We start from the raw sequence: 70,492 nt of genomic DNA on the forward strand, positions 1-70,492 counted from the left end.
CTTTGCTTCGGGTGTCTTAGCACAAACATATGTCCATTAAAGACCATTGTACACTTGCTTTGGATTACCTCCAAAGCCAACTGCACCTTGATCCTTGATCTGAGGAAGACCAGGAGCTCAAGAGCTGGAACATTTCGTAGGCATGCGTGAAACATGTTGGCCCAAAGGCATGCGTACATGCTTATGTGAGGTACTTTCCTATGAGAGAGTGGGTTGCCCTGTGTTATTCTCCCTGACTGTGGTCTCTATGCCAGGGCAGATGAGGAGTGAGGCTGAAGTACAGTGTCAGCCATGGCTTTTTTTTTTTTCAGAGGTCATTTCTAAGGCCAAACACTGTTCTCCTGTGGATGTGGTTAACGTAAGGGCTTTGCAGTAGGCCACACCAGGTAACATGGCCTGGTTTTGACACCGCATGTTGAAACGCAGACACCCGAGGTGTGACCTCAGTTCCCAGTGTCTGAGCGTGCTGGGCCTGGGGCTGTGAGCAGCTTCTTGGCTACTGTCTGTGGGAAGCTGTCTCTGAGGGCTGTTGGCGAGAGCCTGTGAGAAGGGCTCGGCTGACTCCAGGCGGACATGGCAGTGCAGGCCTGTGTGCTGCTGCCCAGCCCTCCATGACTGCTCTGCAAGGCAGGGCAGCACTGAGAGGGGTGGAAAGACCAACAGTGACCTAGGTTCACTTCACCTGCCTCATGCTATGAGACAAGAAAATGCCGAACGGCCCTTAGATACGACAACAAAACTGGGTGTGCAGCTGATTCACGGGGTGGGGTAAGAGCTGGACGTGCTCGCGAGGAATGCCACCCGGCCTTACGTGGGGACCCCCCTCACAGGAGGTGTGCCTGGGAGGGGTTGGAGGTGTCCTGGAGACCTGCAGATAAGGTTCCCTGGGAAATCAATGTGGACAGGACTAACAAAACCTCCGTCCTGGTCATCACTCAGCGCTTCACCCAAGCTCTTTCTCTCCGCGTGCAACCACGTCCAGCAATGCAGTATTTTTTCCAGTTCTGTTCAAAGCCACAGCAACTCTCCTGATCCTATGAGATTGTCCCATACGTGAGCAATGTCACAGCAAGGAACGCTTTTCTATTGTATTACCCTTGCTGACATCTAAATGTGCCCTTTCCTTGTGTTGCTCTCCACCCTCCACCCCTATTGCCTGAAATAACTGCTCACTCATCACTGCAGTGGGTTTAGCTGTGCTGTATGGGCCCGCAGAGATAAGGAACAGTGTTCTTTAGATAACAGCACAGACTCTTGAGACTCTTGCACAAAGTTCTTTCTTGTCTCAGAGTTCAGCCTTCCCCCTTATTTTGCAAAAAGGAACAAAAAAAAATACTTCTCTACAGGAATTATGTTAAAATGCAGCACGCAGTACCCTTAGTGCAGTGCTTAGGACTTTTGAAATAGTGCTGTTTCAAGTAAGATTATGCCGACCATTTCCCCACAGTACCTTATGTGTAGTATTTGAAACGATCTCTTTTTCTAGGCTCCAAGCAGCAATTAAGTATTGTGTTTCAAATGCCACTGCATAGCTATGGTAGGTAAATAATGGCTTAAATAAGAAGTAAGAAAAAGTTTTGTTTGCTTTTGCAGGTGTTAAATTTCAGCAGAACAATCTAACTCAAACAAAGCCCTAAACAAAAGTTACTGGCATTGCTCACTGAGTTTCATGTTAGCTGAGGCAAATAATCAAAATTCTCCTGGCTCTAAAATCTCTAACCACTGATTTTTACCAGAGCTGTAAAATTCTGAGATTGAGGTTTTTAATTTCAGGTATAACATTTTTCTTTGAATTGTTAATGCATAGGAGAAAAAATTGCAGCAACACCATGTGCTTAAGCACTGTATTTCTGTAATAGGTATCCTTGAAGAACCCAGTAAAACTTGCACTGACAAGCATATTGCGGGATTGAAATGTGAATTTAGCTTATTTTCATGTTCTTCTAATAACCTGCTTATTCCTCTCTTGCGAGGAAATGCAATGCTACCTATTCAGCTCCCAGATGGATTCAAATTCAGCCTGTAAGCAATCTCAGAACATTAGGAAAAAGGTGATTGAATCGTTTTTAGACCCAGGAAATAATTCCATAGAACCCATTTATGACAAACTCTGCTGTAGTGAAACTCTGCTTGCAGAAAAGAAAATGAAAGCTGGAAGCTGCTTCAATGCAAGTGAGCAATGATTGTAAGTGAACCCCTTCTCACAGGACTCAAACTTGAAGTCCTGCCTCAATGTCAAAGACCTTCAGAGGCAAGACAGGACTGTAACTGAGAGGTCTTGTGGAGAAAATTCCATGACTTCAGTACAGGCTCCCATTGTAATTCTTAATTGGTTACTTTAGATTGCTCTCTCAGACAACCCTTGTTAATGTGAAATGATAACCTTGGACTGTGCTCATGGTTTAAGCATTATCCAAAGACCTGCACGCAGCATGCAGGGACAAAGTCAGAAATTCTTTTGCACATGTGAGGTCAGAATCAGACCGATTCTGTCAGTCTGAGCGCAGGATGACAGCAATCCACCTGTTTATGGGCCTTATCAAATACTAAGTTAAGAGTTTGTGCATGCCAATCTGAAGGCAGTAAGAATTTACAGGCCTGATGCTGCTTTTAGTCATGGTGTTATTGCCTGGTTTCTTCTGCAGTCTTATTTAAGCACAAGTAGAGGTGGAAGAGCTGAGCTGTCAGTTCTTTGGAAAACCAGGATGACATGAATGGAACAAATTAGGGCTTCAGCAATGATAAAAATCTGCGATAATCAGGGGATTTTGAACCGATGCTGGTCAGAACTGTTGTCCTGTTAGTTTTAAGCTCATGCTAAATGCCCATGTGTGTTGTTTGTCCTGGAATGAGAGGGGAGAAGTGATTTAAAATAACAGCTTCCTTTTTTTTTTTTTTTTTTCCTCAATCTTATCTTCAACGTAATGACTTTAAGGTTTCTTTTCTTTTCTTTCTTCTTTTTTTTTTTTTTTTTCTTGTTCTTTTTCCAAGTGTGTTCTGTTGTATATACATTAATTACTTCTGGTATTTATGTGTGTAGACTCCTTTTTTTGGGAAGGTCTGTTAGGTGGTGTTTGGTGGCAGTGCTCATGGGAGGGAGGTCAGCCAGATTTGGCTCACACCTAAGTAAAAACAGGGAGAGAGAAGGTAAATACAAGCCTGCCATTTGAATTATTGAAGTTTCTCCTTTTCCCTACTTCCAGGCTCATTATGTACACAAGCTTTCCAGCTTGGAGCTGTGCTCCTCAGCACCCACATGCTGCTTCCTGGGGCCCTCAGAAGCCTGGCTGCTCGGCTCTGCTCCACAATTTGTTTTGCAACTTACAACCCAAAGCTGCTTTTTCTCCACTCGCTTGCCCTGTGCCTGCTCTGTTCCCAGTCACAGCCTGTCCATGGTGCTCTTCAAGCCAGCCCACCGTGCAGCTCTTCTTGCCTCTGGCCATGCCTCCTTGACTTGCTCCTCACCCCATCGGAGGGCCTCTGTTCACACCCCAGGCGAGGAGGGGCAGGAGGAGATGGTGGAGCGAGGCATGGAGCAATCCTTCTCGTTCCCAAGAAGGAAGTAGGGTGTTGTTCATTCTGAATTTGCTCGAAACACTCTCTCACTGGAGGATAGGCGGCAACCAGGAAGGAGGTTTGCCAGGTGAGGGTTGCTTGGAATTACCCACGAAGGCCCTGCCACAACAGCCCTGTCGGACCAAGAATTTTGTTCTGTGCAAGCAGTTAATAAAACCCTTGCCCTAAACAGGATGAGCTCAGTGCAGGTGCTCGGGGCTGGGAACAGACTTCTGCGGGACACTCGAGGACCTTCACTGTCGCAAGCATATGGGGCAGCACTGGCAAGAGAGAGAAAAAGGGCCTGCTACAGCAACCAGTAAATATTATATTGTCCTAGCAGCATAACAAGTTGGTTTCACTATTCTTCTTGTTTTGTTTTTCATTAATAATTGATACCCAATTAATATGGCAGTGAGCAGAATGTACCCCCCAGTATATCCATAAAGGAAGTAATTTATGGCCTGCTTTACAACAGTGCTGTGTAAACACTTGAGATGTGTTAAGTACTGCATTTCTATGGGAGTACTGGCACAGTCAGGTGAGCAAACACAAGGCTTTGGAGAAAACCAAGTGCTTTTGGTCCAGCCCAAGCTCTGCTACCAGCCTACGGCCACGTGAGAGTAAAGCAACCTTGTCAATGACAAAATTGAGGAACTGAAAATGATCAGAATATTCCTTTTAAACTCCATGTTTCTCATATTTCTACATGAGTTCTGCTTCATGTAGCTTGAATGCAGCATATGAGAGACGCTGGCCTTACTCCTCAGGAATTTCAGTCAGTCAGGATGAGGCCCAGGATGGGCAACTGGAAGCAAAAGAATGAGAACGGAAACACGAGGGATCATGATTACTCCCCAACATTAGATTGATTTCTTACAGGCATCTTAAAATATTCTTCAAAAAATGGAAGTGCTTATAAATATGTAATTGCACAAACCCCACATCGTCCTATCATATTTGCCACCGTGTGAAAGGCAGATTTTCCTCTATTCTTGTTCCCTAAGTCACAGAACAAGTTTCAAATTTCATTATTCTTTTTGTTTGTTTGTTTGTTTCTCCACAGGAGTAACACTGCTTGACTTATCCATATTGGAACAGCAGACAGACAACTTCTAGTGAACTTACTTCTGTGATCTCCAGTAAAAACTGAAAATTTCTTTAGTGTCTGCACATCGTAGGTCTCTGAGGCATACAAACTGCCCTGTTTTCTTGCAGACATAGGACTTTCTCTGATATTTACTCTCTATCCTCCCACATTCCGGTGCAATTCCTTTCCTTAATGAGCATGCATACAAAATGACCCCTGTGTTCTCTTCTACAAAATTGCACGCTGTTTCCCTGAACTCTGGAGCTCACATTTTCATGATAAAAGGTGCAATTATTTTCCTATGCAGCAACACTCAAAACAAGCAACAAGACTGGCTTTGCAAACAGATTTTCAGACTCTCATTAGGTTGCCAAGAATTGGTTCACTGTGGTAAGAAACTTTTGTGTGTGACAAATTCCCTTAATTTAAGCACCCCTCACAATAGCCTTTTAAAAGAGCCGCCTTCTGAATGCAAAGACAGAGACTACTACTCAGCCTACCCTTCCTGTGCATTACAAAATGTATATTAATGAGGCAGGTAGAATGTGATTTTATGCATTTGATTATAAATGTGTGAACAATTATAACCTAAAATTATCACCCTTCATGACTAAAACATCGTTCCCTAACTTTCCTCCATTACAAGCTGCTCCTTAACGGTTACAGTTAACTCTCTGCCATGCTGGGGTTTCAGAAAACTAAGCTGTGCACTGCATTTTTTGGTGATGCCTTTGTCTTGTGGTGGTGGTAAAACTTTGTTGTAGTAACCTACAATTATGATATTTAAGAGATAAAAAACGAATCAACGCTTCCATGAACAACGCAGTTTCACATTTTTAATGTTGGGGAATTACCTGCATTTTAATTTTGGCACAGGTTTAATTCCCAGTAAAGTCAACGAGAGCCTTGAGAACCTAAGTTTGCTTCAGTTATAGGGGATAAGCCCAACAGTCAAGGTTTGTTTCCCAAATATCATCAGATATGCTCAGCTTGAGCAGGCACTTGATATAGTTAGCTCGAAGGCTGTAAAATCTTCATCCAAATAAAAACTTTTTTGAGATCTTAGTTGATGGATGGTTTTCTAAGTTGATAGTAAAGTCTTGATTTTCTTTTTAAACTGTGGTTGAAGCATTTGGGAGGTGTGGATCATTCCAGAACCACTCCTTGCGGAACAAGACTGAAGTAATGTTGCATACTCAGGAACATTAATGTCAATGAATCTAGACTTTCCAATCAACGGAAATTGTCTTACAACTACTGTTAATCAGGAACCTACTTTTATTTTTGTTTGGATAGAGCAGTTTAAGACACATGGCATGGGTAGAGCTAACCAGATAAGAGGCAGATTATGTGAAAACTGCAAAATTTACTTTCTGCTCCATCTCAAACTTTTTCCAAGTAAAGACAATTTAGCACTGAGCTTTATAAAAAAGTTCACTGTGGGCATGTCCTCAATTATACTAAAATTCTTGAAAGGACTCTCATACGTTTCAACTGACTTTTAATGAAGTTTTGAATGTGAGAGGCAAGAGATCCCAGATGTTATTGTCTAGATGTGATTATCAGTGATGGAAGAGCCCAGCTCTGTGAAGTGCTGTGTAAAATTTTACAGTACACTGTTTTACATGGCTTGGTAGCGGTACAGACGTGACAGCCTGGGAAACTCCATGGTATAGAATATGGAAATTTCTGAATGAACTGCCTTCTGAAAGAAGAAAATTTAATTTTAATGAATGGATGGGCAGATGCTGGGAATAATGCATTTCTCTGTCCTTCTTTCAGCATGCATGCTTCATATGTAAATACAAATAAAGCATGACACGGCTCTAAATGTAGACACATAACCAGGATTGTTCTCTAGAACTATCAAATGACCAGTAGCAAATGCTTTGCTTTAAACAATTAAATACTTTAGAGAATAATAATAATATATATATATATATATATTTTTAAGCCATAACAGAAATAGGCTTTGAAACCCTGCGACAGAAGTTGGACAAACAGAAACAGCTTCTGCAAAGTTAATATATTATGTTGTAACTCCACTTGCCAAAACCATGGTCTAAATCAGGAAATGGTGTGAACTGAACCAGTCAAAGTCCAATTAATATTCTACTATAGCTTTTAGTACACAAGACTGTAGAAAGACTTTCCTCCCTATCTTTCTTCCCTTTGTTCCCTGCGTGCTAAGCACGTGGTAGGTCTATCCCCTGGCAGATGCCCTCCAGGATTCTTTTGGCTCAGGCTCCAGATTAACACAGATCTTGCCTGCACAGACAAATTCCTCTGGGAGATGAAGGGTTTATACATGTAGGTATCATGAGGCCACACCAGTATGTTGTTGGATTTTGAACCTGTTTGACTACCAGAAGCAGCTCTGGCTGTAGAAATTGGGATTTCCCACAACACCCATCTGCACACAGCTTGACTGCTGCAACATCTTGATTATTACATGCAAGGACTCCAGTGATAGTGATTTCCACAAGATTTAAGGGAGGCAATTATCACTGCTTGGTGAGCCTTGTGCTAGGTTTGTCAAGCTAATACTTGCAGTTGGGCTTTCTGAGGGCTGCCTTAGTTGATAAGAGTTTGATTAACTGGAGAATAATCCACACCCACGTAAGAATACCAGGCAATTATACATGTATCTCGTCTGTCATCCCAGAATGGGGTGGCACATAGCACTTACTGTTGAGCTCTCTGAGCACACAAAATGTCAATCTTGGTCTTTCATCTTTCCGAGGGAAGTTTTCTGACCTTGGTATCAGATGCTTACCAATATACTAGCAGACCTGCTGGAGACAAGAGGGACTGCAGCTACTGACAACATCCCAACCATAATCACAAACTGTTTCTATAAATACGGAGTATGAAAATAACACATCTTCTATCTGCCAGGTGTTCTGGAGGCTATTTTTGAGTGGCGCCGAGTTCTGGTAACGTACTTAGCCCATGTGGCGAATGTTCTCAAGAAGGCTGTGCTATCTACCAAAAATAACCCCCCAGTGACCTGAGCCATAAGATGCTGTGCCATCTTGTCTTGGAGGAGTGGGGTAAGCACAAATGCTCCTATCTGGAGACTGGAGGAGTGGGGTAAGTGTGAATGCTCCTATCTGGAGACCAAAATCAGCAAAGCTTCATCAACTGAAGGCTGTGTGTATGTTACATCTAGAGATGGACACAGTGGGGCACTTGCTCCCTGGGCGTACCACAGCACACATTCACAGCTAGATCCACGCCTAAAGCAGCCGTGGAAGCAGCAGGTGCCCTCAGGGTCGTGCCCACAGCCCCATTTCTCGGGGCTACACGGGCACCGAGGGGCAGGTGCCAGCAGCACCATGAGGAGCTCTCCCCCTCGCTGGGCGCTGCCCCCTCAGCCCCGCGCCCGCCCTGGCGGGAGCCTCCCCTCACCCCCGCCGCCATTTTGAGCGCGGAGCCGAAAAGCCCGCAGGCGGCAGAGGGCCACGGGGCGACTCCCTCCTGCCCCGTGCCCGGCTGGGGAGCACGCCGCAGCCTCCCTGCCCTCCGCAGCGAGGCCGGGGCAGCGCAGCCCACGCCCCGGGAGCCGCTCCCGAGGCGGCTCCATGGGGCTGAGCCGGGGCTCCCCACAAGGCTCCCTCCCGCCCAGGCACTGCGCACGCGCGCGGCGGCCGCCATTAGCGCAACCCCCCGGCCGCCGCCCTTAGGGAGGGGAGGGGGGGGGAGCAGCAGGGACTTTGCCCCGGGAGAGCCGGTGGCGTCACGCAGGCGGTAGCCAATGAGCGGGCGCGATTAAAATAGCGCGGTATAAATAGCGGGCGGCGGGCGGCGGCCGCCCTGTGAGGGGCAGGTGCGGGGGGCGGAGGGGTGCGAGGGTGCGCGCTGCGCCTCAGCCGGGCTCAGCCCGCTCCTTGCTTCTTTACATCACGCTCCCCTTCTCCCTCATGCTTTGAGGGTGCTCCTGTGGGAAAACCTGGCAGTAGTTTCTTGTGCACACTCTTAAAATGGTACCCGTGTGAGGCTGGCTGCTGCTGGGGGAGGAAGCGGCGCGATCAAGGTTATCGCCTCAGCCTGTGCTCCGCCATCGCTCTGTCAGTCTGGGCTCGGCTGTGGCACATCGTGGGTTCAGGGGTGCTACGAGGCCAGGCCTTCCCTGGATAAGCCCTGCTGGGGAGATGCAGGCCTGCCCGAAGTGTTCAGGGCTTGTTGCTTAAGCCTGCTAATCCTACAGAGATTGTACTTAAATTTACACAGCCATACCACACGATGATTGTATAAACTAAACATACAGAGAAACACAAAGTCAGGTTTTCTTTTTGTCCCTTTTCTCTCCATAAAATACTGGGATGTATCGCTGAGGTGAGCAGAGGAGAACTGCATTGAAACAATCTCCAGAAACATGACTGACAATGGAAATGGTCTATATGAGGATTTTTGCATCAGTACAGGCCAGGAAAATGTTACCAATATGACGAATCCATGACTATACTCAAGACTGCAAGTGCTAGCAGTGCTGTGGGTCACTTAAGAGATGTCTTTCTGCTTGCTTACCATAGCACACCTGTTCTTGGTCTGTGCTATGCACCTTGTGTTGCACTTGTTCTCACAAATTGCAAATACTGCGTTGCTGCTATTGAATCAGATAAGGTATCTCGGCCAGGATCACCAGCTTTTGGTGGGACCTAGTAAGCTAATAAAGAGCGTGTGTTTACTGTTTGGGAAGATTGGTGGTGCATCTTACATCATTATAGATGCGTGTGTATGTTTTAGAGAGCCGAATTCTCTAAATATGGAGTTTGTTTATTTTTTAAGGAAGCTGCCACTGGATTCAAGGCGAAGTATTTACTGAAATGGTTAACGTGACAGCTGGGGGGAAGAGGGATCATCAAATGAGATTATGAGGCGACCGGTTCAAAAGAAGATGCCTCTTCGCACAAAATGCAATTACATCTTGGAACACGTCGCTACAGGATGTTGGGGATGTGAGAAGCTCAAAATGCAATTAGGTACGATCATAGAAGAAAAATCCATGCGGGGACGTCCGACACGAACGCCTCTGATTCAGGACCTCTTTGAGGTGCAAATGCGCATCCTGCGGAAGCATTTTGGGGAGCAGCCTCCCCAGTCCTCACTCTGTCATTAGGCGATTCCTGTCGGCTGCTGTAGGAGATAATCCTGGACGGGGACTAGAAATGCTGCTCCTCTGACCCAGCGCAGGCATCCCTGTGTTTAACCGTCATTTCATTCAAACGTTTTCCCACAATCTTTAATCAATAACAAGCAGCAATTCTGGTAATAAACTTTTTGTGGTGCCTCAGTGGTGTTTCCTTGTGTGTTTGTTCTTCCCCGCCTGCTGCTTTGATTGTGGGCTGGAAGGAGGGCGGAAGGCTGTTTGGCCATTTGTTTGTGTAGCACCAGTTTATCAAACCGAGCACTGATCTGTGCTTGCGCTTTCCAGCATCCGTATTCTTTGATACGAATAAACGATTGATCTATGTCTCTGAAGGTGGCCACAAGCCAAAAGGTTTGCTGCTCATATAAACGCCCACAGCAGGCAAACAGGGAGCTCCACTCCTCGTTAGCTAGCAGAACGAGCCAGGTGGGTGGCTTGAGGTGGCTTGGCCTCTGCCCCAAGGGTCTGCACACACGAGAGGTCTTCTACTCCACGTCCACACACGACTGCCTTTGTGTTGGCTGCCTTGGCTGGAAAGGACGGGGTGTCCCTGAGGAGGTGTGGGGGGTCTTTCAGAGGTTTTGTGGGCACTTGCCGAGGACCATGCACTGAGAGGAGGCTCAGAAATTGTAAATTGGGTCAGCTGGGCTTGGTCCTCAGGTTTTCCCTTGTAGCAGGGGGATATAGTTGCCTTGTTGTGCAACACGGGTAGCTCCTATTCCAGCCTCACTACCAGAGGGAGATGGGTTCATGCACACATTTTCCATTGACGAGTCAGTTGTCCATATTCATGTTTTTTTTTTTTTTTTTTTTTTTATATATATATAATTTTTTTTTCTCCCCAAAGACATGCCTAAACTATAATGCTCTGCAATGGAAGTGCCCTGAGGTCATATGGGGAACAGGAACACGATCGCCTCACTGTATTGAACAGTATTCACAAGAGAACTTCTGAGAAATCCCTAATTCCTTTCCGCCCAAGGCTGGAGAGCCACCAAACAGAGTCATGCTGGCTTTCAACATAATGGAAATCCAGTGTGTCAATCCTAGGGTGATTGAGGGGAACGGCCCGGGGGAAGATCCCTTTTGTAAGCAGGACTGAAGAAGGAAGGACACGGGGTTCTGCTGAGGAGTATCCTTTATATATTGATAGGATTTCATACCAATGTAGAGCCCTCGGCCCAGAGGCACAACCATCAATGTACACAAGGATCGAGCTCAGGATGGATATGCGTAACCCAGCAAAAGCCAAACAATAGGCCTTTTTCCCTATTTGTCTCACCTGCATTCGTGTTGCTCTGTTGATTTTGTAGGAGATTGGAGAGAGGCTGCACACAGACACATTGAGACTTGGCGTGTGCTTCAGGAGGCTGACATTGAAAGCGAGTCCTGCTGCAAAGCTGCGTTTCCTTTATGCAACTGCCATTTGTGCTGCTGGTGGCCATGCGTGCCACGGCTTTGGCAGCCCCTCAGAAGTAGCAGTTTCGTCAAGGGTGAGAAATTCTCCAATGACTGCTTAAACATGCAAGTGCACCTGGGACTCAGATGTTTTCTGCAGTGCCTTTCTTCAGGAGAGAGTGAGCGTGTGCTGGACCTATGGCAATAAAACTGAATTTATTCTGTAGGTGGAGGTCACAGGACTGGAAGCAGGTTGCTGAGCTCAATCCCACAGGACCAGCAGTGAGGACTGGGCTTCAGTGCAGGAAGGGCTGAGAGTGGTTATTCCACCTGCCCCACGCTCAGCATACACCCCATTGCACCCTGCACACCCATAGCCACCTCCTATACTTCCCATTAACAAGCCTAAAATTGTTCAGAGAGAGAAATTGCAATTCAGTTCAAAACTCAGAACCCTCCATTTTTAAGTTCTGTTTGAAATAATAATATTGGAAATAATCTGGGTGAGGTCTGCAGTGTAAGGACCTTGAGGGCTGCTCTGGCAAATCCCAATGTTTGTGGGTTTGGCTTTGCCACATCAGTAAAGTACCCCATAGAAACAGTGTGTTCATTGGGAAGCTTGAAAACCACAAACAGAAAACGTCTGTTCTCTGCACTGTAGTTATTAATGTTGTCCACTTTTGAGTTGATTCACTACTTGTTATTTCAGTCTGTCTTGAGTGTTTTCACAGCTAATGAAAACCCTTACCTGAATAGCATTACAAAGTTGTGAGTGGAAACCAAATAATTATATAATTAATACAGTTGTAACTGTAACATATTTATTATGCGTTATTATATATTTTACAAATATTTTATATCATATTGTACTATAGTTTATAAATATAATTTTTTCCTGTAATTAGTATTTTATGACCACAGTTTAGAAAACTAAAAGGGTCAGCAAGAATGCCTATAGGCAGCAGTTTGAGAGCAATATTTTATATACCTTCCAGTGCAGAGCAGCTGTGAAAATGATGCCCGGTGTCTAACGCTTTCAGTGCAGGTCTTTACACAGAGCAACTCGTCCAGAAACATGCCATCATGCCGGTGCCCAAAGATTCAAAAAAAATGTTGGAGCTATCTTCTGCCCACAATACTCACACAAGTCTGTCATGGCTTATTGATGTTACACCCCCCCAGGCTTCTGGACCATTTTGGAGCTGTTGAGGAGTATGAATCTGGAGTGGCCAGCGGTGGCTCCCTGAGTGGGGCAGGTGTGCTTTCCAGGCTGGGATGGTCTCACACGACAAGCCCTGGGTTGTGAGGGCACAGACACTGCCAGGTGATCTCAAGCACCAGCTCTGCGAAGAAGTGCGTTGGCAGGGGCAGAGCACAGTAATGATCTGCCACCAGGGAAGCCTCACTTCCAATGGGCAGCTCAAGGATGGCTGTTACAGTATTTTTTCTCTTAAGCTTGGGCACACCTTATTCATGTGAAGAAATGTTTTTTGTTGAATACGCATTCCTGGTACCCGTAACTGTGATTATCGTTAAACAAATATTGTATTTATGGAGGATGGAAACAGGTTTATGAGTCTTTTGCCATACACAGCCATTAGGAGTTGACAAAAGAACACAGATCGCACCATGCTTTAGGGTTAAAAGAATTGGTTCCCCTCTTCTATTACATCCTGCAACTTTGTTGTAAGATAATTATGTTGTAGTAATAACTTCATGCAACATTTCTTAAGGACTGACTTTAAAGTATACATGTAGATATGATTTACAGGACTTCATTGTATTCCTAAATTCTAATGAAGGACAAATGGCACTCTGTCATATGAATAATGCTGCAGGAAAAATACCTGAACTTAAGTCCTCACATAACTTTCCAGAAGTGCCCTCCATCCACATAATAGGAGGTGGAGGAGAAAATCACAAGCAGCATTAGCTAAAACACTTCAGGTTGGCCGTACAGTCTCTCAACAATTTTACAGCATATCTAAACTTAACTTTCAAGAAATTTTATTGTTATGAAATCAGAGACATACTTCTCTAGATATGACTGAACTTTCTTTTCTACAGCTGTGCATAGTTCACATTGCTTCAGGTAAGGTAGGACCAGGGACTTCAAACAGCACTTTTAACGTTGTGTGAAAATCAGGTATGATGTACGTGCTTTGGAATTTCTCTCAAACATGGTCTTGACCTTTCTTAAACCAATATTCCTGTATCATTGCGAAGCATACAATTCTTCCTCTTTTTTTTTTTTTTTCCCCACAGCTAATTAAGAATAAAAATAACGTCAGTGACTATTTAAATACCACAGTTCAAGAGTCTCTAAATTTTACAGCTAATAAAGCACAAAGCAGAAGAGGGAGACACAAAAATCTTCCATCTGACCACTTTCCCTTGGACAGTATCCAAAACAAATATCCAAGCATTTGGTTGCCTGAATCTTTTCACAAGAATCTGCAGCAATCCTCTAGTGGTACTAAGTCTCTTGTAAAGATATGATGAAGAATCTATTCACTAATGAGTAATTCCTGAAACTGACATATAATATTTCACTTAAGAAGCTAAAGCATTCACAGACCACATCTTAATGTCCTTTCTGTCTATTTTATCTAGATAAAGTCAGCCATAATGAGACTGATTTATATGAAGCCATGATAGTCTCCATCATCGTGGGAACAAAACCACTGTGAAACCTTGGCCCCATTGACTTCAATACCTGGAGCAAATTTTCATTGCCAGCCTTTGTTCCCAGTCTTGCGTGTCATCAAAGGAAACTGAGAAATTGTTCTCAAATGCTAACAGACAGGTGTAGTAAGCATGAACTGGGTGCTCCCTTAGTGAGCACATCTGTGGACTGAGAGTGTGGATTGTTTTCATTTCAGGCGGATGACGTATTCGGATACACTCAGTAATGAATGATAAATGAAAAATGTAGTGCAGGTTTTGAATTATTGCTGTTTACAAAACAGATGAATTTACAGAGGGATTTTCCATCTTTAGAAAGCGCCCATGTTCTACTAGACTGGCTTTGACCTCAAATTTTTTGCCTGGTGGCCTGCTGAGGTGCCTCCCTGAGGCTGTCAGGGCAAAGAGGCTAAGATGACAACAGCCCTCCTGTTAGTCATTTCCACGCCAGGGGCTGTGGCTGCCAGCCCCAGGCCCATCCTGGCCAGGTCTGTCCCTTCCTCCTGCCCAGGGCTGTCCTGTGCCTGAGGGACGGGGCGAGGGCGGCTGCTGGCATCCCCTCTGTGTCAGCAGCAGCAAGCCCCAGGAGGATCTCCGCAGGATGAACCCGATCTCATCTTTCCCACTACAGCCCTTCTGTTAAAAGTCAGAGGGTATAATTTTAGCACTGTTTTAGTTTTTACGTTCTTGATTTGGACCCGAAGCTGGGGAAGGCGTGTGTTTCGGTATCTCGCTGGTTGCATCAGTAAGCCAGACACTGGCTTCCCCGTCCCTCCCACGGCCGTGTATTTATGGAAGCCTGGTGCCTGAGCCTATCTCAGTCCAACCGAGGGAGATTACGGCAAAAATATTACACAACTCAAAATGCACGATAAGCAGGAACAATGCTAGGAAGGGCTTTACACTAAATAAGCTCCACATGACAAACGCTAGATTAATGCCTGCAGCGTCAGCCACCCGTGGCCATGGTGCACGCTGTGGACAATGGGTGGGTGCGCAAGCCCGCTCCTAAGGGAGACTTTACCCACAGGTAGATGGGTTTCACCTTAGTGTTGTCACTGACATCTAGTGGTTATATGCAGTAAATTCAGCTTAAATATTTTTAAAGTCTGTGTATGAGCTTAAATGGCCAGTGCCAACTGAAGTATGCTACAAGGTTGGACTTCCCCGGCTGTATTTCTTTCTGACAACACAAATGTAATGACCAAGCACCATGCCAGGAGTAAGGACTAACCTGTACACAGCATCGGCTTTTTGGTGGTGTGCAACACTGGACCCAAGGAAATCACCGAAGTATTTTCTGTGTCTGAAAAGGTGAGACCACCTAAGCAGCCCTCCAGCCCTCTGTCCTTACCAGCTGGGGCAGCAAATGTAGAAGAGCAAAACAGGGGCAGGCCAGCGGTGATTACCAGCATGGTCCAACCTCTCTGTGTGTCCCAGACATGGTGTGTCTGTAAAAGTTAGAAGGAAAGAGATTTAACAGGAATATGAAGGATGTTCTCATCAGCAGTATATCCTAGAGCAACATTCTCCTTGGGATGTTTATTCAGCGATTGCATACAGCACTTCTTACTTAAAAGGAGAGAAAATTCCCTCTCTTCTGAAGAGAACTTAAGAAGTGATCCTTGAGCATACACACAAGCACGTATATCATAGGATAAAATACTAACAGGCCAGATGTAATTATCCAAACTGGACCTTAACAAAGGAAATTCAGGGTCCTGGTTAAACTGAAAATTAACCCAGAGGAAATGAACATGGTCATAATTCAAACCCAAAATCACAGCCAGAGGCAAAACCACAAGAATGAAGATGGAAATATAAGAAGCAGTAGGACCACCATGGTAAATACACATTCATCGTAATTTTGTGCTTCTACACAAGACAGAGTGTCCATGTACTTCAATGAAGCATCTGAAGACTGACCAAGAAACAAACATGCATGCTTAGCTTGAATTAACCCAAAAGAAAGCAGAGAGTGATATTTTAATCTATTTCAAAAGCAAGAAGTAGTGCTGAAGAAGTAGCCCCTTGTTTTGATGAAAAGTGTCGGCCACCTGACTTCTCTGTCAGTCATGGCCCAAATCACCCTTCTCCTTTCATTTTGGATGAACACATTACTCCATAGCTCTGCAGCAAAGAGCAATAAATGCTTCATGTCTGACCCTTCTATTATTTCAGATGAGAATCAATTACCCAGGTGGCTGCAGTAGTGATTTTCCAACATTAAAAAAGCTCTCAAAATGGTTAATAACTGACACACACGGAAAGCCATGGGCACTTAGAGTTCTTGTTAAAATGACACCTCCTACCTTAGTTCACACTGGCCCTGTAAATGTCATATTTGTTCTGACAGGGGAAAAAAAAATCATGAACAAGCAGCCCAGATAATATTCCAGGATTTCGTAATTTACAATCAAGCATCATCCTTCCCAGAAACTTCTCTAGTGTTTCTTCCACTTCTTTCATCAGCCACGTGAGGAATTTTTTCTCAATAACAGGAAGAAAGCGAGAAAAAGTATATTTTTATTAATGATGAGGAAAAGGATCTTGCAGCTGTGTCTCATTTGCTGTGATCACTCAGGGATGAATATCCTTGCCAGAAGATACTTGCTTTGCAAGAGCCAGATGAAGTCTCTCAGGTGCTGTTTGATGTCTTATTTCTTGCCTCTTATACTGAGGTTCAGGGCCAGAGTCTCAGTTATTTCACAGCTTGTCTTTCAGTACTGGAAGCATTTTCCTCTTGCCTGATGGGCACCCAGGCAAGCATGTTTTGCCTCTTTTGGGCTGGAGTGAGACATCACACCCCCCAAACTGCAGCCACACGGGACACTTCCAGGAAGAAGCAGAGCTCTCACCTGCACCCTACTGCTGCTCCCCTCTGTCCTTCCAATCCCCTCTTGGGTTGGACACTATTTTGCTGTAGTTCTTAGAACTGAAGTTCTTGGCATTGTAGTTCCTAGCTGAAAGCAGCAGAACCAGTGCACGTGGAGAAGTGCCTTCTGTTTTGCACTTAACTTCACAGCAGACTTTGGAGACAGTTTTGTTTTAATACCTTCTGTGAGGAGAAATTCCAGTACATTTCAGCCCTAATTTTGCCACAGTACCTTGTTTCATACTGCACATGTTTTGACCATTCTTGTGGACCTGACTTTTCACTGCACCTCTCCTTTTCCTAATTGTATGGCCACATCCCCTCCTCTTTTTTTCTTGAGTGAAGAACAGAGAGAGTTGTCTGTCCAGAAATGCACCTTTCTGACACTTACGTATCATCTCTGTTGCTGCTGTTCTGAATCCAACTCTAGCAAAAAAAAAAAAAACAGCAGGACTATGTTGCGATTTTTAAACCTGACAATTCAGTAGAGCTAACTACATCCAAAGAATAAACAGTGAAACAACTTCTGAGAACCCCAAAACAAAACTCAACCCCCAACTTAAAACACAGACCAGGCATCTGTGCCGTCCCTCTGATGCCACATTCTCTGTAATGCCTGCTGCTCTTGAAAATGGTTTCTGAGGGAACATCCTTCTCCACAGACTTCGGAAACCAGAGCCTGACTCTTTAAGATTCAGTTCACCTTGAAGAATAAACAGTTTGTGGAGGAGTTAGCTTTGATAAAGCAAGTGCAAAAAAGGTCACTGATAGCATATCTGTCAACCAGCTATGCAGAAAGCGTGTCTTGCTTTTCATAGCCTGTTCCTCCTGAGAGGCAGTGCCAAAAGACAGACCTCTGGATCTGTTCGGTTTGGAGAATGATGCTTGGCTTCATTCTCAGGCAGATGACGCTTCCTCCAGAAAGAGGAAGGCGTGCGCCTCTTCCACTGCTGAGCAGAGGCACCATTCAGAAATCCCCAGCGGCAGCTGCGTGCGGTTAATTACAAGGTCTCGCACTGCACGGTCCCGACCGAAGGGCAGCGTCACAGCGTCCGTGCTGCTGAGCAGCTGAGGTGGCGTCAGGAGGTGTCACCAGAGGCTTCCCAACAGCACGTGAAAGGCCTGCGGTCTGGTTTGCTCTGGTTTTCAGTCCCTGCTAGGTCAGCTCTGGGCGTTAGGTGGGCCCGTGCAGGTTGGCCGTGCCCTCCCGCAGCTGGAAGCCAGGGGAATTCAGCTCCCAGCCCACTGCCAGCAGTGCCCAGATTTGATTTCCCATCAACATGGGGCTCACACAGGGCTGAGGAGGGTCCTGCAGCCTCGGCACAGGAAGGGTCTGCCCAGGCACCCCTGAAGGCAAGGGACGAGGGTGGAGAAGTGGCTCCACCACTTCCAAAAAAAAAAGGTTTGCTGTAATAGTGTATATCTTATGAAGCCAGAGAGCCACGAAACAGAAACTCCACCGAACTCCTCATTACACTGTCCCCTCCAAGTCCCTTCTTCCTGATTCCTGACCCAAGAAGGCATCCAGCAGAGGCTCCAAAAATATGTGGGGAAATTTTCAGAGGAGCTCACATGCTTGGCTGTTCTGAGACTGTGCTCATGGACTCTCTCCATATGGAAGTCTGGTCCCATAGCTCCCTGGAAATGACAGGATACCCCTTCTTGCTACTGCTCCACATCTGAAGTTGGATACACAGACCCAGACCCAAATCTCATGTAGTGCAGGTTGTATAAAACCAAATGAAAGCCACCTGAAAAAATGCACTCTCTGCCTTGAAAACCACGGATTATTGAGGGCTCGTTACCAAACCAGACACAGGGAGCTGCCTTGTTCTGTTTACACTGCATTAAACCCACTTAGTCTGCAATCCCAGCACTGAAGCCTGATCATCCGTCTTCCCTGCACCTCTGGCCACTTCCCAAGAGCAGAGCTGCCAGCACAGACCCTGGCACCACTCCTGCCCCAGTCCCAGCAAAGGAGCCATCAGCACTGACATCTCCTCGTGGAGACCTGGAGGGACCCCTCAGCAAATGTACACGTTATGTCGTGTGCTTGCAGCAATGCTTCCAGGTGGGGCTGGCTGCTGGGTCCCCTTCTCACATGGGGGCAGCTCAAAGCCCTGGCAGTGGCTCCTTTCTGTATTGGATTTTGGGCTTAACACATTGATGCACCAGCACATCATGGGCTGAGCTCTGCCAGGGCTAATAAATACAGGATGCTTGGTAAGGGTCAGTCCTGCAAGTCCTTGTTCCCCTCCAGACCACGATACTGGACTCTTTTGCAAGCAGCTCTTTCCAGTCTGGGCTGGAGGCAAGAAAAAGAAACAGATGTGCCTCTTTTCCAAGGCATACAAACCCTTGAGGATATCAGTTCCTGACACAGGATTTGCAGGGACTGGCACAGCAGCTCAGGATGTGATCCGTGATGTACTCCTACCTTGTTAGCTGGCACAAACAGAAGCATCAATGAGGGGTTGACATGAACTCCAGGCTTCAGAATAAAACCCGAGAGCCCCTCATGAACAGCTGAATGACTGAATCAACAAGCCTAGACCCAGATTAGCCTCACCAATGCTGCACTCTGCTGGCCGTCAACGCTGAAAGCATCATTTCTCCAAGGCTTTCATGTGTCCCGGTGTAAGAATCTAGTGCTCTTTGTTGCTAAATCTCTTCTCAAGCAGACACCCACTGGGCTGCATAGGTGCATGCATGCCAATACACACGTTAAATAAGAGACTCATTCCCTCTGGGGTCCCTGCCAAGGGATCACACCTCCTGGCTCTCTGATACAGTCCCCAGTCCTGGTCCCTGGTCAAGTTTGGGGTGGCATCCCAAGCAAGCTGCTCCAATACCTTTCCAGGGACAGAGGTGAGACTGACTGACCTGTAGTTTCCCGGATCTGTCAGAAAATTGTCCTCAACGCATTGTAGGAACCGTTTGGACTGCTCGTGCCTGGCCGAATTGCTTACCCAGCAGATGTCTGGGTGATTGAAGGCCCCCATGAGGAACAGCGCTCGTGATCATGAGGCTACTAGCAGCTGCTCACAGAAAGCGTCATTGACTTCCTCCTCCTGATCTGGAGACCTGTCGTAGACCCCCACCACCGTGTCTCCCATACCAGCCCACCCCTTTCTGTTTTTTTTTTTTTTTACTCACAAGCTCTCCACCTGTCCATCACCCTCCCCCAGCTGCAGCTGGGTATACTCTAATTGCTCCCTCACATAAAGGGCAACCCCACCCCCTCACTTCCCCAGCCTGTCTCTCCTAAAGAGGCTGTGGCCCTCCATGGCTGCGTTCCAGTCGTGTGAGCTGTCCCACCACGTCTCAGTGATAGCAACAAGATCGTAGCCCTGTGACCGAACACAGATCTTGAGCTCATCCGGTTTATTTCCCATGCTCCGTGCACTGGTGTACAGGCACTGTAGGGAAGCAGCAGGTACATTTACCCCAGGGGGATGCAAGAAGAAGAGACTGGACAGGGGATTGGGAACGCTACCTTCTCTGAGGAGCCCTCAGACAATCCTATGGGAAAGCTCAGAAGTTTTTCCCTATCTTCAACAGTGGCAGTAGTGTGAAATGTGTTCATCTGATTCTTTACTTCTAAAATAATAAAATTATTATGTCAATCATTAAGTATTCAGTGGGAATACCATACTCCGTGGCACCCACAAAGTTCAGGGAAAGCAGAAAGACTGACTCAAACAATAAAACAACAATTGGCTAAATTAATGATTGAGACACAAATGCCCTGGACAAGATGGGGCTCTGCATGAATTAAGGATGCCAAATAAAGGGGACAAGCGTAAAGGGAGGAAAGGGAGAAGGCAAGACCGGGGCAGGACCCTCCACTGCGGTGTGTATGGTCTACCGAGGGAGGCGACCCCTATGGGTATTGACTGCCGAGTGAAAGGGCCTCGACCAGACTTCTCCCACACTAAGGTCAGGTTGTCCCGAGAAAATAACATAAGAACCTTTTTTTTTAAACCCATATAAAATTGTGATTCGTTTTCCAGGAGCTGGATCACCCTGAAAGGCTGAATGGTAACACAAACCCAAATCGACCCTGAAAGCGGGCCCAACCCCTTGATTGAAGGCGTTTGCTTATTATGATCCAGCTACATGGGCAGAAGACGGATCCTGGGGTTATAGGACCCCAATATATATACTTAATAGAATAATTAGGTTACAAGCTGTAATAGAAATAGTTGTACATAAAACCCGAGATGCGCTTGGATTAATTGCAAAGCAAAGTACCAAGATGAGAACTGCTTTGTATCAAAATCGCTTAGCTTTGGATTATTTACTAGAGGAGAAGTCTGTGGAAAATTTAACCTTAGTAATTGCTGTTTAGAGATTGATGATGAGGGTGTTTCTTCCTAGTAGCTGTTAGAATGCTATGTTCTGGCTTAGGATGAGAAGAGTGCTGATAAAATGCTGATGTTTTAATTGTTGCAGAGCAGTGCTTACACCAAGCCAAGGACGTTTCAGCATCTCACTCTCTCCTGCCAGCAGGCAGGCTGGGGATGCAAGAGCTGGGAGGAGGGCCGGAATGCTCAGGGTTAGGCTGGACTTCGGACAGTGGGTGGTGAGCAATTGCATTGTGCATCACTTGTTTCGTACGCATTATTACTAGTAGTACTATTATCTTCATTATTGTCGTTATTATTATTGTTATTTTCTTGTCTTTATCTCAACTCATGGGCTTCACTTTCCCATTTCTCTCTCCTATCCCAGAGAAGGAGGGGGGGAGGTGAGCGAACAGCCGTGTGCTGTTTAGCTGCCCACTGGGTTAAACCACAACAGAAAGAAAAGCTGTAAATGAACTTGTAAAAGAAATGAAGAAAATTGCACATGTCCCAATTCAGATTTCAAATGGAATTGATCTAAGAGGATGATGGGAGGGGGCTTTACGGGTGGTGATTGGCTTGCTCAAATAAGGATGGTTGTATTGGGGATATGTGGAGGATTGTTAATAATTCCATGTTTAATACCTTGTATTACCAGACTAATACACTCGGTTATACAAGGAATGCAAATATCTGCGGTACCTGTTGACCCAGAACCAGGAAAGGAGAAAACCCATTCCCTGATGATAATAAAAACAAACAAAGATCCAAAATTGGTATCAATTGGTATCAATTTGGCAAGTATTGACTTGATTGGAAAGGAAAACACGAATCAATGCCATGAAAAAGGAGATGGGGGATTGTGAAATGTGTTCATCTGATTCATGTCAATATGGAACAATGCTAGGGATGCATGGTGTGACGAATGTGACCTTCTGTCCTACATACCCTTGCATAACCACAAGTCTAAGAAAAACAGAGTGCTTAATGTATATAGTTCTTGTACCTTGCAAAGGAATGTTTTAGCAATTCCTGTCAATAGAGAGCTTGAAGGGAAATGTATTTGTAGGCTTTTCCTTGAAGTCTCTGATATCTGGGGGGGGGGGGGGGGGGGTGTCAGAATAGCTGCTAACTAGTATGGCTATTTATTATGACTGTTGCATGGGACACTATGCAAGTCTCTGATATCTGGCCAGGAGACTAAGGAGACGGGGAAAGCTGAAGAACAACTAAAAGACAAAGCTTGCAGGGGACGCTGCACCAGTCTCTGACATACAGCCAAGCTGGACAAAGGAGAAGGACAAGAGGGAGGAAGACTATGAGCCTTCAGCATGAGAGACCCCCAGAGGGACCACCGGAGACTGATACGCACGCTCCAGTAGGAGGGTTTGGAATCTGGAAACTAATTATAATACCCCTGTTTTTTTAGAAGTAGTAATGAATATGTGTTAGCCTAGGAGCATAAAAATCAGCTGCTTGATTTAACTGGTGTGAGTCTGTGTGGAGCAGAGACTCCCGGCACACCCAGTGCTTTTTGCTTGCCACTATTCCTTTAATAAATTGTAAACTTTGATTATAGTCCTATTTTGAAGACTGAGCCATTTGTAACAGTAGTGAGGACTTCTCCCAGCCCTTCTCTGTTCCCTTTAACTCCCCTCCCTTCCCCCATCAAACCTAGTTTCAAGCCCTGGTAAGCAGCCCAGAGAGCTTGCTCCCCAGCACACTTGCGCCCCACTTGCCCAGTCCTGGTCCCCAGATTTTTGCGCCAGGAACACGATTCCACAGAGCCTTCAAGCATTTCTGTAGCTTTAAAGATGCTGAAATGGTCCCTGGCTTAAGAAGAACTAGTTCCCCGCCTGGCACTACGAACTGTTGCTTAGGGCTAGAAGCTGAGGCTCTTGTCTGTTACGTGAACAGCCAGGGAGACTCAGCCTCCCTTCTCGGTTGAGTTCGGTGCTGCCTAGCCTTAACATTTTCAGTACTCAGTAGCATCACCCAGGCTCCTGTATTTTGAGAGGGATTGCACTCCCCTTACATCATATGGGAATCCCAGTTTTCTGTCTCAGGGGTGAATGGTGTAAGGCACTTGTAAATCATTGCAGGTTGTCGTTGTTGTCCATTGCCATGTAAATTAAGGCCATGCAAGTACCTTCTACTGTTCCTTCTTCCCTTTCATTTGTTGTCTGGTTTCTACCAAATATCACATATTTGGTGAAATGCCTTAAAACAACATTACTTTTTAATTAACAACTTTTTTTTTTTTTTCTCTCTCTAGGTCTGCCGGTAGCTGACAGAGTAGAAAGGTGTGCTTCTCTCTCTTTCTTGTATAGAGTCAGAGGCAATGCCTGATATCTGGCCAAGATGGACAAAGGAGAAGGACAAGTACAAAGCCTGGGAGGAAGACTATGAGCCTTCAGCACGAGAGACCCCCAGAGGGACCACCGGGGACTGATACACATGCGCCAGTGGGAAGGTTCGGAATCTGGGAACTAATTATAATAACCCTGCCTTTTCCAGAAGTAGTAATGAACGTGTATTAGCCTAGGAGCAGAAAAAGCTGCCGCCTGATGTAACTTGTGTGCGTGTTGGAGGAGCCCAGACTCCCCGCACACCCAGCGCTCTTTACTTGCCTTTTATTAACCCCATAAATAAATCTCATAAAGCTAAGTTGACTCGGAATTTATAACAGTACGATGAAAACTGTTGCACTCCAAGTTGGGAAGGGGAGAGGAAAATGTTCATGTATATGTGAGAATTGTACTCAGACAGCTGATTACACCTTTGCATACACCTTATTAAGGAAAACTTTTAACCTGAGAAGCAGCAGGCAGTTTTATACATTTCCTGATATGATAACATGGTGTATGATATAGGGATGATATCATACCTATAGTCTGCTGCAGGCTGAAAAGTAGCCTGTGCCTCAGGTACCGTTTTATGCCTTTGCTTTTGCTACTACATCCCTGTAAGTCTTCAAAAGGGAAATGAAATTATCCTACCCAGAAGAAACACCGTCCAGAAGACACTTGAGCTGTTAGGGCCTGAATTCTCAATGAAACCAAAGGCAGGGATCTCACTGACCTGAAGAAAGAGGCTTTAATCTCTCCTGGCTTGTTTACTCCTGAAGGAGCGTGAAAGAGATGTGTGTCCTTGTATGTGAAGAGGAGGTGAAGGAACAGCTAGTGCAAGGAACACACAAAGCCGTTGCGCCAGACTAATAGGTGGTTGTCTCTGAGCTGGGAGACTGCAACAGAAACACAGAATTTCTAGGTTGGAAGAGACCTCCAAGATCACCGAGTCCAACCTCTGACCTAACACTAACCAGTCCTCCACTAAACCATATCCCTAAGCTCTACATCTAAACGTCTTTTAAAGACTTCCAGGGATGGTGACTCCACCACTTCCCTGGGCAGCCTGTTCCAGTGCCTAACAGCCCTTTCAGTAAAGAAGTTCTTCCTAATATCCAACCTAAACCTCCCCTGGCACAACTTTAGGCCATTTCTTCTCATCCTGTCACCCGGCATGTGGGAGAACAGACCAACGCCCACCTCGCTACAGCCTCCTTTAAGGTATCTGTAGAGAGCAATAAGGTCGCCCCTGAGCCTCCTCTTCTCCAGGCTGAACAAGCCCAGCTCCCTCAGCTGCTCCTCGTAGGACTTGTTCTCCAGACCCCTCACCAGCTTCATTGCCCTTCTCTGGACTCGCTCAAGCACCTCCATGTCCTTCTTGTAGCAAGGAGCCCAAAACTGAACACAGCACTCGAGGTGCGGCCTCACCAGAGCCCAGTACAGGGGGACGATCACCTCCCTAGCCCTGCTGGTCACACTGTTTCTGATACAAGCCAGGATGCCGTTGGCCTTCTTGGCCACCTGAGCACATTGCTGGCTCATATTCAGCCGACTATCCACCAATGCTCCCAGGTCCTTCTCTGCCAGGCAGCTTTCCAACCACTCAGCCATCTTCAAACTTCCAGATCTAGAGGAACACACTGGCTGCAGCCTAAAAGCCACGTGTACGGAAGCTCCCCCAAGCCAGCCAATCTTCTCCCTGCGACCTGCCAGAAAAGAGCTGTCCTGGTTTCAGCTAGGATAGAGTTAATTTTCCTTCTAGGAGCTGGTAGGGTGCTATGTTGTGGATTAGGATGAACACAGAATCACAGAATTTCTAGGTTGGACGAGACCTCAAGATCATAGAGTCCAACCTCTGACCTAACACTAACAGTCCTCCACTAAACCATATCCCTAAGCTCTACTTCTAAACGTCTTTTAAAGACTGTTATAAATGAGGTCTCAACTCAATCTGAATTTTGTAATATTTATAAAACAAATATTTCTTAAAGGTATAAAAGGCAAGTAAACAGCGCTGGGTGTGCAGGGAGTCTACGCTCCACCAACACGCACACACGAACATCAAACATTCTAAATATAGAGAACATTGCTTAACATACTAAACACAAGTATGCCTATACATACGTACAATCAGGAAAGGTAACAAACAATCCTTTAAGTTCCATGATTTAACAGTCTCCATTTTCCATTCCTTTTCTTGATTACTAACAAGTCTCCATTTTCCATTCCTTTTTGTGTTGATGTATTTATAAAAAGATTTTTTGTTGTCTTTAACGGCAGTAGCCAGATTGAGCTCCAGATGAGCTTTGGCCTTTCTAATTTGGTCCCTGCACAGTCTCGCAACATCCTTATAGTCCTCCTGAGTGGCCCACCCTTTTTACCAAAGATTATAAACCCTCTTTTTTCTCCTAAGCTCAAGTCACAACTCTCTGTTGAGCCAGACTGGTCTTCTTCCACGCCGGATCGTCATTGGGCATGTGGGGACAGACCGCTCCTGTGCCATTAAGATTTCCTTCTTGAAGAGCACCCAGCCTTCCTGGACTCCTCTGCCCTTCAGAACCGCCTCCCAAGGGACTCTACCAACCAGTGTTCTGAGCAGCTCAAAGTCAGCCCTCCAGAAGTCCAATGAAGTCTTTCAGGGTGTCCTGGTTTCAGTTAGGACAGAGTTAATTTTCTTCCTAGTAGCTGGTGGAATGCTGTGTTTTGGCTTAGGATGAGAAGAGTGCTGATAACACCCTGATGGTTTAATTGCTGCAGAGCAGTGCTTGCAGCAAGCCAAGGACGTCTCAGCTTCTGGCTCTGTCCTGCCAACGGGCAGGCTGGGGGTGCAGCAACAGCTGGGGGGGGACAGACCCGGGACAGGTGACCCAAACTAGCCAAAGGGGTATTCCATACCATCTGACGGCATGCTAAACAATATTTAGGGGTGGCTAGCTGGGGGAGGGGGGCCGGGACTGCTCGGGGTTAGGCTGGGCATCGGTCAGCGAGTGGTGAGCAATTGCATTGTGCATCACTTGTTTGTGCACATTAGTAGTAGTAGTACTACTATGATCATCATTGTTGTTGTTATTATTATTATTGTTATTATTATTATTATCTTCCTGTCTTAATAACCTGTCTTCATCTCAACTCATGGGCTTCACTTTCCTGTTTCTCTCACCCATCCCAGAAAGGGAGGGGGGAGGGTGAGCGAACGGCTGTGTGGTGTTTAGCTGCCGACCCGGTTAAACCACGACACAGGGTTAAAAAAAAAACATAAACTGTAAGTCTTTGTGTCAGTAAGAATTGCTCAGCGAGAATATTTTATGGCCTTTTCACTTGAAAGAGAGATGATCTTCTGATTGCTCTTCACCAGGGATACTGACGGAACCTGGCCCAGGCTGGGGCCCCAACCTGTTGGGTTCTTGCTGTACAGCTGCAGAATGAAAGCAGCTCTTGCGAGCACAACATTCCCAATACAAAAGAGTAAGGTTAACATTTGCCCTCTTTACAAATTGCTCCCAGCTCTCCTAAAGGGTTCCACACATTTTCTTTCTAGGTGCAAAGTGCCTCCCTGCCCTGCTTGTGGGGATCACAGAATCAATCCCAGAACTGGAGGGGTTGGAAGGGACCTGGAAAGATCATTGGGTCCAACCCCCCTGCCAAAGCAGGTTCCTCAGCGGGCAGGCAGCACAGCCCCAGGCAGACCCCAGCACGCTCGCACAGCTGCCTGGCACGGCCCCGCAGCCCTGCCCAAACACCTGGGCACCTTTTCCACCGCCCGGCCTGGGCCTGGGCTCCGCATCACCTGCTGCCACCCCCCGCGCATGGGGATGGGGATGGGGATGGGGATGGGGATGGGGATGGGGATGGGGATGCAGCACCCATGGCACAGCAGGCAGGGCGTGCCCCATGTCACAAAGGGGCGGGGACAGAACGCTGGCCCCAACGGCCACGCAGCCCTGCCATGGCTGCCCGTGCTGACGGGGAGGCTGCTCAGCTGCCTGCTCCTGCTTCAGCCTCAGCTCTGGACACAAACTCCACCAGAGGAACTCAGCTCCTCTCTCTTCAGGCCCTCACCTCAAATGGCTCTCAGCACCCTGCAGCACACAGACCCAACTAAACCATGGCACACTCCTGGCCGCTCCTTGCCAGCACTGGGCCAGACAATTCTCCACGCCCTACAGGACAGGTAAGATCGCCCCAACCCACACCCACCGGCTCCAGCAGCAAGCAGGAAGGTGACAGAATCGGGCCAGGACGGGAGTCAACCGTTGCATCAGGATGATGGGGCACAGGCAGCCTTGGTGAGTCGCTAGAGACCCTCGGGCACAGAGGCAGGGGCTGCCCGTGGTCACAGGGGGATGCTGCTCCCTTTGGTGCTTCTTCTCTTTCAGCTGGAATCACACAGGGATGAGACCACACCACAGCAGACTCCTGGCCGCTCTCCGCTTGAGAACCTGTACAGAAAGAATGCCAACACTCTACAGGACAGATAAGCTACCCCCAACACATTGCCCAGCACGGTCTCACCACACTAAGTGGGAACGGGACACATTGAAGCTACAACAAACATCTCCTGGACATCAGGAAGATGTGAGGTGGATGGCACTATTCGGAGGCTGGGAGAGACTCACACAGGGAAGAAGGGACGGCTTCTGATGCTGACAGGGAGTGGCTCCTTGGTTTGTTGCCTCCTCTATTACAGCTGGACACACTGACAGCGAGGGAATGAAGCCAAGGCACACTCCTGGCCTCTCCCTTTGAGAAGTCATCTAGAAATGTGTCAGCGTTCTCCAGGACAGGTAAGATTGCCCCAACCCACACCCCACCACAGTCTCAGAGTAAGCAGGACAGTGACACGCTCAGGCCAGGACAGCAGTGACCACTCCATCAGGATGACGGGACACGGAGAGCCTTGGTGAGACGCTAGAGACCCTCGGGCACAGAGGCAGGGGCTGCCCGTGGTCACAGGGGGATGCTGCTCCCTTTGGTGCTTCTTCTCTTTCAGCTGGAATCACACGGCGGTGCGACCAGACTGCAACACAATCCTGGTCTCTCTCTCCTTAAGAACTCAGCTGGAAGGGAGAGCTTCCAACGCTCGACAGGACAGGTAAGATCACCCCAACCCACACCCACCAGGCTCTAACAGCAAGCCGGAAGGTGACACGATCCAGCGGGGACACCAGGGACCGTTCCATCAGAATGACAGGAGACAGATGGACGTGGTGAGATGCTCAAATCCCTCGGGCACAGAGGCAGGGGCTGCCCGTGGTCACACGGGGATGCTGCTCTGTTGTTCCTTCTCTTCTTAAAGCCAGAAACAGACAGCGATGGGACCAGACCGTGGCACACTCCTGGCCTCTCTCCCCTTGACACCTCAGCTGGAAAATGTGTCAATGCTCTACAGGACAGATAAGCTACCCCCAGCCTATTCCCCACCACAGTCTCAGTGCCTGTGGAATTGGTAAAACATGGGTAATTCTTGGCCAACACAGAGCAGCTGGATGGACGGCACTGTTGTGAGGCTGGGAGAGTCTTAGGCTGGGAGGCAGGGGCTGCTCCTGGCCACAGGGGAAGGCTGCTGCCCTTTGGCTTTCTCTCTTACAGCTGGAAACACACACGCTCTAAGATGTGTGTCTGGGGATGGGACCAGAACACGGCACAACCTGGCCTCACTGCCCTCGACCACTCAACAGGAAGGAAGAGCTGCCAACGCTCTCCAGGACAGGTAAGATCTCCCCAACCCACACCCAACATGGTCCACAGCAGCAGGAACGTGACAGAATCGGGCCAGGACAGAAGTGACCTCTCCATCAGGACGACGGGACACAGACAGCCTCGGTGAGTAGCTGGAGACCCTCGGGCACACAGGCAGGGGCTGCTGCTCTGTTTGGTGTTTTTCTTTCAGCCACAAACACAGCGATGACACCACACCACAGCACACTCCTGGTCACTCTCCCATTGAGAACTCAGACAGAAGAGCTGCCAACGCTCTCCAGGACAGATAAGATCGCCCCAACCCTTTTCCCACCACAGTCTCACTGCCTGCGGGAAGGCCTGGCCCAACATGTCTGACTCTTGGCCATGAGGGAGACCCGGGATGGACAGCCTTGCTGTCAGGCTCACAGAGCCTCTCCCGGGGATACAGGGGCTGACCCTGGAAACAGGCTGGGGCTGCTCTTTTGGATCATTTTCCTTTCGCACCCCATCACAGAGCCCCGAGCACAACAACAGCTGCCACTGTCTTCTTCCTCCGCGGCCGCTGACCTGAAGGCTGGGGCAGCGTTCTACACCCACAGCCACCAAAGGAGCAGGAAGCACACAAGGATCCCGTCCCTACCCGGCCATGGGCCTACAAGCACACCAACAGGCCCCGCAGCTATGGACCAAGAGAGCTCAGCACGCCTCCGCGCCACCCCACCCCACCCCACGTCTCTCAAACCTTGTTCAAATAAAGCTTCTGATTCACAACCTCATCGGCTGCTTTTTCCTGCCCTTCTTGGGGAAACCTCGGGGGGCTCTGCCTTTTGCACAAGGAGCGAGTGCACCAGCCTCCGCTTCTTCAGCTGCTGGCACCAAGAGAATTTCAAAGGAGATCAAGTGTCCTAATCTGAGAGCAGAGTCTGCAGGCGTGGCTCTGGAAACCACTTTGCTCCCTCTTTCAGCAATTTGTTCCTTCTTTGACCACAAAACACTCTGACAGGGGCTCTGCAGTGCTTAGACTGAATTTCCTCCTGTCCTGTTGGGAATTGGCATACAGGATGTGGACATGTGCCCATGGAACAATTGTTCGATCTGAGCTTGCTTTAAGCAACCAGGGGTAGGCCTTAGGAATCTCAGGGCCTGCTGTAGCTGAGCAAACCAAGCTGCCAGAGGAACTGTGAGAAGCTCCCACAGCAATGACTCCCACATCGCCCAATTAAGGAACTCAGAAAATACTGTTACCAGCAGCTGGCCTCAAGGACAAGGTCTACATGACCACTAATCACAAGGGGGGTTGTTTTCCTGACTGCTAATCAAAAGGGGGGTTCTTTTCTTGCAGGTGGGGTTGCTTTCTTATAGTTGTTTGTCTGAGTGCTTTTGACCAATAATCTTGTGTGAAACACTGTCCGCCCCTGTAAAGTTCCCTATAAAAGTTACGCTATTCGGGCAATAAAATGGAGCAGCATGATCTGATTCAACTGGTGTCTGTCGTGCTTTCGGCCGTGCTTCGCAACAAATGGCGCCCGGACAGGCTGAGACCCGAACAGGCTGAGACCTGAACAGGACCTGAACAAACATCGCACCGGAGCAGGACATCGCAGCACCGGAGCAGGACATCGCAGCCGAGCACGGACATCGCAGCGGCGCCGGGACAAACAGCGCAGCGCAGCGCAGCGGGACACCAGCGGCGCCGGCACATCCGAACGCAGGTAGACCAGGAGACCAGCGGCGCCGGGACCAGTGCCGCCGGGGACCAGCGCCGGGGTCGCAGCGCCGAGACTGAGACATCGGAGCGCCGCCGGGACATCGGAGCGGACATCGGAGCGGCGCTGCAGCTGACCAGACACCGAGCCGCACACGCTGTACACAGGACTCACGGTGAGACGCGGCACTCCCGGTGAGAGACGCGGGACACGGGGGGACGCGGGGACGCGGGGACTCGCGGTGAGAGACGCGGGACACGGAACCGCGCAGGGAATTGAAGTAATCGCGGTGGAGGTGAGAGGTACGATAATCCCCACACCCGCAGTCTGACAGGTGAACGGGACGTAACGGGGCGTAAACGCGGAATCCCCGCACCCGGGGGCACCTATAGAGGGTCCCCGCTAGTCACTTGTCTCGCAAAGGCTGCAACAGCATAAATAGAGGCATGGAGAGACAAGCGGCGTATGATTTGCTCAAATGCTTTTTAGAAAACCGCAGCACGCAGGGTATAGACTGCAAAAAGGATTTACCAGGATTATTAGCATACGGCGTAGCACAGGGTTGTTTTATCAATCCGGATACAGTTTTTGAACAAGCAGAGTGGCGCAAATTTGGGGACAAATTGTTTGATGAAGTTATTAATGAAAATAAGGCTGCTAAAAAATTATTGAAGCCTTGGAGAGCAGTCACTAACGCCTTAGCTATACATCAGGCTGAGCAGAGAGTCGCTGCTGCCGCTACAGAGCGACGGGGATTGCCAGGAAGTGCTGGTAGTGTTAACCCTCAACAGGGAGGGATGGGGGGAGCTGGGGATTACCCATTGCCGCCTTCAGTGAGGACGATAACGCTGCCTCAGGGGGCTACGGGGCAATGGGAGCCTCCTCCTCTCTCATCATCCTTCTCAGAGTCGGCATTGGTGCTCCCGCCATCACCAGCAGCACCACTGGCTCCTTCTCACAAAAGTGGGGAAATGGATGAGGAAATAAGAGAGCAAAAACCAGAAAGAAAAAATACAAGCCTGTTTATAGAAGGTGTTCAAGAGAGGCAAAGAGTGTGGAAGCAAATAGCAGCTGAGGCTCTACGCGAGGGTGAACACGAGATAGCTGCACAATTGGTTCAAGAGCCCTTCCCGGTAGTATATTCACCACCGGACGCCCAGGGTAATGTTACGGTTAATCTAGTGAATTTGGACTGGAAATTGTTAACTCAGCTGCGGTCCACAGTAAATGACTCAGGTCTGAAAGGTGAACCTACGAGACACATGCTGGACTACATTTGGGGAACAAATATTTTGCTTCCAGGAGACATACGCAACATAATGAAGTTAATTTTGACCCAACACCAGCAGCTCTTATTTAACGCCCATTGGCAGGCTGCTTGTCAAGAAGCAGTCGCAGTGATAAGAGCACCGGGGGACCCTTTACATGGGGTCACGCTGGAAGAGTTGATGGGGGTAGGACCGTATTTTAGGACAGAAGCTCAGGCATTGCTGGGACCTGATAAAGCGAAGGAATCGATGAGAATGGCCAGAAAAGCATTGGATCGGATAAAGGGGCCAGGGGGAATACCTTCCTATGTGGGAATCAAACAGGGTAGAGAGGAACCATTTGGGCTTTTTATTGACCGCGTAGCAAATGCCATACAGGCGGCTGGGGTGCCTGATTACCTCCAGGGCATGGTATTAAAAGAGTGCGCAATTCAGAATAGCAACCCCTCTACTCGCAATATATTGGCTTCCTTACCCGGGACATGGACAATCGAGGAAGGGTTGGAAAGAATGGCTCAGGTACCAGTAGGCCCCCAGGCTATGTTAGCAGAAGCAGTAAAGCAATTAGGTGACAGTATGCGGGAGCTGGCACAGGCTATGAAAGAGCATGCTGAGTTTACACAGAGTCAGGTCCTTGCAGCTCCTGCTCCTTTGCAAACCGCCGGGTCACGCTCTGGTGGTCAAGTACCACCCCCTGGTGGCCAAATGCCACCCCGCTTGCGATGTTATCGTTGTGGTGTTTTTGGACACGTGAGACGAAACTGCAAAGCTGGGGCGGTATGGTGCCCAAATTGTCAGTCGGGCAATCACAATGAAGCGGCATGTAGACGCAACGTGCCGGGAAACGGCCGGAACAGCGGCAAGAGCCGCCCCGCGACGACACAAAACACGGCCGCAAGCACAGCAACACTGAGGGGGAACCCGTTCCTCTCCGACAAGAGGGAGCCTCGGCTTGGACTTGGCAACAGCAGTAGATTGCACGCCGATGGACTCAAAACCTGTTCGCATTGCTACAGGTGTCAAAGGACCAATTTGTATTAATGGACAAGCTGTGGGGGCATTACTTATAGGGAGGTCATCAGCGACCATGCTGGGACTACAAGTATTAGTGGGACTTATTGATAAAGACTATCAAGGAGAAATTCAAATAATGGCCCATACGTTGTTTCCACCGTTATTTGTGCCTAAGGGCACCAAGGTAGCGCAATTGGTTCCGTTATCACATCTTGCTGAAGCCATCTCGCCCATGCAGGAGCAACCGCGAGGGCAAGGAGCATTTGGCTCTAGGGGAAATGTGGCTTTGTTAACTGTGGGGTTACGGCAAAGACCACGACAGGTGGTCACGGTGCAGTATAAAGAAGAAGCCATAAGAACCAATGTGTTACTTGACACGGGAGCTGATGTATCTATAATCAGCACACAAAACTGGCCGCAGCATTGGCCAACATCTGAAACCAATGCCATGGTGGCCGGGGTAGGAGGAATGACACTTGCCCGTCAGTCACCACCCCTGCGGTGGACAATAGGGGACAAAGTGATGAAATTATCTGCCCTTCTCAGACCTGCAGGCCAGACCAGTTCAGATGTGAAGATGGGAACTGTGTCCATGGGAGTAGGCAGTGCAGTGGTGTGAGAGACTGTCTGGATGGCACTGATGAAGCAAACTGTAGCAATGTTATTCAGTGCTCTGGACCTGGCAAATTCAAGTGCAGAAGTGGAGAATGCATAGATATCAATAAAGTGTGTAACCAGCAGAGAGACTGCAAGGACTGGGGTGATGAGCCCCTGAAGGAATGCAACATAAATGAATGTGACTGTCCAGCTGAGTTTGAGTTTGTAGACAAGAGAAACTGTGGAGATATTGATGAATGTCAAAACCCTGGTATCTGTAGTCAAATCTGTATCAACCTGAAAGGTGGCTACAAATATGAACGTAGCCGTGGCTATCAGATGATTCCTGCTACAGGAACCTGGAAAGGGCCATACCGGTACAAAAATACAAATAACACCTGTGATTACAATGACGCTGCTAAGCAGGGTTTAGGGGTTCATAACATGGAGACAAGGGGTAACAACTACAGTGTTTGGAACAATTGTACAGCTTTGGCATTACCTCCTGATGTTTTTCTGATTTGTGGGGATAGGGCCTGGCAAGGTATCCCTGCAAATGCTATCAGATGTCCAAGTTACTTAGATAAACTCATTGTATTTGCTTCTAGCTTGTTACAGTTGCATGAGATCACCAGACATAAATGGGCATTGCTTGCACCGGATTGTAATGATAATGTTGAATTGTGTGGGGTTGCAGCTAGAGCGGCACTGGCAGTTTTAGTGCCTGGAGTGGCATCTGTGGCCGCACATAACAACTGCTCGGCTGCGGCGTGGACGCCCCTAGGGGCACCCTGAGTGTTTTGCTCGGAGGGGACTCCACTCTCAGCTGCTCACCACAGGAGCAAAGATCTCCTGAAGCTGCAGACAAACAGTATGTTTTTAGCTGCTGGAGGGATACTAACTGGAGTGTTAATAATTGTATGTGTTATTCTTAAATGTCCAGGTATTTTATGTTGAAAGTATTTGTGTAAGGGTAAGGTTTTAAAACAAAGTGTTGCAAGTCACTTCACGAGGAACACAATGAGAGACAATACTTGTTTGTTTGCTTATCATTCTAAATTATATTCTTGTGGTATGATTGAGGTTGTGGTATGATTGAGAGTGAGATGTGCCAGAGGCCTCTGGGTGTACAATTGTGCTCTGTATGTGTGATTGTACTGTGTTCACTGATTTGTTTGAAACAATGCATAGATGGTTACTGGGATTAGTCAAAGGGGGATTAAGAATTCTGTTCATTATGGCGTCAATCATCATTGCACGTAGTATTGTGATAAATGTGGTTAAAGGGTTACTTGCAGAAATGTTATAGAGATTTTGAAGTGGTGCCGTGAACAGGTACCCAGTGGATCTCTGCAAAGTGGACTGAAGCAGCTTTAGAATCTGCACACGCCGAAGACGACCATGAAGAGGTTCCTGATAATCATTCTGACAATGACATGGGCTGAGACACCTCAAGGACTGTCAAGAACAGCCTTTGATCACCATCAAGTGATTAGGTTTAGGTGTGTTACTATTAAGTTGTGTTACTTACTATTAAATTGTGTTACCATTAAGTGCTTACAGTAATTATAGTGTTATTAGGGTTAAGTTATATAGTTGGGTTGATCACCATCAAGTGATTAGGTTTAGGTGCGTTACTATTAAGTTGTGTTACCATTAAGTGCTTACAGTAATTGTAGTGTTATTAGGGTTAAGTTGTATAGTTGTGTTATGTTATGTATTTGACATCTGATGTAAAACCAAGTACTGCTTGTACAAAAAGAAAACGGGGGAATTGTTGGGAATTGGCATACAGGATGTGGACATGTGCCCATGGAACAATTGTTCGATCTGAGCTTGCTTTAAGCAACCAGGGGTAGGCCTTAGAAATCTCAGGGCCTGTTGTAGCTGAGCAAACCAAGCTGCCAGAGTAACTGTGAGAAGCTCCCACAGCAATGACTCCCACATCACCCAATTAAGGAACTCAGAAAATACTGTTACCAGCAGCTGGCCTCAAGGACTAGGTCTACATGACCACTAATCACAAGGGGGGTTGTTTTCCTGACTGCTAATCAAAAGGGGGGTTCTTTTCTTGCAGGTGGGGTTGCTTTCTTCTAGTTGTTTGTCTGAGTGCTTTTGACCAATAATGTTGTGTGAAACACTGTCCGCCCCTGTAAAGTTCACTATAAAAGTTAGGCAATTCGGGCAATAAAATGGAGCAGCATGATCTGACTCAACTGGTGTCTGTTGTGCTTTCGGCCGTGCTTCGCAACAATCCTACCCAGAAGAAACACCGTCCAGAAGACACTTGAGCTGTTAGGGCCTGAATTCTCAAGGAAACCAAAGGCAGGGATCTCACTGACCTGAAGAAAGAGGCTTTAATCTCTCCTGGCTTGTTTACTCCTGAAGGAGCATGAAAGAGACGTGTGTCCTTGTATGTGAAGAGGAGGTGAAGGAACAGCTAGTGCAAGGAACACACAAAGCCGTTGCACCAGACTAATAGGTGGTTGTCTCTGAGCTGGGAGACTGCAACAGAAACACAGAATTATCTAGGTTGGAAGAGACCTCCAAGATCACTGAGTCCAACCTCTGACCTAACACTAACCAGTCCTCCACTAAACCATATCACTGAGCTCTACATCTAAACGTCTTTTAAAGACTTCCAGGGATGGTGACTCCACCACTTCCCTGGGCAGCCCCTTCCAATGCCTAACAGCCCTTTCAGTAAAGAATTTCTTCCTAATATCCAACCTAAAAATCCCCTGGCACAACTTTAGGCCATTTCTCCTCATCCTGTCACCAGGCACATGGGAAAATAGACCAACCCCCACCTCGCTACAGCCTCCTTTAAGGTATCTGTAGAGAGCAATAAGGTCACCCCTGAGCCTCCTCTTCTCCAGGCTGAACAAACCAAGCTCCCTCAGCTGCTCCTTGTAGGCCTTGTTCTCCAGGCCCCTCACCAGCTTCATTGCCCTTCTCTGGACCCGCTCAAGCACCTCGATGCCCTTCTTATAGCAAGGGGCCCAAAACTGAACACAGTACTTGAGGTGCAGCCTCACCAGAGCCCAGTACAGGGGGACGATCACCTCCCTAGCCCTGCTGGTCACGCTGTTTCTGATACAAGCCAGGATGCCGTTGGCCTTCTTGGCCACCTGAGCACATTGCTGGCTCATATTCAGCCAACTATCCACCAATGCTCCCAGGTCCTTCTCTGCCAGGCAGCTTTCCAACCACTTATCTCCCAGCCTGTAGCTCTGCTTGGGGTTATTGCGCCCCAGGTGCAGGACCCGGCACTTGGCCTTGTTGAACTTCATGCAGTTGACCTCAGCCCATCGGTGCAGCCTATCCAGATCCTCCTGCAGAGCCTTCCTACCCTCGAGCAGATCGACACATGCACCTAACTTGGTGTCATCTGCACATTTACTGAGTGTGTACTCAATGCCCTCGTCCAGATCATTGATGAAGATATTAAAGAGGACCGGCCCCAGTACTGAGCCCTGGGGAACGCCACTAGTGACTGGCCTTGACAAGTGACAAGTCTCTGTGTCAGTAAGAATTGCCCAGCAAGAATATTTTATGGCCTTTTCACTTGAAAGAGAGATGATCTTCTGATTGCTCTTCACCAGGGATACAGAGGCAACCTGGCCCAGGCTGGGGCCCCAACCTGTTGGGTTCTTGCTGTACAGGTGCAGAATGAAAGCAGCTCTTGAGAGCACAACATTCCCAATACAAAAGAGTAAGGTTAACATTCGCCCTCTTTACAAATTGCTCCCAGCTCTCCTAGAGGGCTCCACACATTTTCTTTCTAGGTGCAAAGTGCCTCCCTGCCCTGCTTGTGGGGATCACAGAATCAATCCCAGAACTGTAGGGGTTGGAAGGGACCTGGAAAGATCATCGGGTCCAACCCCCCTGCCAAAGCAGGTTCCTCAGCGGGCAGGCAGCACAGCCCCAGCCAGACCCCAGCACGCTCGCACAGCTGCCTGGCACGGCCCCGCAGCCCTGCCCAAACACCTGGGCACCTTTTCCACTGCCCGGCCTGGGCCTGGGCTCCGCATCATCTGCTGCCACCCCCCGCGGATGGGGATGGGGATGCAGCGCCCATGGCACAGCAGGCAGGGGGTGCCCCATGTCACAAAGGGGCGGGGACAGAACGCTGGCCCCAACGGCCACGCAGCCCTGCCATGGCTGCCTGTGCTGACGGGGAGGCTGCTCAGCTGCCTGCTCCTGCTTCAGCCTCAGCTCTGGACACAAACTCCACCACAGGAACTCAGCTCCTCTCTCCTCTCTCTTCAGGCCCTCCCCTCAAATGGCTCTCAGCGCCCTGCAGCACACCCAACTAAACCATGGCACGCTCCTGGCCGCTCCTTGCCAGCACTGGGCCAGACAATTCTCCACGCCCTACAGGACAGGTAAGATCGCCCCAACCCACTCCCACCAGGCTGCAACAGCAAGCAGGAAGGTGACAGAATCGGGCCAGGATGGGAGTCAACCGTTGCATCAGGATGACGGGGCACGGGCAGCCTTGGTGAGTTGCTAGAGACCCTCGGGCACAGAGGCAGGGGCTGCCCGTGGTCACAGGGGGATGCTGCTCCCTTTGGTGTTTCTCTTTCAGCTAGAAACACACAGGGATGAGACCACACCACAGCAGAATCCTGGCCGCTCTCCGCTTGAGAACCTGTACAGAAAGAATGCCAACACCCTACAGGACAGATAAGCTACCCCCAACACATTCCCCAGTATGGTCTCACCACACTAAGTGGGAACGGGACACATTGAAGCTACAACAAACATCTCCTGGACATCAGGAAGATGTGAGATGGATGGCACTATTTGGAGGCTGGGAGAGATTCACACAGGGAAGAAGGGACGGCTTTTGATGCTGACAGGGACTGGCTCCTTGGTTTGTTGCCTCCTCTATTACAGCTGGACACACTGACAGCGAGGGAATGAAGCCAAGGCACACTCCTGGCCTCTCCCTTGAGAAGTCATCTAGAAATGTGTCAGCGTTCTCCAGGACAGGTAAGATTGCCCCAACCCACACCCCACCACAGTCTCAGAGTAAGCAGGACAGTGACACGCTCAGGCCAGGACAGCAGTGACCACTCCATCAGGACGACGGGACACGGACAGCCTTGGTGAGTCGCTGGAGACCCTCGGGCACAGAGGCAGGGGCTGCCCGTGGTCACAGGGGGATGCTGCTCCCTTTGGTGCTTCTTCTCTTTCAGCTGGAATCACACGGCAGTGCGACCAGACTGCAACACAATCCTGGACTCTCTCTCCTTAAGAACTCAGCTGGAAGTGAGAGCTGCCAACGCTCGACAGGACAGGTAAGATCACCCCAACCCACACCCACCAAGCTCTAACAGCAAGCCGGAAGGTGACACGATCCAGCGGGGACACCAGGGACCGCTCCATCAGAATGACAGGAGGCAGACAGACGTGGTGAGATGCTCAAAACCCTCGGGCACAGAGGCAGGGGCTGCCCGTGGTCACACGGGGATGCTGCTCTGTTGTTCCTTCTCTTCTTAAAGCCAGAAACAGACAGCGATGGGACCAGACCGTGGCACACTCCTGGCCTCTCTCCCCTTGACACCTCAGCTGGAAAATGTGTCAACGCTCTACAGGACAGATAAGCTACCCCCAACCTATTCCCCACCATGGTCTCAGCGCCTGTGCAGTTGGTAAAACAAGGGTAATTCTTGGCCAACACAGAGCAGCTGGATGGACGGCACTGTTGTGAGCCTGGGAGAGACTTAGGCTGGGAGGCAGGGGCTGCTCCTGGCCACAGGGGAAGGCTGCTGCCCTTTGGCTTTCTCTCTTACAGCTGGAAACGCACACGCTCTAAGATGTGTGTCTGGGGATGGGACCAGAACACGGCACAACCTGGCCTCACTGCCCTCGACCACTCAACGGGAAGGAAGAGCTGCCAACGCTCTCCAGGACAGGTAAGATCACCCCAACCCACACCCAACATGGTCCACAGCAGCAGGAACACGACAGAATCGGGCCAGGACAGAAGTGACCTCTCCATCAGGACGACGGGACACAGACAGCCTCGGTGAGTAGCTGGAGACCCTCGGGCACATAGGCAGGGGCTGCCCGTGGTCACAGGGGCTGCTGCTCTGTTTGGTGTTTCTTTTCTTTCAGCCACAAACATAGCAATGAGACCACACCATGGCACGCTCCTGGTCACTCTCCCATTGAGAACTCAGACAGAAGAGCTGCCAGCGCTCTCCAGGACAGATAAGATCGCCCCAACCCTTTCCCCACCACAGTCTCACTGCCTGCGGGAAGGCCTGGCCCAACACGACTGACTCTTGGCCATGAGGGAGACCCGGGATGGACAGCCTTGCTGTCAGGCTCACAGAGCCTCTCCCGGGGATACAGGGGCTGACCCTGGAAACAGGCTGGGGCTGCTCTTTTGGATCATTTTCCTTTCGCACCCCATCACAGAGCCCCGAGCACAACAACGGCTGCCACTGTCCTCTTCCTCCGCGGCTGCTGACCTGAAGGCTGGGGCAGCGTTTTACACCCACAGCCACCAAAGGAGCAGGAAGCACACAAGGATCCCGTCCCTACCCGGCCATGGGCCTACAAGCACACCAACAGGCCCCGCAGCTATGGACCAAGAGAGCTCAGCACGCCTCCATGCCACCCCACCCCACCCCACGTCTCTCAAACCTTGCTGAAATAAAGCTTCTGATTCACAACCTCATCGGCTGCTTTTTCCTGCCCTTCTTGGGGAAACCACGGGGGGCTCTTCCTTTTGCACAAGGAGCGAGTGCACCAGCCTCCGCTTCTTCAGCTGCTGGCACCAAGAGAATTTCAAAGGAGATCAAGTGTCCTAATCTGAGAGCAGAGTCTGCAGGCGTGGCTCTGGAAGCCACTTTGCTCCCTCTTTCAGCAATTTGTTCCTTCTTTGACCACAATACACTCTGACACGGGCTCTACAGTGCTTAGACTGAATTTCTTTCTGTCCCACCGTGCTGCTGGGACTGCTGCTGTCAGACAAGCAGCAGCACCGCTCATTCCTCCAGTGAAAGGAGCTTGCCTACAAGGCACGCTTGCTTCCTTGCAGCTCAGTCCTTGTGTTGCTGCAAGCTCGTGCGGTGGCTGTCTGTATAGAGCACCAGTTGCCTGGCTCATGCTTGGTACCTGCGCTCTCAGGCACAAAGCACCGTCCTTGTGGGGCTGTCGGGGCACTTCAGAGACATCTTGATGGAAAGTGTGATCCCCCAGCCACTGGAGACAACAAACGACATCAACTTGAAAGTAAAATTGCCGTGGTTTCATGGATCACATCTCCCTCCCGCTGCCCAGACACAGCCCTCCGTTGCAAAGGAGGGGAAGCCATTTACTCTCTTTAAGAATTGCTCCCAGCTTGCCTAAAGGGCTCCACACATTTGCTTTCTAGGTGCAAAGTGCCTCCCTGCCCTGCTTGTGGGGACATGCTGGCCTTGGGCAGGGTACAGACTGAGCTGCCTCTGCTCACTCTGGACCCGCTGAAGTGTGTGCCACTGGCACAGGGCGTTAGGCTGTACATGTGTATTCTGCTCATATTTTAGGAGCTCTTTGCAGAGATGCTATCGTATAGCTCAAGGACATGGTGCAAAGCACTGAGACTTGGGGTAGAACTAGCAAGGGCGCTCAGTGGGACTGACTGTGTGGTGTGCCAGAGGGCCTATTATGGAGTTACACCTGATGGTTAATATTTGCCACCCGCTATCACTGCTTAACGGGAAATGCAGTGTGTTTTTTATATGCTTCAAGAGAAGAGGTGAATGAAGTGTCCTGATTACCATAATCCAGTGACTGCTGTGCAAGGTTACCTTTATTTTCTACACAGTTATTGATTGGGAGGGACTTCAGGCTGACCTGGCTCAGGGAAGGACCTCCTGCAGTAAGGCTTTATTACCAGCCTGGAGTACTTCACACAGAATCACAGAATTTCTAGGAATCTAGAATTTCTATCACCTCCCTAGCCCTGCTGGCCACACTGCTTCTTACACAAGCCAGTATGCCATTGGCCTTCTTGGCCACCTGAGAACTGAGTTGGTGCACCCCGACCACTCTGCGCCCCGACCACCCAGAACCCAGGAACACTTACCTGCTGTCTTCTGAACTCGAGTGACTTCCAAAGTGCTATGCACTGAAATAGTACCACCAGGGTTTTTCTGAAGATTCTGAAGAAGGCGCCACCAATGTAACTAGCTCATAGAGTCTCTAAAGCTATTTCACAGGCAGGGCAGAAAACATGAAGGAAAAGCAGCCTAGTGGGGTACCTTTAGCCTGATTCACCACAAGGGAAAAACACCCTAGGCTATTCAAGCCTCAGTCTCTCCTGGGGAGGCAATTCCCCCATATATCCTCAAGCTTCCTATATAGCAAAGTTGAAATGACCCACACCTGGCAGGTTTCACTTAACAAGGGTGGAGCCAAGAGACCTTGTGGAATAAGCTCGTCTACCTGGCTTCAAAGTTTTAAGGTCTATTGCTCCTTGTCACTAGTAGAAATAACCTGACAAGGGGCTTAGTGGTTACAGTTGACCTAATGAATTAACTACAAAAGGTGCACAAGGGTCATATTTCTGTTAGTCATTCTGTGAGCAAAATTAGTACAGAGCCTGTTAAAAAAATAAATGCAAATAAATAAAAGAAATGAATAAAAAAGAAAATGACCTTAAAGGCAAACTTGCCATCATAGATTTTCATCTGTCTAGTCATGACAGATAAAGAATTTAGCAATCAGAATTCCTTTTCTTGATATTAATGTTATTTACATTTTCTTCTCTGAGATCCCTTCTTTATGCAGGACTTTTCTAAATCTAGCCCCATGACCTCTGACTATTTACAGAATCATAGACAATCCTGAGCTGGAAGGGACCCATAAGGATCATCAAGTCCAACTCCTGGCACCGCACAGGTCTACCCAAAAGTTTAGACCACGTGACTAAGTGCACAGTCCAATCGCTTCTTAAATTCAGACAGGCTCGGTGCAGTGACCACTTCCCTGGGGAGCCTGTTCCAGTATGCGACCACCCTCCTTTCGGTGAAGAACCTCTTGCTGACGTCCAGCCTAAACCTTCCCTGCCTCAGCTTAACCCCGTTCCTGTGGGTCCTATCACTGGTGATTACGGAGAATAGGTCAGCACCTGCCTCTGCACTCCCCCACGCGAGGAATTTGTACGCTGCAATGAGGTCCCCCCTCAGCCTCCCCTTCCCCAGGCTGAAGAGGCCCAGTGCCCTCAGCAGCTCCTCATACGGCTTCCCCTCTAGGCCCTTCACCATCTTCGTCGCCCTCCTCTCGACAATCTCCAGCAGTTTAATGTCCTTCTTGTACTGTGGTGCCCAGAACTTCATGCAGTACTCGAAGTGAGGCTGCACCAGCGCAGAGTAGAGCGGGACAATCACTTCCCTCGATCGACCAGCAATGCTGTGCTTGATGGCCCTCCTGGCTGCCAGGGCACACTGCTGGCTCATGTTCAACTTGCTGTCGACCACCGCCCCCGGATCCCTCTCTGCGGGGCTGCTCTCTAGCATCTCGTCACCCAGTTGGTACGTATGGCCAGGGTTGCCCCATCCCAGGTGCAGGACCCGACACTTGCTCTTGTTAATCTTCATGCGGTTGGTGATCGCCCAGCTCTCCAATCTGCCCAGATCTCTCTGCAAGGCCTTTCCACCCTCATCTGAGTCTACAACTCCTCCAAGTTTGGTGCCATCAGCAAATTTGCTCAAAACACCTTTTAGTCCTACATCTAAATCATTTATAAAAACATTGAAGAGGACCGGCCCTAAAATGGAGCCTTGAGGGACCCCACTAGTGACCATGCGCCAGCCTGATGCGGCCCCATTTACCACAAGCCCTTGAGACCTGCCTGTCAGCCAATTGCTCACCCACCGTATGATGTGTTTGTTAAGTTGTATGCTGGACATTTTGTCCAGTAGGATCCCACGGGAAACCATGTCAAAAGCTTTGCTCAAGTCCAAAAAGATCATGTCAGATGGTTTCCCTTGATCAGCTAGATGGGTGATCTTATCATAAAAGGAATTCAGATTTGTTAGGCAGGACCTACCCCTCATGATCCCATGTTGGCTGGGACCAATGACTGCATTGTCCCCCAGGTGCGCTTCAAGAACTTCAAGGATCATCTTCTCCAGAATTTTACCAGGCACTGATGTGAGACTGACAGGCCTGTAGTTGCCACGGTCTATTTTCTTGCCCTTCTTGAAAATTGGTACGACATTTGCCAAGGGTTTGAAACAAAGTGTTACAAGTCACTTCACGAAGAACACAGTCAGAGACAATACTTATTTGGGTTGGTTATTATTATAAATTATGTTCTTGTGGTATGAATGAGATGCGCTAGAGGCCTCTTTGTGTGATTGCACGATTGTGCAGTGTGAGTGAAACACAGCATCGCCGCAAAATGAGTGCGGAGTACCAATCCGCGGTTCCGTGTTCTCCGCGAGGGGACTGGGCGGAGATGAAGTGCGTGACAGACCGAAAAGAAGTGCTGTTTTATTCAAGGTTTGATTGGTGGTGCCCAATATATGGGCCTGGCGGTGTATCTTGTGAGCCTATTTTTGCTCTTAAATGCTTTGAGTGTGACAAGAAGAAAAAGGCGGGAGCATTATCTAAGTAACAGTTGAGAAATGTTGGTGTATTTGCTGTGGTGTTTGGTCAGTTTCCCAAGTATTGGGGATTGGGAGGGGGCTGACTGATTATCAAAGCAGAACTGAAAGAGTCATTTCTTTGGTGGTTCGGGCTTGAGCCCTGGGAATTTGGTAAGAAGGGGGAGAGCGAATTTATTTAGGCCTCAATACCTTTTTAAACCCCCCTATTGACGGATACACAGGAGTGATTCCTTGTTTTGTATGGGTTTACTAACAAAGTGCATGAGAAAAAATGGCATTTGGCTTGAAATTCGGTCCTGTTGAAACGTAAATTTTTGTGGAAAAGGTGGTAATGTTTGTCTAGAAGACAGAAGGCTGAGTGCTTCAGCTGTTTTCCTGAAGTTCCATGGATTTATGATTGGAACAGGGCTCATTAATAATCTGAAATAGTAAAGTTTGTATGTGGGAAGAAGTGTTTAATCCCAGAGAATTGGGACGCTGGGGAAGAAGATTAGAAAAAGATAGTAAAAACCTGAAGTAAAAAGGTTTGTGTGGAAATTGAAACAAAGGACAGTAACTAGTAAGGAATAGTAATAAATAAATAAAAGGGAATGGGAAATCAAGGAAATGAGTAATATCAAAAACAAAGACGTTTTAAAGAAAGCCTCTGTGGGTGCATATTGGCACATTGGAAGGATATTGTTAGAACTGGGGGCACAGAAAGCAAGAGGACTTTCACCAAGTATTGCAATCATTGGTAGCCACTGTGTAAGCTAAATGGCCACTTTATGGATCAATCGACTGTAACACTATCTTGCAATTAATCTTGTTTTTGAGGAGAGAAGGAAAATAGGATGAAATGTATTCTACTGACATGTTGTTCCAGCATTTTAGAGGGAAAAGGAGTGGAATTAAGTTGGCCCCTGACTGAGCCTTTGGTGTTGGCATGAGAAAAGTACAGGCTGAAGAAAGATAAAGGAAGGGTTAAAAGAGTTGTTGAAGGTGTTAAAGGTGTGACATGTAGTATTTAACAGAGCTGTTTGAAGCTGAATGAGCAGGGAAAGAGGATGTAGGAGTGTTAATAGTTCTGCCTCCACAGGAGGCTGTGATCTCAAAATCACTGGTGTGAGCCCTTTGGGGCAGAGGGACCATGATGGGTGCGAGAGAGTTGTCATGGACACAGAAAAGCAACGAACTCTTAAAACAACCTGAGTTTATGAGTGAGCTCAGACTGCCAACGGGACCGCTCAGCGAACTGTTGACAATTGCATTCCCCTGACCGACCCCACACTGAGACTATAGTCACCCCGGAAATAATGAACGGTAAATACCAAAATCTGGTTAAATTTGGAATTGAGAATCTGTTCCAACAAGATTCAAAAGAAACCCCTATGGAATTTTTGGACCGACTCTAAAATGCAATGGAAAACAAAGCAAACAAATGAAACTGGAGAAAATAGGGGCTAAGTTAGAACAAGGAAAATGGACGCTGCCAGACAGGGGAGAGATATGCCAAAAGCTTATATGAAGCAAATATTGGGACGTTTGCATGCACAAACACATTGGGGTACAAAGGCATTAAGTGATCATTTACTTAAACAATTTGGTTGCATTGGGATTTTTGAAATAGCAAAGCAAATTGTACAAAGTTGCTTAACTTGTCAGAAGACAAAGTGTTTCGACAAGCAGCCACGGGACGGAGAAAAAACAGCTTATAGGCCTTTTCAGAAAGTACAAGTTGATTTAACTGAATTGCCTAAGGTAGAGAGGATAAAATATCTATTGGTAATAGTAGATCATTTAACACAATGGGTAGAAGCTTATCCCTTAGCACGAGCTACGTCACAAATGGTGGTAAAAATTCTATTAGAACACCTGATACCTAGATATGGGATAATCCAATACATTGATTCTGATCAGGGCACACACTTCTAAAATAATAAAATTATTATGTCAATCATTAGGTATTCAGAGGGAATACCATACTCCGTGGCATACACAAAGTTCAGGGAAAGTAGAAAGACCGAATCAAGCAATAAAACAACAATTGGCTAAATTAATGATCGAGACACAAATGCCCTGGATGAGATGCTTACCATTGGCACTTTTAAACGTAAGAACTAAACCACACAGACTGGATTATCACAGTATGAAACAATGTAGTTGAGGATCATAGCATCCAGAAATGTATAATTTATTGGAAGGAGATTACAAGAGCTAAGAGAAATTTGAATTGTTATAAATGAGGTCTCAACTCAACCTGAATATTTATAAAACAAATATTTCTAAAAGGTATAAAAAGCACATAAACAGCACTGGGTGTGCGGGGAGTCTACGTTCCACCAACACGCACACACAAACATCAAACATCCTAAATATACAGAACATTGCTTAACATACTAAATACAAGTATGCCTATACATATGTAAAATCAGAAAAGGTAATAAACAATCTTTTAAGTTCCATGACTTAACAGTCTCCATTTTCCATTCCTTTTCTTGATTACATGCAAGTCTCCATTTTCCATTCCTTTTGCTCGCTGTAAGTTGTCACGCAACTTGGTCTTCAGGCCTTATGCATCCCATTCTTCCCAGATCGAAGAAAAACATATCCGTCTCCTTTTCAAGGCCAATGAGGCCTGGGTCCAAAGGCACGTCCAGATCAGCAGGGGGCATAACAGCAAAAGCCTTCGATGGCTGTAGCAGCAGAGGGGCCCATGGCGTAGCAGTCGGATCAGTAAAGGAGCCCACAGCTCCCTCACTGTCTGGCAAGCCACATGTTTGTGATTGTGGCTCCACATGGCTCTTCAAGGCCTCAGGGATAGCTCGCCAGGTGCCCAGCAATCACACTGCAACCTTGCCGTTTTTAGTTGCAGAGTTCCTCACCTTGACCTCAGTTTGGTCCCATATTTCAGGCTCATAAACTGTCCTATTGTTAAGAAGGAGAATAAGCTATAAGGGTACCAGGACAGTCTTTGTTCCTAAGGACGTATGATTCCCCATAATGCGCAGCTGCTTACTAGTGAGGGGCAGTTGTGTGCATGGGTCCGCTTCTCTCAGCTTGAGCTTCTCTCCAGCTCCAGTGCGCCTGTTTCCAGAAACTTTCTGTACGAGCTTCTCTGAGCCGTTTGCTGAGTCTGGCCGAACCTATCATCATGAGGCAATCAATGTGCCTGTTCCTCTTCACTTCTTTGTCCTGCTTCTTTATTGATGTAACTTCATCGTGCTGCCTTTTTTTTTTTTTTTTTTTTTTTTTTTTTATCTTGAGGGCAGGCTCCCCTCTTATACCCTTCTCTCCACAGCAGTTCTTTTCAAAACAACTTTTCATTGGTCAAACAAATTTGAATGTAACAACAACAGCAAACACCCAGAAACATCCATGCCTTAATGGCTTGGGAACAAGAGAACCACCAGGAGAACAAGAAAGCGGAAACTGCATGGAGTCTCCTGAATCACCCCTTCTTTGTTCCCTCTAAACTCTTTTATATTTCTGATGGCCTCATCGTTCAGAGTCTAACGTTATCTCAATCATGGGGTTTTCCAACCCCCATGGCCACATTCCTGAATCTCCCCCTTCTTTATTAATATCAACCATTTTCTTGACACGAATTACCACTCCATATATAACAAAGACCTCCAGGGATGGTGACTCCACCACTTCCCTGGGCAGCCCGTTCCAATGTCTAACAACCCTTTCAGTAAAGAAGTTCTTCCTAACATCCAACCTAAAACTCCCTTGGCGCAACTTAAGCCCATTCCCCCTCGTCCTGTCACCAGGCACGTGGGAGAACAGGCCAACCCCCACCTCGCTACAGACTCCATTAAGGTATCTGTAGGTCAATAAGGTCGCCCCTGAGCCTCCTTTTCTCCAGGCTGAATAAGCCCAGCTCCCTCAGCTGCTCCTCATAGGACTTGTTCTCCAGACTCCTCACCAGCTTTGTCGCTGTTATATATGGAGTCCTGGTCCCCAGTCCGTGGCTTGACTGATGGGAAGTGAATGAATTCCCCTTTTTGCTTTGCTGTGTGCACAGCTTTTGCTTTTCTTATTGAATTGTCTTCATCTCAGCCCATGAGGTGTTTTTTTTCCTCGTATTTTCTCCCCCCATATGTCTACATACCTGAACATAAATGTGTACTCCTCTGAGCTAATTCACTTAGTAAAACTAGGCCAAAAAAAAAAAAAAAAAAAGAATCATCCTTTCAGATAGTGAAAAAAAATATCTGAAACTTTAGGTTAGAGAATTGTTATCAATTCCTTGAACTTGTTATTATTATTGTTATTGCACTGCATAGAGCTCCCAGGGAGATAAGGGTGATAACCATGACAGATGTTGGCCAAATATCAGTGAAACAAACACAGTCCCAGCCCCAAGGAGAGCACTGGCCTTGGTGCAGGTCCCTAAGCAGTCAGGTGGCCCATGCCGTGCCATTAGGGACACCTGAGGGGAACTGTCGACATAAGTAATGGCAGCAGAGCCCTGAGTTCAGCGTGTACAAGACGTGGCAGATGGAGTACAAAAGCAAATAGGATGGCTGGCAGCAGGCATCTTGGTAATGAACCCTCATGTGAGATCCTCTCCCTCTTGCCGGGCTGTGCTCCAGATTGTATTTGCACTTTTTTTTTTTTTCTTAAGTATCTGCAAATGTAAGCCTGCTAACTTCTTGGATAAGGTAAGTGTCTCTTTAACTTCTCAGTGTCTTCTGAGTTTCAAATAGAGATTTTTTTTTATTATCTTAATTGGTGTCTGCCTGTTTTAATTAGGCATCACATTTAATCTTACGCTACTGACATGTGTGAATTTTGGTGCAGAGCAAAAGATGTTTTGTTTTTGGCATTAGCAGCAGAAGAAACATGAACTGCAAGAAACAAGATGACCATGTTTGCAATCCTAATTTTTCATTTGTTTTCCTTTCACCGTAGACATCAGAAATTCTCAGGTATTTTATATGCTCATAGGTCCTGGCCAAGACATTGTATGACCTTAGAAAATGTTTCATCCTTTTGCAGCAATGAGAAAAACGTTTCTGATCTAAACACCAACAGGCAGAAAGCAATGGTCTGTTCCTCTTCTCTGAAGGTCTCAAGCCTTTACCTGTCCAATTTGACCTAATATCAAAAAATAAGCAAATATATAAATGTAGAAATAAATCACCCCTGATCATCTTGTTTGGGAACATATTGAAACTTCCACAAGAGCTGGCCTGCATTCATGCCCCAGGGGGCTCAATGGAGCCTCCACAAGAGTTGTGTGGCTGATGCCAAAGCTCGTGGAACTTCCCTGCTGAATTTGCTGGCTGCCAGAGGGTGGTGAGGAGGTAACCCAGCACCTAGGAAATAGGTTTTATTTATATATTAAACAATAGACACGCTCAGTGATAAAGCTGAAAAAACACAAAGGGAAAAACAATCAAACCAAAAAGCCTTCAGAACTACTTGGGGCTAAAAAAAAGGGGGTAATATTGACAGAGGTGGGGGACAGATTTGTAGTGTACAATGGTGCACAAGCCAGGGCAGAGCTGCTGTGATTAGATTTTCGCATGTGCCTGCATCTGTGTCCTTTCAAGGGATCTGAGCGGTTACAGAAAGCATTATGTTTTGCTGTTGCTTTTTAAGGCGTGCACTGTGGACAGTCAGAGACACAATAATTCATCTCTTGCCCTCCGCAAGGTCATCCTGGAGCTCTTATTCACCAGCCCAAATTTGACAGGACCATCATTTGTCCTAGTGAGAAAGCACGGGAACCGTGCTTTTCCCTCAGTAAAGTGCCATCATTAAGACTGCAAGAGGTAGCATCCCATCTGGAGGCAATTTATCACTGCCTGAAATAAATCTCCCAGCTCTATCTACAGCTGCCATGCCGTGTGGCCCATGGAGAACAGGTCACTCATGAAATCTGATGGGTAGGTACAGGCAAGCCAGCAGAAGAAAAGCCCACTCTGGGCAGGTAAAGCTCTGTGCCTCCAGCACCATCCTGTAAAGTGATGTTTTCTTTTTCTAAGAAAGGGGTCCTGGGAGCCAGGCGTTGTCAGAGCCAGGCCGTGAGAGGTCAGGCAGGCCCGCAGCCCCCTCCTCCTCTGCTGAGTCTGAAGGGGCTGCGCAGTGACTTGATGGCATGTCGTGACTGCTAAGGCAACGTGTTAGGGCTGCAGTCCCAAAAGCCAGTATGAACAGAACAAAACCCTCAGCCACAAGTAAATGGCTGTTAGTTAAAAGAAACCTGAAGGGTTTCCTGAGTATATTTATGTGAGGGAACAAGTTGAAAACCTGATTCTTTTCTTTGTTGTTGTTCTTGCTATGGAGAGGTCTAATATGTCTGCAAGAAGCACATTTCAAGTGAGCACAGGCAGCGGTGAGCTCAGTCCTGTAGCACCTGGAAGCCTGGTGTGGGAGCAGGGTGAAAGCCCAGGCCCTGGGTGCCCCAGCTGCAGCCAAAACCCAGGTCCTGGGTGCCCCAGCTGCATCAGCCACTGCTGGCAGGGGGGAGAGGAGCCCTGGCTGCACCACAGCCACCGTGAGGCCAGGAGGGCCCCAATACCTTGTGGCCTGATCTCGGCCCATGGATGCTGCCTGGGAAAAAAAAATATGAGGTTATATCTCTGCATGAAAGCACAGAGCTGTGTCGTGACATTGCCAGCTTTGACAAACAGACTCTTTTTCACAAAAAGTGAGATTAGTCATGGTGGCTCTCTGCAGAAACCACTTACATGGGGATGTATGGGCTATAAATAGAAGCTTCAGAGTTTCCAAATGTAAAGGCTGGAAGTGTATTTTACATGCTTACTGATCCATTTTCCCATTCTTCCTCCTGATCTTGATAAATACTAGCAGAAATTGACTGTTTCCAGTAAGAAATAGCTCAATGGAAAAAAAAAAAAAAAGAACAAAGAGTTAAAAGGGGGGAAAAAAAAAAGGAAAGAAAATAGTCATATTTTGCTCAAAGGTGTCTGTGGAAACAGTGTAAAAACCAAAAATTTTTGAAACTGAAAATTCCACCATGTGTGCTGCCAGTGTCCCTATGGGGTCATCGTTATTTAGGGACAGGAGAACGAAGTGAGAACACAGGGGACTCGGGACAGTCAAAGGGGCAGGCAGCAGCAATCCCAGCCACGCCAAGCCTGTGGCTCCAGGACTCACACCCATAGCCCAGGGCTGGATCCATCCCACTGCATTTTAACTTGCAGTCTTGTGTTCACTTCTAGTGTTACGGGCCTGACCACCACTGTCTTATTTAAGCTAAGACTTCTTAAGAGTAAGCACAGGCTCTGAAAATGGAGCAAGACACAATTGAATAAGGCTTTTCGGTTTACCCCCTGCTTTTTCCTGTATTAATTTACATAACCCTCCCTTGCAATCTCATGGGAATGAAGCATTCCAGGAATGGCCAGGCTGTACTGGGACATGATCCTGAGCCACGAAGGGTGAATCGCTGCCCAGCCCCATGTACGTGTCCATCCGTGCACCATCTGCTGCAGACCCGTAGGTCTTCCCATGCAAGGTCTGGCTTGCATGGTGTGGTAGGAGAAGGGAAGATGGTGTTTGTGAATAAACAAGTTTAGTGCAAAGTTGCATCCTGCAGTAATTTATTGCCTTGGAAAGCAGGAATATGAGGAGGAGGAATATGGGGAGGAGTATGAGGAGAAGATAAAACGGATGAAATCTGTTTATTGCTGTGTTGTTAGAAGTTCAGAGTAACTGCACTAACTCCAGAGACCTTAGCAGCACAAAGTAGCTATGGAAAAGAGTTTTAATATAGAGCAGCTCAAGGCAAATTCCAGCCTGATTTATTCCGTATAAGCCCAGAGCCACTCCAGTGATCCTGGGACAGATAGCTTAAATCGAGAGTGCTGCCACTTATTTCAGGGGAAGCCCTCTCTGCCTGCAGGGACGCAGCTGAGACCAGAAATCTTCCTCCTACATCTGTCTCTAGGTTCCTTCCCAGCCCATGTGAATGACCAAATGAAGCCCTGGCCATAGGGGAGCACCTGCAGGACAGAAGGGGCAGAGGTGGTGGGGCAGCAGGGCTTGGGGCAGGTCCCAGAGGGTGCAGAGGTGCAGTGGTCCCTGGGGGATGCGGGGGCCTGTGGATGTCACCCACCAGGGAAACACTCAGTGAGGGGGGCCCATCAGAACCATCGGCTGCTGGCACCAACTGCAGAAAGGTCAGCGTTCAGGGCAGGTCAGTAGATCAAGCAGCACTTGAGGGCCTCCCCAACACTGTTGCACCATCATCTGTAGTCAGTACAAAGCCGAGCTGCCCCTTCCGCAGCCTCTCTGGGCCGCTCATTCACATGTGTACAGGCACAGTGTGGTTGGGGAGGAAAGTCCCCAGAAATTTTGGTTCTGCTCCACCTGGAAACCCTGGCAGAGGAAAGCAGCTTCACCCATCAGCACACCTCTCAGAGAGCCCCCAAGATCTCCCCACTGCTCCTGCCTCTGGTTTTCCCACTTGCCCTTCTGGCTTCTGGGGTTTTGTCCTTGTTGGGGCTCAGCAACCACGACGACTGCTCAACGCGCACTGTGCGCGGTGCCACTTTCCCACAAGTGGTTCAGGTTTTTTTCAAGAGGAGGAGGAAGCGGGTTTGCCGTTTTCACAATGACTCTCAGCTGTCACGAAGCAGGGGAGCAAGAAGGCATTAGTTCATCCTAGAGGATTTTAGATGAGGGTCTGCAAATTCTAGGGCATTTCTGAGAGGTCTGAAGAAACAAAGGTCCGAGATTTTTAGAAACTGGTTTAGTTTTCAGGTTGTGCTGGCTGTTGCCAGCTGAAATATCCAACCATGTGAGTCTCTGCAGATGGCAAAGTCACGTACCTGCATCCCTCTGAGGGATGTAGCACCTTCAGAGGCTTTTCAGATGAGTAAAAACATCATGTGTCATGGCTAGCCCGTCCAAGCAAGGGTGACTAAACTCTGCTTTTTCAGTTTTTTTGTTGCTGACCACTATTAGCTAATAGAAGAGTTTTGACTTCTCTGCTAGTTTCAAACAGAAAATCTTTTGGTGCTCGAGTTGTTCTTCACTCTCAGTGCCCCAGATCCCACTGCAATGTGCACACAAGTGAGATTTGTTTTAGATTTTGCCTTCCATTTTCTTGATTTTGGCCCTTCTTGGTCCATATGGTCCAGTCTTCGTGCAGGTCTCTTTGCGTGGATGCCTGGGATTAAGTTCATGCCTGGGATTAAGTTCACTTAGGGAATTTTATTAAATAAGTGACTCCCAGTGAGTGCATCTGAAATTATGAAATCTGCAGATGTTGCTGGCATTATCTATTGTGTGTATTTGAGTGGGAGCGGGTTACACGTGAGAGTAAAAAGGGCTGGAGTTTAATGGGCACCACGATATCTCCCATGAAGCAAGAAAAGATTTCTGTTAATCAGAGGAAAACTCCTGAAGAGACAAAGTGTGATGTAATCAGTAATCAATACTGGCACAGATGGGTTAAATTCCCAGCCCCTGGACCACAGGGTGAACTTAATTCATCTCCTCCACACCTGCTGCAGTTAAAAGTTACATGTAATTTTTTTTTTTCCCACCAAAGTATCAGAAATAATTGGGAATAAAGCTTTTCTACACAACACAGCACCGTCTGGCTCAATAAAACAAATGAAGGTGAGAACCGTCTGCATGTAATTTGAAGAGCAAACACAAAATCCCATGGGTATTATTCTGTCCAGGCATTGCACTGCCAACTTGACCGTGCAGTGCCCACCCATACTGGCTTCTTAAGGGGTTTCCAGAGAGGGCAGGGAGGTTTTATGGGGAACCACATAAAAGTGCAGGAACACTTTCTGTGCCCCATCCCTGCTGCTGAGCCTGGGGAAAAGATAGAAAGGGCAGGCAAGCATCCTCCTGGAGCCCTGGAAGCCAGAAGGGGCTTGGTGTCCTGATATGACATTGGCCCAGGGGATTGCCCACAGCAGGCTGTCTCTGGCTCTCCTCCCTGCAAGAATGACTGTGGGTTCATGCCTTAGCTTCTCAAGAGGTCCTCAAGCATCTCAGCTCAGAGCCAAGTCTATCTTGTATTTGGACTGGGAGGAAAAACATCAGGTCTGGTATTTTAACTGGTGCCAAAATGTGTGCGTGCATGCACGCACATGTGTGTGCATGTATAACTTGAAACATATTGCTCATTTAATCCTTATTATACGTACTTCGTAGACGACATTGTGCCAACTCCAGAATAGCAGGAATAACAGCATCAGGAATGACGAGGTTTGTACAAGTTCAGTGAGAGGAACAATCTGTTCTTCCCAACAGCAATGTCTCCCTGGTGATCCACCATCCCGGGCACCAGAGCATCGCAGGGAAGGCTGTGACTCCCTCAGCAGCCCCCCACATCTGCTCTGTGCAGAGCATGCCTCCAGGCTTCCCTAGGTGGGTTCAGGAGTGTTTCCTGACCGGTCTCTTGGTACCACTCGCTGGTTGCACTCAAATAGGATGCCATGTCTCCCCGAGGGCAGCTGCTATGGCAGACAGCACTGGCACAGACCTATGATTTAGCTGCAGGCTGTAAAACCAGTGATGAACAGACCATTCCCCACAGAGGTATCATATTTTAAACTGGAGATGCTTTTCAAAGAGCCTGCAGCACCAGTGCACAGCCTCCCCGTGCCGTGCTGTCCTCTGCAATGAAGCTGGTGAAGCTGCCCCGGCATGAACAGAGCTCGTCCCCTGCTCTTAGCCCCAGCCCCGGGCTATGGTCCTGGTGAGCAAAAGCAGGAGGACGATGCCCCAGAATATGTTTGGAAAGAAACCTTTCCCCAAAACACGCTTTGCTCTGTGTGCTTCACAGTGATGGCTGTGAGAGCAGCTCTGGCTGCATCGCGTACTGACCTTTTGTCGAGCAGCTGACTTCAGAAATCTTTATGGTAATAATGAGTCAGTGTTTATCAAAGAAAAACCTCCTGCTCTGATAACAGTAACATGTACGTAATAAACAATTTTAATGTCTGCGTTCATTTCTCTGACTTCTATTTTTGTGTTTTAAGGTGTTTTTTGAAATCAGGCAGCAAAAAAAGGCCATGCTAGTGCAAAAACAGGTGCGACCGCTATGCTCAGAAGCCAGCTCTGCAGGTATGAAGCAGGGTCACACTGCTACTGCCTTCACACACACAGAAAGGCTGCATAGTCCCCGGGGGTAACAGAGGGCCAAGGACACCAGTGCGCACCAGTATCATCCCTGTGTCCTCCCACAGACACAGGGACACCTCAGCCTGCCCGCTCCTGCCACACCTTCATGGCAGCACACGAAGTGACACCACTTCTCCCCCTGCTGTGTGTTCTGCCCTGCTGGTACCACAACCAGGAGCATCCCTTGGCTCCCCCGTGGGACCACGGGGCCTCTCCTCCACTTCTCCTGGGGCAGAAGTCCTGCAGACACGGAGAAGAGGCCTTGTCTGCCTGTTGTGAAACGAGCGGGGTGGAACACCGCTAACAGCCTTCAGAGAGGTAAGTGAAAGCTGCTGAAGTGCTGATGGATTTGGGACAAAGTTTTGATAAAAAGCAGATGGCACTTTTAGTCATTCTTCTTTCTTTTTTTTTTTTTTTTTTTTTTTCCACTCAGCAAGTGGGGCCAAACATTCAGAAAGTTGTCTGTAAACATATCACTCTGTTTTACAGCCGCCTCAAAAACTACCGTGAATATGGCTCTAATAACACAGGCGTCCCCTGCGGGCCATGGCCTGCCCTTTATCGGCCTCATGTCTGTGCTTGGCAGCCCAGCACCATCGCTTGTCTTTGATGCAATTCTGCCGTGCCAGTTGTTCCTGAAATAGCCCTGTTCCCTGGCAGTCAGGCTCAGTGCACGAACTTTATCCTCTTCCCATGCATGCTTTGTAGCAAAGATTCCTTTCCATGCTCAAAACCCTCACCTTTGTGGGAGCTCTGCTGGATGATAGAAACTGATAACTGATAACACGTTCATCCTCATTTTCAGCCCCTCAAGACCGTTCCTGCCTGCTGGGGTTCGGCACCATTGCTCTTATTCAATGCAGGTTTGAGCAAGCCACGGCTGCCTTCAGCCAGGCGTGTACATTGGGTGCCATACACACAAGTCCTTGGTGCCCAGGACCAAGGCAATGCACCTCGACCTGCCTGTGCATACATCATGCATCATTAGCATCAGCATCCTGCATTAGTTATTAGTTATTATTATTATTAGACTGCAGGCTGGCTGTAGCAGGTGATGCTTGCCCAGTCCCACACTGTGGCTTCCCCCAGGCCAACCCTGCCTGACCACAGGGGTCTGGGGGTTTCTAGCTAGCAAAACTTTGAGTTGTTGAGCATTCCCCATTTGGGGATGGGGTATGCTGAGCTATAAGAGCACTTGCAGTCAATTATTCTTCATTTATGCCTGGTTTTGGAGTGAGCACATTTTCTGCATTAATTTCTTGACGTGAGCATCAGGAGCTGTCAGACTGCGAGAAAGGCTGGGTTTAACACATTTTGCTTTTTCTGGAAACATTCCTGCTCGGAGCCTGCACAGCAGCTCTGCTTGACACCTCCTGGTTTGCCATACTGCTCTATCTCACAGCCCGGAGTCATCCTGCAGCCAGGAGGGACAGGTGCAGCTCAGACACTGAATAAGTGCGCAGGAGACACTTCTCTGTTTCCTTTAATGCTGTAAATTACTATGTGATGCAAGCCAAAAATAACTCATTCCCCTCCTAAACCATACAAGCTCGGGGAGCAGAATAGAGGAGCTATCTGACCCTGCAGGGAAAAGGGGCTGACGAAGTCTCTATAGGAAGGAGAGCAGATCAGCATCCCTGCACTGGCTGGTGCTGGGTGTCTGGAGGGGCAGTCATGCCCTGCTCCAGTTCCAAGTCCCTGCCTTCTTCAGCCTCCACTGCTGGCTTCAGCAGGCAAGTGGTCTTGGTGCTTCATTTACCTACAGGACCTTTCTCTCATTTTTGCATTTCTGCCAGAAGCATGGTGAGGGGGGAACTGCCACCTTCCCTGCCCCAAGTCTTGCCTCCACAGCCAGCTTGGCTGCCCAAGGAACTGCTCTAGGCAATATGGGCAAGAGATTTGGGATGATTTTTGATCTGGATCTGCTCCCCTGGATGGCTGCCTGCTTCTTCTGCCCCTAGAGGTGGTGCTAATCCCACCAAACAGCCCGGGCAGAGCCTCAGCTGCTTCCCTGCCACCTGCTCCACAGTGTTAATGGCCACAGAGGCCCCGAAACAGCTCCTCTCACAAGAGGAAGTATCGCTGCCACATTTGGGTCAATGAATACACCAAACCCCTGAGGTGCAGAGGAGGCCTGAGTGAAAGTCAGTTAACCCAGCTTCCTCTGAGCCACAAGCGCAGTCCCTCCCTGAGACCTCCCAGCCTTGTGGCCAAGCTATTGTTGGCTTAACCATGACGTGAAGCAACACAGGAGGCCCACGAGGCCCTAAGGAAAGAAATGTCTTTTGTATTCTGTAAAAGGTTGCCTGCGTGACAAAATGTCCCATCAGTACTGATACGCTGGGGTCTTGAGGCAGTGCTCCAGAAGTGCTGCCTGCAGACATGTGCTAGGGCCTCTGCACCTACAGGGGCATGCATGGAAAAGCTTCTCTTGCACTCACTAGCAGGGAAATTGCCTCAAGGCAGAGAGAAAAACCCTCTTGAGGGACTCCTGAAAGCAGTCATCTTTCAGGATTCAGAGCCATCACAGCTAAGAAAGTGGAGTATCTCCTGATTTTTTTTTTCTGTGAACAAACATGTACTAATACCACAGAGAACTTGGTGGAGCATTACACTTCATAGCTGCTTGTCTGCTGGGATGAATTTCAAATGGAAGCAAAAGGTTTTGTGAGCCAATTGCCAGACCCATGAACTGTCCAGTCCTTAGGGTTCCTGGTCTCAATGATGATTTTCCCTTTTCCCTGAATAGGTTCACAAGATACTTGAGTGGGCAAATGCAGGTGATTACAGCAACTGAACCGTAATTAATTTCCAGAAAATGGATGAGTTTATTCACCTTGCAGATTCAACTACCTAGAGACCAGTTTCCTTCAGCTCTCAAACCAATTCCTGCTGTAGCAGCAGTTCCAAATTTGAAGAGTGGTTTCTTGGGATAAAGTCACTGCAGGTCTGGTTTCTGGCTGTGGCTTCAAATGCAGGTAGAGAAGATGAGAGGAGTGGCATACCGAAGATGGCACTGAGCTGGGCTTTCAGGAGAGTGAGGCAGGTCTGATTCACAGCTTTTTTTGGTGTGACACTGGGAAAGTCACTTAATTAACCGCTGTCAGCATTCACTGAACCTCCCTGCAGAGATGCTGGATCCCATCCCAGCACTGAAGATCTGATTCCTGTCATCGTTCGACCACATTTAGTCGCCTTTTGTTTTTTCTTGTTGTCGTTGTTGTTTTTTGTTGGTGTGACAGACTTGCCCCGCCAAGCTGAGAAAGCTCGGGGAAATAACCACATGGGTGCAGAGAGGGTGAGTCATGAGGACTGGCAGCAGAGACCCCTGTGTAGGGCTGTGGCTGTGGGAGGTGGGGACATGGCTTGCTGGCCGCAGGGATGAAGTGGGCTGGTGTGGGTGACTCAAGTGACGGATAAACAAGAGCTCTGAAGGTGAAATCGGGGGGGGTTACTGGTAACACCCGGGAGTTTTATGGGTCATCTCAAATCTTCAATTTCCTTTCTATACCCTCCTCCTACTTGTTCTTGAGAACCACGCTTCTTCTGCCCTTCAGTTTTTTTCTTCATTCACTCTTACTCTCTTCTTCCATGTTTCTTCTTTTCTGTGTTTATTCTAGCTAAATGCTAAATGCTCCTTCTTTAGCCAGCTGATGAGTGTTATGTGAGTTTTCTTTCATAGACAGACTGGTGGGAAAATAACAAATGAAAAAATAATCCTATTACAGCACCAACTTCATGGAAGCGTAGTGGGTAGGGTGCTGCCTGGCAGGGGAAGTGTGGGCCTCCATCCCCTTCTCTGCTTATTAATAACATAGCATTCTCCCTGTTTACTAATAACATAAGTAATAATTACCAAGCACTTCATATTAATTGAGAGCACTTTACTTGAGAAGCAGCTTTGTGAAAACAGCCCTGTTTATAAACATCTCTGCACACATACTAAGTTTCTTGTGTTGGTTGATTCAAAACAGTTCGTAGAAACTGTTCTGATAAGAAACTCAAAAGCTGGCTGACATTATTACAGAAGACGTCTTCGGAAATATTACGCTTTTGTTGAAAATAAAATATTAAAAGTATAACCCAAACTAAAAAGATTTTCAATGGGGAAAAAAAAAAAGTCATCACCATTACTACAGACTTTAAAGCTTTCACTCTACCCATTTTCCAACATTTTCATGAGCTCTCGGTACTTGGCCTGTGTGACTCTCTTTTGTGCTGTTAATGTATTACAGTCTCATGAAAGCTGCAGTACAAATTTGTTCAAAGAGCACCCAAGCCATGTTTTCACATCAGTAAAGCTAGGCACATTTTGAAGCAGCATGGCACTGCCACTGCCACCACACACACTTATGGCTCAAAGACCAGTTATTGGCAGCTGTGAAGTGTCCGGGTTCCCCATAGATGCAGGGAACCATCCCATTGGGGCATTCATGAAGCTGCTGGAGGGGCTTCAGGTGTTTCTGCCCTTTCCCTACTTGTCACAATTCCCCTTCTGGACGTTATAGCCAGCGATAGTGAGTGGGAGCTCACAGCCCTGGCACTGAGTCCGCTAACTCTGTGTGGTGGTGCAGGGGTTTGGTGGCTGAGCTATGCTGGAGGTTTTCCCCTGCCGAACATCTGGGAGCACTCATGTGCTCTGCTTCACCTGCGGGCCCAGGGGAGCAGGGTGCTCACCTCGTGGGCAGGACCCAGCTGCTGGGAAGCACCCGTGTCTTCCCCGGCGCAGAACCGCACCTTGAGCCACACCAGGCAGTCTCTGCTTCCACCAACACAGATAGTTTTAAACCAACAGTGTCAAACTTTCATTATGCACCCAAGCCTCCGTTGTAACCTAGCTTGTCCCTAAACAGCGACCCTTTCATTTTGTTTCAAATTGAAACTCTCAGGCAAGCCAGAAAAGGTTTTTCAGACCTCTTCTGCAAACACACGGCTATTCCTCTGTGTGTACAACAAGAAGTGTGCGGAGACGAATGCAACATCCTTGCTTCTGTGGGATGCATCTAGGACTCAGCTGAGCCCACTGTGATTTCAGACATCTGGGGCTATCACATCTGTATCCAAAAGCACTCCATGGCACTCACAAGCTACTTTTAGAAAACAAGGTTCTGTATTCTTTGAAAAGTGTCATAACTAGAAAAGAGACACTGTAAAATACTTCAGTAGGGTGGTGTCTTCAGTGCTGTGTCCCTGTCAAAGGACCAGGGTGAGAAGAAATAGCCTCAAACTGAGACATATGCTGACAAAAATCAGGAGCATTGCATCCGAGGTCTTGATAAAAGCTAATTAACACTTGTGACAGCTTACATCCTGTCTGACGGTGGAAAGGAAACACACCGTAGGCGTCCCGATGCTGACATTCATGCCTGGCATTTCCCCAAGCTATCACCACCGCACATGCAGCATCACCAGCAGCGTGTCTGCGCACGGGCTGCCCACACCTCCTCCGGGCTGGGACAGCATCTTCTGTCTGACAGGGGTCTCAAAAGGACGAGGTGTGTACAGCCCTGCCAGGCCCATCAGGAGTGTCAGTAGCCCTAAGCATTGCTTGGGGTGTGCCAGAAGCTCCTCAGGACCTCCAGCCAGGTCCTCCCCATGCTCAGCAGCACAAAGCTGCCCGTGGAGGTCTGCTCAGATGTTCCTGGCATGGCTCTGCCTGGGCCAGCCGCTCCCCAGCACCATCTGGAGGCTGGCATGAGCTGGCAGTCCCCAGCAAGCAGCCTGGACAAGGTCTCCCTGCTTGGCAGGGCGATGGCATTGAACAGCAGAGATGTCAACAGGTCACCTCCGTGCCAGGTCGCCCCCGTGCCAGGTCCATGCAATGTGCGAGTGTTGCCATGGCTGGAGTTTGGCATCTCCCTAGCATGCAGGGGAGGGCACTAGGAAAGACATCCTCTGCCATGGGCATGGGAGGGTCTGGACATGCTGCTGGTACATCCCCACTCTCGTTATCTCCCTTTCCCACACAGTAAATTCACTTTCCCCCTGTTCACTGCATGTAGTTCCAGACCTGGGCATGAGGCTCATGCTAGGAGAGCGTTTAGGAGGCTAGGGACATGATATCAGCACTGTCTGCTTACTGTCATGGGGCTGTATGCAGCACCACAGCCCTTCAGCAGGTCTTGCAAGACTGCTCCTCATGTCTCTGGCACATGACTGCTTCTGGGGCATGTAGGGCAACCCTGGCTTCTCCACAGATGCTGGAGACTTTCACCTTGATCACCGGCAATGCTCTCCCCTGTGGGGATGAAAGGTTTGTTACCAAAGGCAAAGACAGAATGGTTTCCTTTCTGAAGACACATCACAGAGCTGCATGTTTCCTTTGCGCTCACAAAACCAGTGCTTGCCTCCTTCAACGTCACTGGGCACCAACCCCAGGCAAAACCAGAGCCTGGTGGAAAGGCAGGCTGGTGGAAAGCCAGGCTCTGCTCTGCCAGCTCTCACGGCAGTGGGCTAGGCCTGGTCACCTCGGCTAGGCCTGGTCACCTCTTGGCTGAACTGAGCCATATAACTCTTGTCCCCCCCTTGCTCAGGACATGGTCCCTCAGGCAAGTGCCCTCTCCCTGACAGAGAGCTCCCAGTGCTCACTGAAACTTGAAGAGCCAGGCAAGTGTCATCTCAGCAGGGTGAGATGGCTCCAGGCTTGTTTGGGGGTCAAACTCAAGCCGTGCCATGGTGTCAGCCCGTACAGGCTATTTCAGCCACCAGCATGAATGGAGCCAAAGGATTTCCACCCACTCCACTGCTGTGCTCTCACATCTGGCAAGCTTTTCAACCCCGTTTTAAGCAGTTAATCACTGCCAGACAATTTCCTGCCAGCTAGAAAAGTACTTAGCATCCAAACTCAGCCAAGCTCAGGTGCCTGCAGCCTCATGTGGCTGCAAGAGACCCAGACAGGCTCAGTCTGTAAGAAGACCAAGGTCGAAATGGGTAAGCATGATCAAACAACTCTCATCACTACATGACACCTCCTACTCCTACTCCTTCTCCCATCCACAAATCACCTCCCACAAACAGCATCTTTTGCTTCAGTCTCCACAAAACTGGCTGATAGTAAATGTCAACCAAAGCAGTGAAACCTTTGCAAATTTGCCACAGCCCTGAGCTCCCTGACACCACACGGCCTGCACTGCAAACGAGGCTCCAGGAGGAAGCAGCACATCCCGTACACGTGGGTGTGCTCCTCTCGTTGCACGAGGGGAAGGTGTTACTGGAGCATTGCTTGTGTCTCTCATGCTGCATATGACTCTGTCACCTGTTCTTCAGGGGGAAAGATATGTGGCAAATTGTGGGTGAGGCGGGGGACAACCAAATGAAGCTGAAGTTTTCTGACGTGGGCAAACTTTCATGTGCCTTGAAGGCAGAGTTCACACCGTATTGCCCTGACTCTGCTCTCTTTGAGGTCCCTGAAGATTTGAGTGTTACCAGTCAAGGAAACCACATATAAATGAGGCATAAATTCCAGCTATGCTTCTTAACCTCCTGCAAAACAGACTGGGAGGCGTAGGATCCCAAGGCAGAATCAGCCCAGTTCACAACATGCTGGAGGTTCTCCTTGCTTCTGCTTCCAAAGATGTGCCATACCTATGGGCTGAATGATGGAAGGCAAACAGGGAACAGAAAAGTGTCTTCAGCTATGAAGCCATGTGTGAACTTGCTGGATCAGGTGCCAGAATGGAAAGTCTTGCCCCCCTTCTCCTCCTTTGAGGCAGTAGCTGCATTTTTCTGCCTTAATGTAACTGTCTATTGACTACCCAAGCCAACTGAGGACCCTGGCATAGTGTGAGTAGTCCTGCACTTTTTTATTATTATTATTTTTAATGGAAACATAGGATCCTGAGCTCCTCTGCAGTGACCACGTAGAGGCATCCTGGCACTGGAGGGTGATGGAGAGGTGCCTCGTGCTCTTCCTTGAGTCCATTGCTATTGCCAGGTTCAAGTGAGAAGATAAGAGCACAGCTGTCCTCCTTCCATGCCACAGCTCATGAACATCCCACAAGGCTTCCCTTGCCTTGCATTCACCCAGACGTTGCAGTGAGGCTTCCCAGCTGGGTCTGATTTCCCAGCATCACCAGAGCTGGCCTTTATCTGGTGACTATGGTAGCGCTATGTGTTGAGCAGGTGTCCTGCAGTCACTTGGCCCAAGCAGAAGGTCTCACAGTGTAGTCTCAGCATAAATCCAGAGGTGTGGCACTGAATTCCTCCAAATCAGAGGTTGGACTTGATGATCTTGAGGTCTCTTCCAACCTAGCAATTCTGTGATTCTGTGAAAGGAACTGGCAGAACAAGGATAGGAGTGCAGAAATTAGCCCTATAAAGCTGCAGCCTGAGGCAATGCTGCTCTTTTTGCACAGGAAAGAAATGGCAGTCACCAAGATTTCAAGCACTTGGTGCAAAGCAAGGGATTTGAGGAAGTCTTTGAGCAGGATAAAGTACTTCCCAGGTGCACAGCATCTGGATGGCTATTTCATTTTAAACCAGTTACAGGCATAAAGGCAAACTATTCAAATAGTTAAAAAACAACAGCTTAAACTATTGTTTTTCTAAGCCTCTTGTACCCACCCTGATCCCAGAAAACTCATCCAAAAAGACTCCTTATCCCTGTCCTTGCTGTGTATCAACAGCATGCCAGTCCTTTCATTCTTAGAAATGCTCTTGATCAAAATTGCTCATCTCTGTGAGTGCTCATCTCTCTGCACTGTGCCTTCATATAGGGGAAATTTATCAACAGCTGTAGGAGGTTCACTTTAGGTTTCCTTGAGATTGCAGGTGTGAAGCTGCACAGAGGTCTCCTGAGCCTACAGGTCTGTCAGTAACACAAAACGGGCTTTGCCAGAGGGTGGCACAGAGCTTTGCTCCTCCTCATGTTGGCTGTCCACAGCCTCCTTTTAATTTGCATAGATAAGGGAAGCAAGGAGAGGCTACTTATTGTAAAGTCTCTTGCAGCTGTTTATTAGCAAAATAACTACTTTCAGTGAAGTCTCCTTTGATTTTACCACAGTCTGTGGATGGGCAGCCTGCAAATATTAGCTATTTTTACTGCCTACTGCTCCTTAGTGAACTCATGGGGCTGTCAATGGTGCCTGGTCTCTCTCTCCTCAAAAAGACTTTCCCCCCCAGTGCGTGAACCTGTCCGAAATGGGGATGTGCAAAAGGGATTTGTGAGCCATGACACACAAACTGAATTGTTGTGATGTCCTGTAGTGTCAAAACCCTGATGTTCAGGTGTATAAAAAACAATTAGCAGAAGTATAGAGACTAATTTTAGCTCAGAAATGTGTTTGAAGCATTGGATGTGAAAGACTGTGGACACTCTGGTGTCTGCACTTTCTAAAGGGCTTGGAAACTTGGCAAAACTGTAGAAATATCCCATAAAAAGCTGCTGCAGGCTTTGATAAAGCTCTGTAGTGAGGATATAAAGGATATCAGCCCAGGTAGATAAAACAAGGAAGGTTAGGAGATGACTCAGGGTATGTGTGTGAATTTACTCACAAGGGGAAAACATCTGCCACCAGGACCTCTTGAATTTAGCAGAGGCAGGCATTAGGAGAAGTGGCAGCTGTCTGAGCTGGGAAAAGTAAAATATGGAAATAACCACACAGGTAATAAACAGAAGTATTTAACTACAGCCAGTGACACTTTTTTCTTGGCTCTGGGTCTCAGGTCCAGAAACCTAGTGACAAGCATCTATCTGTCCTTGGCTAACACCAATAACCCTACTTCCATGAAACAAGGTATATACACTGATTATGTCACAAATATCAAGTCAAATCGCAGAATGTTTTTTCTTACTTCTTATACTTCTGTATTTTTATCTCTAAAAATAGTCCCTGAAAGCCCCTACCTTAAGTGCTTTTTCAAAAAATTACAAAAATAACAAAAAAAAAAACAAACCCTCTCCAGTCGGTTATAAACAGAGGATGGGAAAATCCTGCACTTGACTAATTGTAGTACCGCGACCTGACTTTGTCTTCGGGGATTTCTCAAAGTTCAGCTTCTTCATGAGTTAAGAGCCAAACTGAAAGTGAAAATCTGGCTGTGTTTGGTTGGAGCTGTGTTACACGAACCGCAGGTGAGCTGGGCAAATCTGCCACTCCGCGTTTACTGACATGAACCAAGCAAAACAAACAGGTCTTTTTGGAGCTGGTTTGAGGAAGAAACTTGAAAAGAGTCCAATTTCTTAAGAACAGCTGGCTCAGAATCTCTGTTTTTGGAAGGCTGCTGGGGACTTTCTTGGTGAAAATGGAAGAGGTGCAGGAAGTTGACTTACATGGTAAATGGCTGGTTTTCAGCTGAGGAAACCTTATTTTTTTTTTCAGTGAAAGGATTTTTCATTTGGTTAAACCTCTTACAATGCGAAAGTCATTTCCAAAACAGTTTTAGTCTTCCCTTCGTTTTGTAAAGAGACAAATCATATGAATTTTCCCTCAACACTTGTGTCCCTTTGACGTGGCTGGGGCTCAGCACAAAGCAGTCCTGGGGGAGCACCTGCAGCATCACTACTCTGCTCATGGACCCAGACCACGCAAATGGACACACTACTGCCCCCATCTCTACCCCACCAAACTTCAGAAAGCCTAATGCAGGCTTCTCTAGGCTGTTTTTGTTAGGTTATGAATATATTTCCCAGGAAAGCAGTAGCAAAATCATAGTTTCAGAAGAATTACTGATGTTACTCAAAGCTGTAACCTTTTTGCACCCACTGTGCTGGGGCTATAATCTGCCTACGCAGCGACCTGGTCCCCAGTTAATCGTGGTGCCCTGGTTTGGCTGAGGCCCAGGCACTGTGCTATAATAAGCAACGTTTATAATAATTATAGCAATGACTAGATCAACATGAGCGTCAGTCAAGCATACCCACCCTCAGACCCCCAGAGCAGTCTCTCTATATTTAACATACTGACACAGTCACCTTTCATTAGCAAAAGAGTTGATTGACTCTTTATCGAGCATTTAACCGTCTGTCACTGGCTTTCGTATCAGCCATCTGATGTTGCCCATTTTATTTGTGAAAGGCAAGCATTCATTTCTGAAGGGTGACTTGTACAAAGCCTGCGCTCACTTGAGGAAGTCATTCACTGATAGCCACAGCTCTTGCACTGCACAGTCAGTCATGGGCAGCTCTTCCTCCTACTCCACTTTTGTATTGGGACTTCTCCATTCAGACCCACATAGCACTGTCTAGTCCAGATGCTACCTGGGGAGCAGGCCCTTCCAAACAACTGGGTGTGGAAGAAACAGCAACTCTGCTTATTTTATAGAGATTTTGAAGCATAATCATTCAAGAATATACTTAAAGCAGAAAGGGAATTTCCCCGGACAGGCTTGGTCTGAGGGGGGCTGCTAACAGTCCTACTAGGGAATCCACAGCACGGTAAAGTAAGGTCAAACCTTTAAATAGATTTCATCTGCTTCACAGACCATAAACGTTCCTCTGGATTCTGCTGAGTAAAGTGCTCATTCAGGGTCCCGTTTGTTTGTTTGTTTGTTTGTTCTTTTTTGTAAGTTTTGTAAATGGAGGCAAATGAAGAAAGCTAGGCACATGGAGGGAAGCTATGCTTCTTAAGCCCTTTATCCTCCCAAAAATGCATCAAGAGCCCTGGTACACTGTGTAGGTCAACATTCAGAAAATGCTGCCACTCAAGCCAGGTGCCAGCTGGATTCCTAGTAATCTAGTATATAAATAGAGCTGGTTAGGGACTTTCAGCAAAGTATTTGCCCAGCGGACCAGGACAGCTCTTTTGTAGCAATAAAAGGAAAGGTTTTCTGAACCCTAGCAGACAGCATGTGTTACGAAGTACAGTGTTCTCTAGTATCTAGGGGAATTTTTTTCTTCTTTGCATCTGCTCAGTATGTGCGTTTCTAAGGTCTGCATAGCTCATACATCTAGTAAAAATGATCACATCCTCCTTCTATGTCCTGTCCAGGTAATTGTTGTGAATGCACCACAAAACAGGCTTATTTCTCTGGCAGCACGGGAGAAAGGGACTCTGTGTCTCCCTGAAAAAGGGAGGATGGGAGAATTGACCCTGCCTTTCAGAGAGGGCTCATCTCACACAAGGTCCAGCCTTACAGTATTGATATCCTCACCTGGGCTGGTTACACCAGCTCCCTTTCTAGTGCATAGAGGGAGATCCCCACCTTTAAAACTTGTTTTAGACCTGCTTTAGGATGAGATGATTATAAACAGCTGGCTGGCCGTGTTTTGTTGTGTGGGTTGAATGCCTAAATGCATTCATGTATGGGTACACACACAGCCTCCCACCCACCCACGCACTGACAACACGGCAGTGTACAGCAGTTCATGTTATCCACGCTGGAGAAGATTTTAGCTTCCTACAGAGCTTCCCTGCATTCTGCCCTTTCATTCTTTCTTCCCATTTGCTCCTTTCTGGCAGGAAGGATCTGCTTTTATTCTCGGGAAGACCCTCAGCTGGGGTAAAATTATCAGCTAAGCTCTAAATCCTGGGGGGAGAAAAAGATACCAACTTTCTGAAAGAATTTCTGCCATGGTCTGACACTGAAAACACTTTTAGACAGCCTTTTTCTTTGCAGGGGTAAACATGCAGCCTTCTCACAGGTCAGCTAGCCCACCACAGCTCTCTGAGTTATCGCTCTCCTCCTACATTCAAACAAGTTGGCGTTTCTTCATCAAGCCTGCACTTCTCAAATTACTCAGGGGGAACTTAACTTACCGGTCTGAAGGTCTGGGAAATAACAGAGGCTACACCTCCTGATTCAGCCTCAGTTGTACTAATGGACAAAGCGGCTCTTGTGTTTCTCATCAATACTATTCATTTCTGCTGAGAAGTGACTCGGCAGGGAGAGATGACTGAAAAAGAGCAGAAAGATCTAAATGTATTCCTATCTAATTTCTTCTCAAAGTCTGTTCAGATGTAGTTTTTCATTTCCATTGTTTGGGGTAATTAAAAAAGTTTCAGTTATTGTATTAGATAAACTTCCCATCAGAAATCCCCTGATAAGCAGAATTCTTACAATTGATTTGCAATGTCACTTTTGCGATACTGAGATATGGCTTTGGTCTTTTTTCTGCTTAGAAGCACAAGGAGGAGCAACAGTTTTTCCTGGATCTTTAGTTGTGTTTTTTGTTTGTTTGTTTGTTTGTTTGTTTGTTTTTGTTTGTTTATTTTTTTATTTTATTTTTTTTTTATTATTTTTCCAGTAGAACTGTCAACAGTTGTTAATTTTGTCTTTGTTTTTCTTGACCTCTTCTTGGCTGACAGAAGAAGGTGAATGAAAACATTTTCATCTACCTTCTTGAAGCAGACACATTAAAAAAGCTGAATTTTAAAGAGCCTTCAAGGAAGAAATTGAGTAATTAAACACAGAATTTTGACTATATGGTAGTTCAAGCATTTTTCATCTTGCTTATGTTATGTGAATGAACTAAAGCAATAGTCAAACCCATTAATTCACTTTGTTAGTCATTCTTTAGCACCACAAGCACTGTTTTCTGTATGCTGCTCTTCAGAGAACAACCAATAAGGGTCTTTCTGGATATGACTGAGAAAACTGAGTGACATGGAAAATATTGGTTTTGGCAGAGAAGAAGCTCTTCTGCCTACAAGGACAGCAAACTCAGAGTCCTGCTGTGAATATTTAATGCAAAAGGGCAGTGTATGTGTCACAGATTGAATAGATTAGACAATCATTTCTTCATTGATTCTTTTTTGGAGGTAGGATAAATACAAGGAAAATACTCAGGGTCCCTACAATTAATCTGTCCTTTGAACAATGTCCTCTTTTGTGCACAGGACAGAAACTGACATACTGGTAAAACTGAAATGATCGCCAGCGTTATTATGACTCCTTCTTTTTAGGCAAATGGTTCCTAATTAAATAAAAACCTAATTCAGCCTTCTCTTATACTTCTTTTGTCAAGAGAAAATAATGCTAATGATCCAGGGTCTTGGAATAAATAGTTTATTTGTAAAGACATGAGCATTTGAGTATTGCATCTATTTCTGAAGCAAGTAACAATAGTTGCCATTAAAGGTAGAAACTTGGATTAGGTGGTTCGTCGGTCTGATACGATCTGCTCACTCCCACACTCCTACGTTTTACGGACACTTTTTTTCCCCCATGAGATGGCTTAAGCCAAAAAATTCATCTGTATTCAATCCTTCCACAAGCTGGTGATTATCTGGATACAGAGGTTAGCTGTGGTCACCTGTAGGGGCTTCCCACCACCACAGAGATCTTACTTTCAATTGCAACTACAAGCAGAAGTTCCAGAATAGCACAAGAAAGGATGTTCCCCAAACTGTTTCTAAAATCAGGAAGTAGAAGAAAGCTGTTAAGACCTCCAGAACTAAAACAAATGCTAACCTCATTCACAAGGTATGCATTCTTGTTGGGTGCTTCTGCTACCCAGGCTTTTGGGCTTCCCCACCATTAAGTAGCTTTAAGGCTTAAATACAACGTGATAGGACCATTCTTGGCTGTTTAGAGAACCACAAAGCCTCGTGATCAATCCACAGAACAGGAGTCTGCAGGTTGTTTGAACCTGTTGCTTGGGAATTAGCTCCATGGACACCTCAACACAATCGGCATGGAGAAAGGTTGGGGTAGTCCCCTTACATGGGCATTGTGTGGCTCAGAACTGGTTATGCACTGGTTTCATCTCCTTTCCAGCACAGAGTGTATGGGCTCAGGGGCAGGAGGTGTCTGGAGGTACCAGATAGAGCTCCCTGACCTTTCTCCTGGCCCTGGGTCCTGGGGTCTGGCTGCAACTGCTTCTAGGGTAGGAAATACTTGCAAAAGGCATGCAGGCCTGCTAAGTTTCATACTCTGGAGAGATTTGTTTGACTGACCTCCTCCAGTCTGTCTCCAAGGCTGTTTGTCTCAAGACTTCACACTAAGATGCCTCATACGGCAGAGACAAGAAGTACAGAGAGGTCTGTGAGCTGGCTGGCAGGTCCCCAGGGGCCATCCAGGACTTGAGGAGACCTAGAGAAGAGTGTGGCCTCTCTGTGTGTGTCTTTTTGTCACCTTGCACAGCCCATCTTCTCCATCTCTCTTGTGTCCTGGAGGTAC

At 47.6% G+C, this 70,492-nt stretch overlaps 1 long non-coding RNA gene across 1 annotated transcript; it reads left to right on the plus strand.

The window, feature by feature from the left end:
• Window positions 1-7,856: 7,856 nt before the first annotated feature.
• LOC137854144 (uncharacterized) lies at window positions 7,857-9,941 on the plus strand. The gene is made up of 2 exons (XR_011094981.1): window positions 7,857-8,983; window positions 9,437-9,941. It is a non-coding gene; the product is annotated as an uncharacterized lncRNA (long non-coding RNA).
• The last annotated feature ends 60,551 nt before the right edge of the window (window positions 9,942-70,492 follow it).

This window comes from Anas acuta, chromosome 3, assembly GCF_963932015.1.
Source record: "Anas acuta chromosome 3, bAnaAcu1.1, whole genome shotgun sequence".
NCBI lineage: Eukaryota > Metazoa > Chordata > Aves > Anseriformes > Anatidae > Anas > Anas acuta.